Genomic DNA, 72,089 nt, shown 5'->3' with positions numbered 1-72,089 from the left:
TTATTGTAATTTTGGCTTTGTTATTTTCATCATGACTGCACACTGAGTTAGACAAATACTCCCAGAGGACTCTACAGTGGCATCTTTGTGGTTCTTTACTGCTCTTTTTCTCTTGATTCCTAGATTCTCTCACTTGATTATTGTACCAAGAGCTTGCTCAATACGCTTCAGTACACCCGTTTTCAAGAAGGATTAATTTTGCACCCTTTTCAAGAGATGAGTAAAGTTTCAGGACGCCCGTCTTCTCTGAAGCGACCTTCCCTTTGGCCTATCCGGCAGATTCTGCCAGCTCACACTTCACACCCTCTCCCAGGCCTTCAATAAATATACTGAACAATACTAGTCTTGGTGTTGCACTCCGGGGCACCCCACAATTAACCTTTTCCCATGCTGAGAATTAGCCACTTATCCCTACTCTTTGCTTCTGATCGCGAAAGCAATGTTTAATCCAAGACAAGAATTTACCTCTCACCCTGTAGTTAACCAAGTTCCTTAATAGTCTCTTGTGAGGCGTGAATCAAAGCCTTTTGAAAGTCTAAATAAATTATATCAACTGGTTTCTCTTTATCCAGTACTTTGTCATGTCTTTCAAAGAGTTCTAACAGGTTACAAAAGCAGTGTTTATTCAAAAGCCCTGTTGCCTCACCCGAGAAACAGTGAGGCCTAGTGGATAAAGCACCAACCTGGGAATCAGAAGGACCTGGGTTCTAACCTCTGCTTCACCACTTGTCTGCTTTGTGACTTTGGGCAAATCACTTCACTTCTCTGTGCCTCAGTTACCTCATCTATAAAATGGGAATTAAGACTGTGAGCCCTATGTGGGACAGGGGCTGTGTCCAACGAGATGTTCTTCCCCTTGACGCTGTTTAGTGCCATTGTTCTTGTCTGTCCGTCTCCCCCGATTAGACTGTAAGCCCGTCAAACGGCAGGGACTGTCTCTATCTGTTGCTGACTTGTTCATCCCAAGCGCTTAGTACAGTGCTCTGCACATAGTAAGCGCTCAATAAATACTATTGAATGAATGAATGAATGAACTTAATTTGCTTGTATCCGCCCCGGTGTTTAATATGATATCTGGAACATAGTAAGCGCTTAACAAATTACACAATTATTATCATTCAATCAAGATGTTTCAAACTCAATCACCGTGAATAATTTCCCTTCCTTTTTCCTTTGGCTGAAAAAAATACTCATTGCCATAAAAGGCCTCAGTCACCCTGAAAACCCTTTGTTAAAAATGGATATAAATGCAAGCCCAGCTCTGTCTGCTAATCAAGTAACTTTATTATAATGAATTATTATATTTTGTTAGCAGCTCACATAGGTATTCTCTGGTGATCCCTGAACACCATCCAATCCCGGTGATAATGTAATTTAATTTCTCCTGTCCACCTCACATTTTTGTTGAATTTACAACATTCGGCTTGCTGTCTTCACTACCTATGAAGGGTAACCTTCTCATTCATGAACCTGGGTGAAAAAAATTAGATATAATCATCTTGCCACTATTTGCTGACTATTTAAACTGGTATTCAGAGTCTGTATATAGTGTTCCACTGGTTACTCCTTCCATAAAGATCTGTCTGGGAATTATAGGCTTATTTCAGTTTACTAGATGACAGAACAGTGACTTTTCCATTTTATTTCAAACCAAGGGTGGGGCAGCTTGTTATAATGAGTACTGTTTTAATGACTACCTAACAGCTGCGCTCTGTATCTTTATATTAGACTTCTGCCTCGGTAATCCAATTCCAGAATGAAGCCTCACTCTCAAGAAGCGTGGCTCAGTGGAAAGAGCACGGGCTTTGGAGTCAGGGCTCATGAGTTCGAATCCCAGCTCTGCCACTTGTCGGCTGTGTGACTGTGGGCAAGTCACTTAACTTCTCTGTGCCTCAGTTCCCTCATCTGTAAAATGGGGATTAAGACTGTGAGCCCCACGTGGGACAACCTGATTCCCCTGTGTCTACCCCAGCGCTTAGAACAGTGCTCGGCACCTAGTAAGCGCTTAACAAATACCAACATTATTATTATTAAGAAGGCCTTTTTTCTAGTTAAAGTCAGTCCCTCCAGCAGTAAATTCAGTTTGCTTGCAGATTAGAAGGGGAAATAGAAATTGGTTATCATCCTCTTCATAGCAGAACTTTACGTACTCAAGCTCTTAGAACAGTGCTTTGCACACAGTAAACGCTCAATAAATACAACTGAATGAAGACAGGGGTTGAGTTACTTGTGTGCCGTATCATCGGTTCTAAATAAACATCACTTGACACCCAGGCTTTCTATTCCTCAAAAACCTCCACTGGGGCCCCATTTCACCTTGCACTGAGCCAAATCTTTTCACAATCTTCTTCAAGTGCCTCAATCATCTTCTGTTTCTCTTCGCCCCAGCTTGCAATCTTCACTCCTCCTTAGCAAGCCTCCTAACCGATCTTTGCTCTTAACCTTTACAGTTTCCTTGTGCACTTCGTTTCTCCAGCCTGAGAAATGCTTCTTATGCTGCTGAGTCATCTCCGACCCATAACGTCACCGTGGACACATCTCTTCCAGAATGCCCCACTCTCCACCTGCAGTCATTCTGGTAGTGTATCGAGAGAGTTTTCTTGGTAAAAATACGTAAGTGGTTTACCACTGCCTCCTTCCGCACAGTAAACTAGAATCTCCGCTCTTGACTCTCTCCCATGCCACTGCTGTCCAGCCCAGGTGAGTTTTGACTTGTAGCAGATTGCCTGCCACTCGCCAGCCACTGCCAAGCTAGGAATGGAATGGAATGTGTAAGCCTCCGCTTGACTCTCCCTCCCATAGTCGAGACTGGAAACTCTCCAGGTGTGACCCTGAGAGGAAGAGAAATGTTTGAGAAAGTACAATACATTCAGGTGACGTTATCCCTGCCTTTAATGCTTCAAAGCTCTCCATCACCTTGCCCCCTCCTACCTCACCTCCCTTCTCTCTTTCTACTGCCCAGCCCATACACTCTGCTCCTCTGCCACTCACCTCCTCAATGTCTCCTGTTCATGCCTATCCCGCCATCGATCTCTGGCCCACATCCTACCACTGTCCTAGAAAGCCCTCCCTCCTCACCTCCGCCAAACTAACTCTCTTCCCCTCTTCAAAACCCTACTGAGAGCTCACCTCCTCCAAAAGGCCTTCCCAGACTAAGATACCCCCTTTTCCCTCTGCTCCCCCTCCACCCTCTGCTCCTCTCCCTTCCTCCTTCCCCCTTCACCTCTCCTCAGCTGAGCCCCCTTTCCCTCTGCTCCCCCTCCCCTCCCCTCCCCACCTCACCTTTTCCTCCCCCTCCCTCACCCTCTTCTCCTCCCCTCCCCCTTTGCCCTCCCTTCAGCACTGTGCTCATTTGTATATATTATTTATTACCCTATTTATTTTGTTAATGAGGTGTACATCCCCTTGATCCTATTTATTGTGATAATGTTGTCTTGTTTTTGTTTTGTTGTGTTTTGCTCTGCCGTCTGTCTCCCCTGATTAGACTGTGAGCCCGTCATTGGGCAGGGATTGTCTCTATCTGTTGCCGAATAGTACATTCCAAGCGCTTATTATAGTGCTCTGCACATAGTAAGCCCTCAATAAATACCATTGAATGAATTTAATGAGCTTAAGGTCGATAAATATCACTGAATGACTGGGGGATCGATTGAGCCGGTGAGAGAGACTGAGAAGGATCCACCAGAGAAGAAGGAAGAAAACCAGAAAAGCAAGGTCAGATGGTGTTTCCAGAAGAAGGGAATGGTCCACAGTGTCTAAGGCAGAGAAGAGATAATGAGAGATCGGGACAGATTTAGAGAAAAAGAGGTCATAAATTACCCTGGAAAAGCAGTAACATTAGAGTGAATGGCGCAGGATTTAGTGGGCCAAGAGGAGTGTTGCAGAAGAGGAAGTGGAGGCCTCATGTGTGGTTACCTTATTCAAGCAGCTGAAACAGGTGTGACTAAAGGGAGAGGGTGTGGATGGGGTGGTGTGGTCTACAGAAGGTCAGGGTTGTTTTGTTTTGGGGGAGGGGAAGTCAATGGGTGTTTCTGGACGCTGAAGGGAAAGAATCATCTGAACGTGAGGAGTCAAAAATGGTGCTCACGGAGGAAGAAGAGTGGGTACTAGTGTTTTTGTAAGGCGAGAAGGGAGAGGATTGGGGACACAGGTGGAAGGGGAAGATTTCAAAAGCAGGATGGAGATCTTCCCTTCAGAGATGGCCAGGAAGGAGGAAAGCATTCATGGATAAGGTGGTGCAGGTAGATGGGGAGGTGAGGGGAAGATTTTTGGAGGAGTCATGCCTGAGGGTTTCATTTTGCCAACAAAATAGTTGGTAAGGATATCAGGAAAAAGTGATGAGGAGGTGGTGGCATTGGGGTTTCAGGAAGGAGTTTAAGATCTGGAATTGTTAGAGGGGGTAAAGGTATTGGATCAAATCAATCAATCAATCATTGGTATTGATTGAGCAATTACTGTGTGCAGAGCACTGTGCTAAGCACTCGGGAAGGAACAATAAAATAAAGTTGACAGATGTGATTGCTGCCCACAAGGAACCTGAAGTCTAAAGCTGAGAAAGACATTAATCAATCAATTGTATTAAGTGCTTACTGGGTGCAGAGCGCTATACCAAAAACATTTAACGAAGTTGATAGGCATATTCCCTTCACCAACAAGCTTACAGTCTAGAAGGCAAGAATAAATTAATTATGGTCATGTACATAAGTGCTGTGGGGCTGAGGGAGGGGTGAATAAAGGGTGAAAATCCAAGGGCCGGGGCACCGAAGAAGGGAGGAGGAGAAGAGGAAATGAAGGCCTCCTGGAGGAACTGTGCTTTTAATAAGGTTTTGAAGGTGGGAAGAGTGATCCTCTGTTGGATACAAAGAAGGAGGAGACTCCAGGACAGAGGCAGGATAATAATGTTGGTATTTGTTAAGCGCTTACTATGTGCCGAGCACTGTTCTAAGCGCTGGGGTAGACACAGGGGAATCAGGTTGTCCCACGTGGGGCTCACAGTCTTGATCCCCATTTTACAGATGAGGGAACTGAGGCACCGAGAAGTTAAGTGACTTGCCCAAAGTCACACAGCTGGCAAGTGGCAGAGCCGGGGTTCGAACCCATGACCTCTGACTCCAAAGCCCGTGCTCTTTCCAGTGAGCCACGCTGCAGGATGTGGGTGAGAGGTCGGCAGTGACATAGACAAGATCAAGGTACAGTTAGTAGGTTGGTATTGGGGGAGCAAATTGTGTAGCCAGGATTGTAGTGGGAAAGCAGAGAGGTAAGGTAGGTGAGGACAAGATGATTGAGATCTTTGAAGTCAATAGTAAGGAGCTTCTGTTTAATGTGGAGGTGAATGGGGAACTACTGGAATTTCTTGAGGAGTGGGAAACATGGATTTAATAACTCTGCAGAAAAATGAGTGATGCAGCAGAATGATGTGTGGACTGGAGTGGGCAGATAAAGAAGGAAGGGAGGTCGGCAAGGAGGACGAGGAGGTAATCGAGGAGGGATAGGATGAGTGCTTGGATTAAGGGGGTAGAAGTCTGGCTGGAGAGGAAAGAGAGGATTTGAGTGATGTGAAGGGTTTAGTGAGATATTGAACGTGTAGATTGAATGAGAGAGACGAGTCAGTGGTAATTCCAAGGTTTGTGATTTTAAGAGGGTTTTGAAGGTGGGGAGAGTTGGTGGAATGGCGGATACGAGGAAGGAAGGAATGGGCTAATGGGCTAATGGCAGGATAGATGGGATCAAGGTATGGGGATGGGGTGGTGGTAGAGAAATAAAGTGTAAGGTTTGGGTTATAGCAGGAGAGTAAGTCAGTGAAGGAGGAGAAGTAGCATTGCTGAACAGGGGCGAGGGCAGAGTTATAGCAGATGAGGATTAATCTCCTGTAGCCAGAATCAGCCTGGTGACCGCATTTCCTCCAACAGCACTGAGGGTCAGGAGACCAGGAGCAGAGGAAATGCAGGATGGAGGTGATCCAGGCCTAGGGCTGGTAGAGTGAGTTTGATGGAGGGGCAGTGATGTGAAGGATTTGAATCCAGTGGAGAGGGCAGAGTCAAGGGTGTGGATTTGTGCTTCAAGAGGGAAGGTTGGTTAGGGAGTCTAAATAGGGTATGATAATCTCGGATGAATGCTTGCGTGTGACTCCAAAACCCAGTGCAGGACCCACAGAAGGCAGGGTGATGTACCGAGGAAAAAATCATCCACGTTATATCCACGTAATGATGGTTATAAGTCAGGAAAGAGATTCCAAGAAGAGGGGTGACTCATCACTGATCATTCGTATAAACATTTGTACAGCACTTATGTACATAGCTTTAAATTATATATTACAAACTCTTTATAATAATTTCTGTCCCCCCTTCTAGATTGTAAACTCGCTTTGGGCTGGGAAATTGTGCCAATTTTATAGTATTGCTGGATTGTACTTTCCAAACACTTAGTATAGTGCTCTGCACACAGTAAGCACTCAATAAATATGAATGAATGAATGAATGACTCACCCAAACACTTAGGACAGTGCTCTGAACATAGTAAGCATTCAGTAAATACCACTGATTGATTGACTGATCCTGCAGTGCCCAAGATGGCAAACTGAAATCAGTGTGTCATTAGGAAGAGGCTAGGAAACAAAACCAAAGACAGTTTTGCCACTATTCAAAGCCAAAGACAAAATTAGCAGGCTGGCTCTAGTGGAGCAAAGTTTGTGGTCTTGGAAGTAAAAAGAAATCAGTGAGGTAAGATAGCATGGGGTGAGTTGATTGAGTGCTTTAAAGCTGATAGTAAGGAATTTCTGTTTGATGCAGAGGTGGATGGAAACTTACTGAAGATTTTGAGGAGTGGGGAGACATGGACTAAACCTTTTTTTAGAATAATGATCTGAGCAGCAGAATGAAGTGTAGATTGGAGTGGGGAGAGGCTGGGAGGTCAGTGAAGAGGCAGATACAGTGGTCAAGGCAAGATACATCTCCTCCAAGAGGCCTTCCCTGACTAAGCCCTCCTTTTCCTCTCTCCCACTCCCTTCTGTGTCACTCTGACTTGCTCCCTTTACTTATCCCAACTCCAAAGGCTCGTGTCAATTTAGGAGCAGTTTGGACGGAGGAGAAAGTGTGGATTTTAGCAATGTTTTGAGGCTATAACTGACAGGATTTGGTGATAGATTGAATATTGAATATATGGGTTGAATGAGAGAGATTAGATGAGAATCATAATAATAATAATGATGGCATTTGTTAAGCTCTAGGGAGAATACAAGGTGAACAGGTTGTCCCACATGGGGCTCACAGTCTTAATCCCCATTTTACAGATGGAGTAACTGAGGCACAGAGAACTTAAGTGACTTGTCCAGAGTCACACAGCTGACAAGTGGAGGAGCCAGGATTAGAACCCGTGACCTCTGACTCCCAATCCCTTGCTTTTTCCACTAAGCCACACTGCTACTCTAGCCACGCTGCTTCTCTAAGGTTATGGGCTTGTGAAATAGGGTTGGTAGTGGTATTTTCTACCGCGATGGGAAAGACACGGGGAGGATAGGGTTTGGGTGAAAATCATGGAGTTCTGTTTTGGACATGTTTTGTGAGGTATTGGCAGGATCGTCTAAATAGAGATGTCCTGAAAGAAGGAGGAAATGTGAGACTGGGGAGAAGGAGAGTGGTCAGGACTGAAGGATAAATCTGGCAATCATCCGTGCGCAGAAAGTAGTTGAAGTCATGGGAGCTAATGAGTTCTCCAAGGAAGTGGGTGTGGATGGGGAATAAAAAGGAATCTAGAGTTGAGTCTTGGGGGACACCCACAACTGTCAGGAGGGTGGGACACAGAAGAAGCAGCGTGACTCGAGAAGCAGTGTGGCTTAGTGGAAAGGACACGGGGTTGGGAGTCAGAGGACATGAGATCTAATACTGCCTCCGCCATTTGTCTGCTATGTGACCTTGGGCAAGCCACTTAACTTTTCTGTGCCTCAGTTACCTCATCTGTAAAATGGAGATTGAGACTGTGAGCCTCACATGGGACAACCTTGTATCCACCCTAGTGCTTAGAACCGTGCTTGGCACATAGTAAGCGCTTAAAAAAATGCCATCGTTATTATTGTTATGAGAAGAAGAGCTCGCAGAAGAGACTGTGAATGATGGTCAGAGAGGTAGAGAACCAGGTGAGAACAGCGTGAGTGAAGCCAAGGTTGGATAATATTTCCAGGGGAAGGGGATGGTCCACGTTGTCAAAAGTAGATGAGAGGTCTAGGAGGATTAGGATGGAGTAGAGGCCATCAAATTTGGCAAGAACAACGTCAATGCTGACCTTATGTAGTCGCTGGTGCTACAAAGTAGATTAAAGAGGTAGGAGGGAAAGGTAAAGATGATAAATGGCACATTTTTAACCATGAAGATTCCTGTAAAGCAGAATAACTATCACACAGCTCCTCCAAGTATCATTTTGCCTGGGTACGAGACAGACAACTTTTCAGGAAGGACCAGTGCTAACTCAGCCTGGCATTGCTTATGTTCTTAGTGACCTCTTTGTAATAATGATAATAATGAATGATAACAATAATGGTATTTACTAAGCACTTACTATGTGCCAAGCACTGTACTAAATGTTGAGGTAGATACAAGACAATCAGGTAGGATACAGTCCCTGTCCCTCTTGGGGCTCACTGTCTAACTAGGGACTCCTTGTGCTTCCTATGAATTCTCCATGGGGAAGGGAAGGGGGAAGCAAGGACTCCTCTTGCCTCCAGGTTTTGAGGAGAGGAAGAAAGAGGGAGAGAGAAAGTCTTTTGGAGTCTTTTTTAATATAGTTGCACTTCTTATGGCTGCCCCCTCCTACTTCACCTCACTGTTCTCTTACTAAAATTCAGCCCGCACCCTTGGCTCCTCTGATGCTAACCTTCTCTCTGTGCCTCAATCTCACCTATCTTCCCGCCGACCCCTTGCCCACATCCTCCCTCTGGCCTGGAACTCCCTCCATCCTCAAATCTGACAGACAGTTTTACTCTCCACTCCTTAAAGGCCTTATTGAAGGCACATCTCCTCCAAGAGGTCTTCCCTAAGTCCCCCTTTTAGGCTTCTCCCACTCCCTTCTGTGTCGCCCTGTCTTGACTCCTGTGTTCTTCCTCTCTCCCAGCCCCACACCAGATGTGTACTTATCTGTAATTTATTTATTTACATTAATACCTGTCCCCTCTGCTCCAGACTGTAAGCTCTTTGTGGGCAGGTAATGTGTCTGTTTATTGCTCTACTGTATTCTCCCAAGAGTTTAGTACAGTGCTCTGCACACGGCAGGCACTCAATAAATACAAGTGATTGAACGAATGGATGAAAATCACAACAAAGCAAATTGAAGAGGGAGAATAAGAAAAGGAAAGCTGTGCAGTCCTGCTTTGGGTGCCCTACCACCAGGGTTGATGGAGTTTATATTGCTGTTCCCCAAGTGATTAAATATCAGAGATTCCTCTCCATGGACACTGGGACTTGTTCCCTAGGTGACTAATTTGTATAGATTTGTCTCCATGAACACTGGGATTTCAGGGTGACGCTAACAGATCCTCCAAAGAACCCTTTGAGCTACCTACTCCAGCTTCTTTGATCCCCACACAGGGCTAGCAAATATTGGTACATCAAGCACTCACTAGAATGATAATAATAATAATAATGATATTATGTCTGCTAAGTTATGCAGACATAAATAATAATAATTGTGGTCTTTGGTAAGTGCTTACTATGTGCCAGGAACTGAACTAAACATTAGGGTGGATACAAGCAAATGGTTTGGACACAGTACCTGGCCCATGTGGGGCTCACAGTCTCAATCCCCACTTTACAGAAGAGGTATCTGAGGCACAGAGAAATAAAGTGACTTGCATAAGGTCACACAGCAGACAAGTGGCAGAGTCAGAATTAGAACTCATGAGCTTCTGACTCCCAAGCTCAAGCAGTAGCCATTAAGCCATGCTGCTTCTCTAAATCTTTTGAAATTATGTTTGAAACAAGGGACAAGCAAATGGGTGTGCTTTCTTTTATCATGCAGAAGAGGCCTCTGGTTTGGAGGTACTTATTGGAAGAAGGGTCAATCTCATCCACTAATGACTTTATCCAGGCTAGCAGCTAACAACAAGGGGTATCAAAGACAAATCATACACCATATGGATTACCACCTATCTTCTAGGGAGAAAGCGCCATTAACCAGGTGTAATAATGATAATAATAATTGTGGTATTTGTTAAGCAATCACTATGCGCCAGGAACCATATTAAAGCCCCGGGCTGGTTAAAAGCAAATCGGGTTGGACGTAGTCCCTGTCCCACATGGGGCTCCCAGCCTTAATTCCCATTTAATAGATGAAGTAACGGAAGCATAGAGAAGTGAAGTGATTTGCCCAAGGTCAGGCAGCAGGCAAGTAGCAGAGGCAGATTTAGAACCCAGGTCCGCCCAGGCTCTACCCACTAGGCCATGCTGCTTCTCTCCGAAGTTAAGGCAGTTCAAAAGCATGAGATGAAGTAGAAGTCCTATTTCCGCAGGGCCAAGAGTTGGCTTCTGAAGGATCAGTCTTATGAATCCCCATCAGGGAGTCGCTGAATGGACCCCATTCCCCTCCCCCGCTGAAATTCCCCTTCCCAGATAGAGACACCAGCTCTGCAGGCCTCATGCTGGGTGTGGATTGCCTAACTCCTCCGGGGCCTCACCCGATGCAAACCTTCCGCGAGAGGGGAGTGGAGCATCCGTAAGCTCCTGATACTGTCACCATGGCAACCAACCGAGATCTGGTCCATTTTATTCCTTAAAAACAGTGCACACTGTGGGTGGGTGGGAATAGTTTAGATTAACCAGACCGGCTCCTCCCGCCCCAAGCAATCTATTGGCTAAGACCTTGCATTAAGCAGGGGCCTTCACTGTGACAAAGCAGAAGATTTGTTAAGCTTTCTAGCCTCCCACTAGACCCGTTTTACTTGATGGGTGAAATCTGGAAATGACTCCTTTCGGGGCAGCAGCGTCACTTGATCTTGGTTTGAGAGGGGCTGCATTCCGACCACGATAAAGATTCATTTTCGACACCAAATGAAAGCTCACTGTGGTGTCTAAGAAGAGGTAGGAGATTGCCTGAGTGGCACTCTTCTACTTTTTGCAGGACTCACCAACTAGAGAAAAAGGCCTACTTTAAACAGGAAACCCACATAAGCTCCTTGACAGCTGGGATCGTATCTACCTACTGAATTGAACTCTCCCAGGAGCTTAGTGCAGGGTTCTGCATAAAGTAAGTGCCCAAGAAGGAGGCAGCAGGTCATGAGTTCTAATCCCAGCTCTGCCATTTGCCTGCTGCGTGACCTTGACCTTGAGTCACTTTACTTCTCTGTGCTTCATTTACCTCATCTGTAAAATGGGAATTGAGACTGTGAGCCCCACGTGGGGCAGGGACTGCATCCAACCCGATTTGCTTGTACCCACCCAGCACTTAGTACAGTTCCTGGCATATAATAAGCACTTAACAAATACCACAATTATTATTATTATGTCTGAATAACTTGGCCAAGATTCCATGAGGATGAGCTTCCCTCTATCCTCCACCCAACTATCATCTATGCTGCGGCGTTTCCTTTCCTTGAATTTATTGAGGGTTTACTGTGAACAGAAGACTGCACTAAGCTCTCGGGAGAGTACAATATAAGAATAAACAGACACAGTCCCTGCCCACAATGAACTTGCAGTCTAGAGCAGGAGACAGACATTATTATAAATAAATAAATTATAGATATACACATTAATATAAATAAATTTCAGATATAATAATTCACAGATATGCCCAACCTCCCCGTGCAATGTCGGCTCACCACCAGCAGTAGTAGTTTTAAAGCCCCTTGTCCTCTCCCCACCGGCGGCAATGCCCACGCAATGCCCACGTGGCAGCTGTTTTATGGGTGGGTGGACCTGGGAAGCTGCATGGTCTAGTGGCAAGAGCACAGGCCCGGGAGTCAGAAGAACTGAGTTCCAATCTCTGTTCTGTCAATTGCTTTTGTTGTGTGACCTTAGGCGTGCCACTTCGCTTCTCTGTGTCTCAGTTTCCTTAACTGTAAAATAGAGATTCAATACCTGTTCTCCCTCCTACTTAGACTGTGAGCCCCATGTGGGACAGGGACTGTGTCCAACCTAATTAACATGTACCTTCCCTAGCCGTTCCCCTCTCAAGACCACACTTGGAGAGTTTCCAGTAGTCTACCAGTCTCGACTAAGGGAGGGAGAGTCAAGCAGAGGGCTTCCATTCCCTTTCTAGCTTGGGCAGTGACCAGCCGGTGGAAGGCCATCTGCTACAAGTCAAAACTCATCTGTGCCGGGCAGCAGCGGCACGGGAGAGAGTCGAGGGTGGAGACTCAGTTTTACTGCACGGAAGGAGGCCGTGGTAAAATACTTCTGGATTTTAACCAAGAAAAGTCTCCGGATCCACTACCAGAATGATTGCAGATGGAGGTGGGGCGTTCTGGGAGAGAGGTGCCCATGGCATCACTACGGGTCAGACACAACTCAACGGCATGAGACAAGACCCCAGCCACTAGAAAGCATGTGACACATAGTAAGCGCTTAACAAATACCTAAAAAAGAAGAGGTAAAGGAAGAGGTGAATCTGGGAAATGGGGAGGAAAAACCCTCGGCGTTTAGCAACAGGCTGGATGGGAGATTTGTAAAGCAGTGAGGAGAAAGGGACGACGCAATCACGACCAGCTTCCGATGGTAGTCCCTGGCACAAGCTGCATCTGTGACATTCCTCCCCGCCGTTGGGCCAGTGGGTACGATGATAACTGTGGTATCGGATGAGTGCTTACTATATGCTGAGCGCTGGGGTAGATGCAAACAAAATGAGTCGGACACAGTCCCGTTCACAGTCTCAATCCCCATTTTACAGATGAGGTAACTGGGACACAGGGAAGTAAAATGACTTGTCCAAGGTCACACCGGTGCAGCTGGGATTAGAACCCATGACCTTCTGACTCCCGGGCCTATGCTCTATGCACTATGTGAGACTCAGTAGCACACAAGACATCTCTGCAGGCATGAGACGAGGCTTCTGGGTAACTCCTTACCCCTCCTCCCCAAAGAATTAGGACCCACCAAACCTGCATCAGCTCTTGGGGTAGACTAACCTACTTATTGTACTCTATCTCACCTCTCTCGCCATTGAACGCTTTACTCATATTCTCCTTCCTTCCTGGAACTCCCTCCCTATCCATCCCTAACAGACCACAGCTCTCCCAAGCCTTAAATGAACATAATTATTTGGTATTTGTTAAGCATTTACTATTTGTTCTAAGCTCCTGGAAAGGGCACGGCCTTGGGAGTAAGAGATCGTGGGTTCTAATCCCGGCTCCGCCACTTGTCCGCTGTGTGACCCTGGGCAAGTCACTTCACTTCTCTGTGCCTCAGTTACCTCATCTGGAAAATGGGGATTAAGACTGTGAGCCCCACTTGGGACAACCTTGAAGCTACCCCAGTGCTTAGAATGGTGCTTGGTACATAGTAAGCGCTTACCAAATACCGACAAGCAGCGTGGCTCGGGGGGAAGAGCACGGTCTTGGGAGTCAGAAGTCATGGGTTCGACTCCCGGCTCTGCCACTTGTCAGCTGTGTGACTGTGGGCAAGTCACTTCACTTCTCTGGACCTCAGCTACCTCATCTGTAAAATGGGGATTAAGACTGTGAGTCTCACGTGGGACAACCTGATTACCCTGTATCTACCCCAGTGCTTAGAACAGTGCTCTGCACATAGTAAGCGCTTTACAAATGCCAACATTATTATACAAGTTTATCCGGTTGGACAGTCCCTAAAGGAGCATGGCCTAGTGGCAAGAGCACAGGCTTGGGAGCCAGAGGGTGTGGGTTCTAATCCCGGCTCTGCCACTTGTCTGTTGTGTGCCCTTGGGCAAGTCACAAGTTATTTCACTTCTCTGTGCCTCAGTTCCCTCATCTGTAAAATGGGGATGAAGACTCTGCACATAGTAAGTGCTCAATAAATACTATTGAATGAATGAATGTTAGACTGTGAGCCCCACGTAGGACAACCTGATTAACTTGTATCTACCCCAGAGCTTAGAACAGTGCCTGGCACATAGTAATCCCTTAATAAATACCATCATCATTACTAGTACAGGGCTCACAGTGTAAATAGGGGAGAACTCATATTGAACAGTTGAAGAAACTGAAGAAAAGAGAAGTGAAGTAACTCGCCAAAAATCACACAGGTGGAAGGTTGCAGGGCTGGGATTAAAACCCAGGTCTTCCGACTCCTAGTCTTGTGGTCTTTCCACTAGGCCAGCTAAAGTCCAACTAGAATCATATATTCTTTTAGAAGCCCAATTAAAATCATATCTCCTTAAAGAAGCCCCCCCGACTAACCTCCCATTTCTCCATCCTGTCTCCCTCCCTTCAGCATCACCTCTTAAGACTACTGATACTCATCTCATCCCCAACCCCATAATACTTATGTATGTATCCTCTGCTGCTTCACCTGCCTTTATTTGTTTTAATATTGGTATCCCCTGCTAAATTGTAAGCTCCTTGAGGGTACAGATAGGGCCTACTCCCGTACTGTGTTGTACTCTACAACTGTGGTGTTTCCAGTGACAGTGTATGGGTCCAAAAGCTGGGCAGTGAAAAAACAGGATAGAAAGAACAATTCTTTTGAAATGCGGTGTTGGAGAAGACTTTTGAGAATACCATGGACTGCCCAGAACACAAATAAATGGATTTTGGAGCAAATTAAACCCAAGTGTTCTTTGGAAGGCCAAATGACCAGACTCAGATCAGCATATGTTGGACACATCATCAGAGGACTAATTATCTGGAGAAGACACTAATGCTAGGAAGAGTCAAGGAAAAACGTGGAAGAGGCAGACTGGCAGGTAGATGGATAGAGACCGTAACAACGATAACGGGAGAGCCATTGGAAAAGCTGGGGATTATGGCAGACGACAGAACGTTCTGTAGAAAGTATATCCACGGAGTCGTTATGAATCAGAAACAACTCGAGGGCACTTAAGAATAATAGTAATAATAAGAGCTTAGTACAGTGTTCTGCAACGAGAAGCATTCAATAAATACCAGTGATTGACTGATTAATAAATCTGCGCTCAGATTGGGATGGGCCCCAGAATGTCCTTGCAGAGCTTTTTTTTTTTAACGGTGTTTGTCAAGCGCTTACTTTGCGTCAAACACTGTTTTAAGCTCTGGGGTAGGTACAAGTTAATTAGGTGGGATACAATCCCTGTCCCGCAAAGGGCTCACAGTCCAGGTAGAAGGGAGAGCTCTACCATATTCAGTCGTATTTATTGAGCAGTTACTGAGTGCAAAGAACTGTTCTAAGTGCTTGGCAGAATACAGTGTAACTACAGGCACATTCTCTGTCCACAATGAGCTTACAGTCTTGAGACAAGCTTTCAGTCTTAAGTTTTAAAGCCTTAAAGGCTCAGCGTAGAAAAGCAGCGTGGGTTAGTGGAAAGAACATGGGCTCATGAGTGAGTCAGAGGTTGTGGGTTCTAATCCCAGCTCTGACACTTATCATTCATTCAGTCGTATTTATTGAGTGCTTACAATGTGCAGAGCACTGTACTAAGCACATGGAATGTACAATTTGGCAACAGATAGAGACCATCCCTGCCAAATAACGGGCTCCCAGTCTAAACGGGGGAGACAGATAGCAAAACAAAACAGAACATAACAAATCAAGTAGTCCGGCATAAATATCGTCAAGATAAATAGAATCATAGACATATACACATCATTAACAAAATAGAGTAATAAATAATCTATACAAATATGCACAGTGCTGTGGGGAGGGGAAGGGGAAGAGCGGAGGGCAGGAGAAGGGGGAATGGGAAGGGGAGGAGCAGAGAGAAAGGGGGGGCTCAGTCTAGGAAGGCCTCCTGGAGAAGGTGAGCTCTCAGTAGGGCTTTGAAGAGGAGAAGAGAGTTAGTTTGGCAGATGTGAGGAGGGAGGGAATTCCGGAACAGCGGTAGGACGTGGGCCAGGGGTCGACGGCAGGACAGGCGCAAACGAGGGACCGTGAAGAGGTGAGCGGCAGAGGAGCGGAGTGTACGGGGTACACTTATCGGCTGTGTGACTTTGGGCAGGTCACTTAACTTCTCTGTGCCTCAGTTACCTCATCTGCAAAATGGGAATTAAGACTGTGAGCCCCACGTGAGGCAACCTAATTACTTTATATCTACCCCAGCACTTAGAAAAGTGCTTAGCACAAAGTAAGTGCTTAACAAATACCATCATCATCATCACCATCAGTGGATCATAGGAATGAAAATTTAATTGCTGTATGATGGGGGTTTTTGCCCACCCTCTACAGGGCCTAGTGCAGCATTCACCTCGGAGGGCCTGGACCCCTTCGATAGATTGCCACTGACAAAGCTCATCTGCTGCCCAGTTGTGAGGTTCTGTTTGCTCCTCTCTAATCCCCCCAAGCCTCTTCTTCCCCCACCCAAGACCTAGAGAAGACCCTCTGCCCTGGGAGGTTCAGACCAGGAGAGGCTACTTGGGTTGTTGTTGATCCCACAGAGCAACGCTGTTCTCCTGAGAAAATTTATGTCGTACTCCCCGAAACCCTGATCTCAGGGCTCCGCACACAGCGAGCACTCAAGGGATTGACTGATTGAGCACAGGAGGCAGGTCCTCTGTGAGACCTGGTCTAGACGCAGCAGCCACCTTGTTACACGAGAGAAACAGTGTACGGCGAAGACAATGAAGTAGTAAAGGAGCTGGAGGGAAAAATGAAAGAATTAATTGGAGCGGCAGTGAACCTAAAAGGATTAAATCCAGGCCTGGGGTCCGAATAGCTGAGAGTGATCCATAGCTCACCCACTGATTCATCCTTCTTTTCTCAGGACAAGTTCTTATCCTTAATTGATGCCTCAGTTTCTCCAACTGGAAAATGAGAAAACGACCATAGGATTTCTTACCTCCTACCCCAAGGGGCATAGAGAGGATTAAGCGATAAGTGGCCGTAAATTGTTTTGGCCTCAGCAAATGAAATCCCTATGTATCTAAAGTTGGTTAAGTGAGCACTCATGATTATGGGGGGGCGGGGGGCAGAGAGGGTGACAAAATCTTGAAGGCTGAAGCGCTGGAAAGCACAGGAGTGAAAATGATTTGGAGCGATAACGAGGGGGATTAAGGGAAGAGAGATGAATTAGGGTTTGGTTGATTTAAGGAGACGGAATTTCTCGCTGAGCATATGGAAAGAAGCAGTGTGACCTAGAGAAAAAAGCAGGGGCCTGGAAGCCAGAGGACTCTAATCCTGGCTCCACCACTCATCTGCTGGGTGACCTTGGGCAAATCACTTCAATTCTCTGTACCTCAGTTATTTCATCTGTAAAAAGGGGATTAAGACTATGAACCCCACGTGGGACACGAACTGGGTCCAACCTGATTACCTTGTATCTATTTTAGCACTTAGTACAGTGTCTGGCACATAGGGCCACCTTAACAAATGCCACCAAAAAAAAAAACCGGTTTGAAGACTTTCTAAAAAGGAGACTGCATTGAACGACCTTCTGCTCAGCTGGAATGACGAGGAGATTTGAGGGATTTGGTGAGTGACACGTGTGTGTACGTATAGGTGTGAGAGAGAGGAGAGAGACACTTGGTGTTATTAGAGAAGCAGCGTGGCTCAGTGGAAAGAGCACAGGCTTGGGAGTCAGAGGTCATGGGTTCTAATCCCGGCTCCGCCACTTAGCTGTGTGACTTTGGGCAAGTCACTTAACTTCTCTGTGCCTCAGTTACCTCATCTTTAAAATGGGGATTAAGACTGTGAGCCTCATGTGGGACAACCTGACTACCTTGTACCACCCCCCCCACCCCCCAGCTCTTAGAACAGTGTATAGTAAGCGCTTAACAAATACCATCATTATCTCTTTTTAAGAGGAAAGAAAGCTGGGTTCGAAGATTCACAGTGGGCTACAAAGGGATATTGTACCAAAACATGGTGATCGGTTGTTTTCCATCTCCGTGACAGCAGAGCAAAAGTAAAGGAACTAAATTGAAGCTGGAAGGATTTGAGTGGAAAAGAAGAATTTTCTGACTGTAAGGGTTGGGATCAATGGAAAGAACTGTCCTCGGAAGCTGTAAAAACCCCTGCTCTTGTGATCTTTAAGAACAACTAAGACAACTCTTTTTTCCAGGATCAGGTAGAGCCTTGCCAGGAAAAAGGGAGATGAGCCAGAGGAGTTGTGCCGGACTTAATAATAATAATAATAACAACAGTGTTGGTATTTGTTAAGCGCTTACTATGTGCCGAGCACTGTTCTAAGCGCTGGGGTAGACACAGGGGAATCAGGTTGTCCCAAGTGGGGCTCACAGACTTCATCCCCATTTTACAGATGAGGTAACTGAGGCACCAAGAAGTGAAGTGACTCTCCCAAAGTCACACAGCTGACAAGTGGCCGAGCCGGGATTCGAACCCATGACCTCTGACTCCAAAGCCCGTGCTCTTTCCGCTGAGCCACGACTTGATGATCGTGTACCCACCCCGGTGCTCCAGACACTGTTTGGCACATAGTAAGTGTAAGTAATTAGCAGCCTAATCAGCCTGGGGCCAACGGGAGAAATCCGGGTCTTGTCTCCCTTTCCCCAGGTCAGAGCATGGGTCAGGACCTCGGGTTGTAGCAGAAGCAGTGGGTGGGCTAAGCCTGGGGCTCGGGGTGCCTCCCCTTCTATGACCACTGCCCAAGTCCCCAGTTTGGCTGTAGAGATGACGTTGGAGGAGGACTAGAGCTGGGACCTTAAAACTGTCAAAACCCTCCCCAGACTGGCCCATGCAGACAGACCCAGGATCTCATTCTCCTAAAACTGAGGGGCAGGGCGGCCCAGAGAATTCCAGTTGGAAGAGGTGGAGACCCAGACCAGGATCTGATGCAAAGTTGGATCACTCTCCATTAATAACAGCAACATTGATGATAGTAATAATGGTATTTGTTAAGTACTTACCTTGCGCCGTGCCCTGTACTAAGCACTGGGGTGGATACAAGCGAATCTGGTCGGACACAGTCCCCATCCCACATTGGGCTCACAGGCTTAATCCCCATTTTGCAGATGAGGGAACTGAGGCCCAGATAAGTGAATTGATTTGCCCAAGGTCACATGGCAGACAAGTGGTGCAGCTGGAATTCGAATCCTATCTTTTAGGCCACACTGCTTCATGAGGGATGAGACCAGGACAGAGGCCATTGATCCCCCATACCGCACTAGTGTGCCTCCTCCCAACTTTCACAGGGACAATCTGAGGCCAGTTCCCACCCTACCCCCCCGAATCACCCTGACTGACCACCAAGGGACTCTATTTTCTCAGATCAAAGAGTTGCAGATACATGAAAACCGCCAAGTGATATCTTCCCTGACCTTTGGGCATTTGGTATCTGCCCCACCCTCAGCTCCCGAGCACTTCTGTACATATCTATAAATGATATGTCTTAGTCTTGAGCGTTCCACGTCATTTTTGCTAGACAATTTTGCTCCTTTTTTCACTTTTGCTGTTGTTCTTCATTTAATAATAATAATAATAATGGTATTTGATAAGCACTTACTATGTACCAAGCACATTCTCCCTGATTTTTTTCACCGTTAGTATCAGTTGTCTAACATCCGGCACGTATAAAGGTGTTGTAACAATAATAATGATAATAACGTGTGGCATTTGTTAAACACTTACTATGTGCCAGACACTGTACTTAGTGCTGCGGGGGGAGGGGGTACAAACAAATTGAGTAGGACACAGTCCCTTGTCCCAGCTGGGGCTCGCAGTCTCAATCCCCATTTTACAGATGAGGTAACCGAGGACCAGAGAAGTGAAATGACTCGCCCAAGGCTACACAGCAGAAAAGAGGCAGAGTAGGGATTAGAATCCATGACCTTCTGATTCCCAGGCCCGTGTCAGATCACTACACTACTATGAGAATGAATAGAGAGAAGCAGGACTGAAATGGCTATTTCTTCTTATGAATTCTTCTAATTTAATGAGCTGGCTAAGCAAGTGAACCTGCTTTGGAGGTGGCACTGAGTGTAAAGTATCGGTGTCATGTAGTCTGATAACTTAAACCTGGTTATCCTCCTGTTATGCCATTGTAATACATTCATTGTCCAAAAGTTCCCGGGAATAGTTTGAGAGTTCTTGGTTCAGCTTTTTGAGTTTTTTAACGTGTCAGAGAAAAATAAATCCCAGGGGTTTTGTCTCCTGGAAGACAGCGAAAAAGTGAACGGGCATCTTTTCATCCCGGCTCGGCCTGAGGATTTGGATTCTTAAGGAGGGTCTCAAAACTTCCCTCTTTATTACTAAAGGCTGTGCAGTTCATTCCATAGCATGTATTGAGCGCTTACTATGTTCAGAGCACTGTACTAAGCGCTTGGAATGTACAAATCGGTACATCAGGTGCAGGTACATCAGGGTACATCAGGGCAGTTGCATCTATCCCTTGCTGACAGCAGTCCCCAACCAGAGAGGCAAGCCAACTTCGAGAAGCAGTGTGACCTAGTGGAAAGAGCATGGATCTGGGAGTCAGAGGACCTGGGTTCTAATTCCGGCTCCACCACTTTTATGCTGTGTGACCTTCGGCAAATCACTTAACTTCTCTATACCTCTGTTTTCTCATCTGTAAAATGGGCATTGAGTCCCTTGTCCTGGTCTGTGAGCCCCATAAGGAAGAGAGACTGTGTCCAACCTGATTATCTTGTATCTGCCCCAGTGCTTAGACCAGTGCTTTGCACATAGTAACATAATAAATGCTTAACAAATATCATTTTTAAAAAAAATTTATGGCATTAGTTAAGCACTTACTATGTGCCAGGCACTGTACGAAGCACAAGATGATCAAGTTGAACACAGTCCATGTCAACTGTTTTAATCCCCATTTTACTGATGAGGTAACTGAGGCAAAAAAAAGTTAAGTGACTTGCCCAAGGTCATACAGCAGAAAATGTGGCAGACCCAGGATTAGAACTCAGATCTTTCTGACTCCCAGGCCCATGATTTCTTCACTAGGCCAAGCTGCATCTTATCATCAGTGGTATTTACTGAGCATTTACTAATGCAGAACACTGTACTGAGTACTTGATTTATTATTATTATTAATAATAATAAGTAAAGAGAACTAATAATAATAATAATAATGTTGGTATTTGTTAAGCGCTTACTATGTGCAGACCACTGTTCTAAGCACTGGGGTGGATACAGGGTAATCAGGTTGTCCCACGTGAGGCTCACAGTTAATCCCTATCTTACAGATGAGGTAACGGAGGCACAGAGAAGTGAAGTGACTTGCCCACAGTCACACAGCTCACAAGTGGCAGAGCCGGGAGTCGAACCCATGACCTCTGACTCCGAAGCCCAGGCTCTTTCCCCCGAGCCACGCAAACTGATTTCAAGCAAGGCTCCTGGCGTTCCAGACACACAGCCCAGTGTGTTTGGGGCCTTAGTTTTTCCTCTATCCTGCTTCTTCCTCAAGCTTTACTCTCACTTCTTTCAGAGGCTCCAGAATCATTTCCCAGTTTCCCAGGCACCTTCTCTCTTCTCTCCTTTACATTTACTAGCTGGTTCTAGTCCTGACTGCATTTTGCCTGATTTGTGATCTGAGGTAAGACAGTTAACTTCTCTCTACCTTAGTTTCCTTATCTGTAAAATGGGGGTGAATGCCTGTCCTCCCTCCCCCTTAAACTATGAGCCCCATGAGGGACAGGTTGCTGTGTCTAATCCAGTCATCTTGTATCTACCCCAGTGCTTGGCTCACAGTAAGAGATAATAAACAGCGCTATTGTTATTATCATTATTATAATCATGATTAGAAGGGAGAGGGACAATCTGGGAGAGATTCTCTGGGAGAAGGGAATCCCCTACCGATTTCCTGGGTCCTGGACTGCAACTAAGGAGTCACTAAAAGCTAGGAGGGGAGGCCCTATCTTGTTGTCGGGACTGGAGAAAGCTCCAATGGAGTGAAGAGGTGGCAGCGACACCGCCCTCCTGGCCTAACTCCCCCAAATAGAGAACCCAGACAGAGATAGCGAAGCCACAGAGAAGTCAGTCCCAGCTCCGGCCGACATTTTGCAAGAACCTCCCTGCGTTGAACACCTTAGCTGTAACCCCTCCAGTCTAGTCTACAGCACGGAGCCCCTGAAACTCATGGGCTCATGGACCGGAAGGAACGATGAAAGAAAAAAGACTAAGGAAAATCAAAATAAATCCACAAGGAACCTCCATCAAGCAGTCCCTCTTGGAAAGGATAAAACGATTTCAATTTCACTTGAGCTCACTCACTTCCCCATGCTCCTTTCTCAGTTATACATGCATATCTCTATATTTTTTTTTATTATTTAGTTAATATGAATTACAGGCCTCAAGCTTCCTCCCCTCTAAATCCAAAATGAGGAAGCTTTCTCTTTTCTCTCTCTCTTTTTTTTCCCTTCTCTCCCCCTCACCCACACGATTTACATTCTCAATGTAATGTATTAAAAAGTTGACAGGGACGAAGGGATTCACATGATGTCGGCTAAGAAACCCAATTTCCATGATGAATTGCCCAAAGCCCCTGAATCACAAACCATTTTTTCCGCTGCTCAGAAGTTGATTTTTTTTTTTAAATCTTCTTAAAGCCTCTCTCCTAATCTTCGGCTAGAAGAGATGGGTGAAAGGATTTTTTTTCTAAACTAAGGAAAGTATTAGCATCTTGGTTGTTGTGCATCAAATTTGAAAATGCAAGGTTAGTAATATTTCAAATCGGCTATGGTCCAAGCCCCTTGATAAGTGCGTATGCCCTCTCTCTCTCTCTCTCTTCTTCCTTCTCTCTCTTCCTCTTTTTCTCTCTCTCTCTCCTCTCTTTTTCTCTCTTTCTCCTCCTCTTTTTCTCTCTCCCTCTCTCTCTGTTTCGCTCTCTCTCAATCTCTGTTTCCCTCTCCCGCTATCTCTTTCTCCCCCTTTCACTCTTTCATTCTTTCATTTCATTTCAGTTTTTGCCTCCATGAAGGCAGAGCAGCTGCCATGGCAGCTGAGGGATGTGAGGAATGGGGCTGAGGACAATCTTCCTGAAGTCTGCCCCCTTTCTGAAGTCAGAAACCCAAATAAAAAATCTGTTTTTATTTACTTAACCGGATCGGCTAAGTCTGGATGATGGATTCAGCAGCCCAATCCAAACCCAAATCCATGTTCAATTCACCATTTGGAAATGACTGATCCCCTGTTTATGCTTGCATTTGCACCCATTTCTCAAACAGTTTTCTAACCTCATAAATGAGGTCACTCGAATTTACAAAATCCTCCAGATAATGAAGCTTGCCTATGGGTTTCTTGGGGAACTTTGAAACTGGGTAACTTTGAAAAGACATCTGTAAAAGAAATTCTTGTGAGCAAATTCCCCAAGAGTGATCCGGTTAGTTTCATCAGAAAGAAGTTCTCCTCTCCCAAACTCTGCTGAAATGGTCGCATTCATTCACAGTCCAAAGGGAAAAAAATGCAACCCAGAGAAGTGCAGATACTCACCAAGGTGGGAGAATCAGTGACGTAATTTACCAGGATGGGAGAGTCAGAGGTGAAAATGATGGCCAGATCAAGACTTCTTCATTTCCAGAGTAATGCTCTGTCCTTCGAGTCTTAATGATTATAAACTCTACTGGATCTTACTTCCCCTTGAAGAAGCTGCAGGGAAACTTTCCAGTCTCCTTTCTCCCCCATAACAGATACTAGAAACATAAAAGATCCAGTTCCTGAAATATCCAGACTGATTTAAGGCCTTCCGTCCACTTCTGCATCGAACAAAAACTCCTCACCATTGACTTTAAAGCAGTCGATCGCCTTGCCCCCTCCTACCTCACCTCGCTACTCTCCTACTACAAACCAGCCCACACACTTCGGTCCTCTGATGCCAACCTTCTCTCACTGTACCTCAAGCTCATCTATCTCCCCGCCAACCCCTCGCCCCTCGAGAGGCAGCGTGGCTCAGTGGAAAGAGCAAGGGCTTTGGAGTCAGAGGTCATGGGTTCGAATCCCAGCTCGGCCACTTGTCAGCTGTGTGACTATGGGCAAGTCACTTAACTTCTCGGTGCCTCAGTTACCTCATCTGTAAAATGGGGATAAAGACTATGAGCCTCACGTGGGACAACCTGATTCCCCTGTGTCTACCCCAGTGCTTAGAACAGTGCTCTGCACATAGTAAGCGCTTAACAAATACCAACCTTATTATTATTATTATTATTATATCCTCCCTCTGGCCTGGAATGCCCTCCTTCATCAAATCGGATAGACAGTTACTCTCCCTCGCCGCAAAGTCTTACTGAGCGCGTATTTCCTCCAAGAGGCCTTCCCTGACTAAGCCCCTCTTTCCTCTTCTTCCACTCCCTTCTGCTTTGTCCTGTCTTACTTGCTTTGTTCAACCCCCCTCCCAGCCTCTCAGCACTTATGTACATATCTGTCAGTTATTTTCATTTATATTAATGTCTATCTCCCCCTCTAAACTGTAATATGTAATATGTAAGATTTTCATATTGTACTCTCCCAAGGACTTAGTACAGTACTCTGCATACACAGCACTCGGTAAATAAAATTGAAAGAATGAATTCTGGAGATCACCATTCCCGACTCTCATGTACTGCATAGGCAACATAATAATAATAATGGTAATAATAATAACAATAATAATGATGGCATTTGTTAAGAACTTCCTATGTGTCAAGCACTTAAGCCCAGTCCCACATAATGATAATAATAATAATAATAATGTTGGTATTTGCTAAGCGCTTTCTATGCGCATAGCACTGTTCTAAGCACTGGGGTAGATACAGGGTAATCAGGTTGCCTTGCATGGGGCTCACAGTCTTAATCCCCATTTTACAGATGAGGTAACTGAGGCCCAGAGAAGTTAAGTGACTTGCCCACAGTCACGCAGCTGACAAGTGGCAGAGTGGGGATTTGAACCCATGACGTCTGACTCCAAAGCCCATGCTCTTTCCACTGAGCCACGCTGCTTCTCTGGAGCTCACAGTATCATGGAGCTCACAGTATTAATTCCCACTTTACGGATGAGGTAATTGAGGCGCAAAGTTAAATGACTTGCCCAAAGTCACACAGCAGACAAGTGGAGGAGCCGGGATTGGAACCCAGTTCCTTCCGGCTCCCAGCCCCGGCTCTATCTACTAGACCATGCTGCTTCCCGGGTGACCTAAGAACCTCCTGGTTAGGAGACCTGAGAATGTTTTCAGTGTGGCCATCTTTAATGACGCTGCCCCCATTCTCAGGATTAGCCGAACACCTGTTCATTCAGAATAGTGATGGTAACATGCTGAATGCCACAAACGACGGATTGTCTGGGATTTTGGCACAAGTGGAGAGAGGGCCAGAACCCATCGACCTTCATCGGCCAACAAAAATTCAGGTCACAGAGGAAGTGCACGCTTTTTCAGCATAGGTTTCCTTTCCACTGAATTTTGCCCTGCCAAGTAATCTAACACGTGTCTCTGAAACTAGGTCCCCAAAGAAACTAGATGGGGGACTGAAATCTGTTCCTAATAACTGGGGTATCTGTTAAGAACTTACTGTGTGCCAGTAATAGTTGTCAACGCTGTGGTAGATACAAGATAATCAGGTTAGACGCAGTCCCTGTCCATTGATCTTAATCCCCATTTTACAGATGAGGTTACTGAGGCACAGAGAGGTAATGTGACTCGCCAACAACACACAACAGATAAGTGTCAGAGCCAGGATTGGAACCCAGGTCCATCTGACTCCCAGGCCCGTGCTCTAACTACTAAGCAACAACACTTTCTAGTTCCTACAGAGACAACAACTGCTCTACTTCTATATCAATTCTGCCTCCCTTTTAATCAACCTTTTATGACGTTTCATGGGACTGGTTGAGATGCGGCATTGACTGCCTCCTAAGCACTTTGGGGAGTACAGCGGCCACTTCATTCATTCAGTAGTATTTATTGAGTGCTGACTATGTGCAGAACTCTGTGCTAAACGCTTGGAATATACACTTCGGCAACAGATAGAGACAATCCCTGCCCAATGATGGGCTTACAGTCTAATCAGGGGAGACAGACGGACAAAAAACAGACAACGTAATCACGATAAATAGAATCAAGGACATGTACACCCCTTTAACACTTGTCTGCTGTGTGACCTTGGGCAAGTCACTTCACTTCTCTGGGCCTCAGTTACCTCATCTGGAAAATGGGGATTGAGACCATGAGCCCCAAATGGGACAGAGACTGTGTTCAACCTAATTTGCTTGAACCTACCCCAGGGCTTAGTACAGTGCCTGGCACACAGGAAGTGCTTCACCAATGCTATAGTTATTAAATCCCACATTCTCTGACTTGAAGGACCTCATCATGTAAAGCAAAGACTGACAGAAGCAAATTATCTACATAGAACTGATTGGGGGAGCAGGAGGAAAAAACTGGGCCTAGTGAGGAAGGGGAGATAGGTGGGAACATAGATATTAGAGCATGACCTAATAGAAAGAGTAGGGGCCTGGGAGTCAGAGGATCTAGGTTCCATTCCCGTTCCTGCCACTTGTTTTCTGTGTGACCTAGGGCTAGTCACCTAACTTCTCTGTGCCTCAGTTCCCTCATCTGTAAAATGGGGATTCAATATCTGTTCTGCCTCCTACTTAGGCTCTGAGCACCATGTGGGACTTGACTGTCATATCTATCCCAGCACTTAATACAGTACTTAATACAATATAGAGAAGCAGCGTGGCTCAGTGGAAAGAGCCCGGGCTTTGGAGTCAGAGGTCAAGAGTTCAAATCCCGGCTCTGCCACTTGCCAGCTGTGTGACTGTGAGCAAGTCGCTTCACTTCTCTGTGCCTCAGTTACCTCATCTGTAAAATGGGGATGAAGTCTGTGAGCCCCACGTGGGACAACCTGATTCCCCTGTGTCTACCCCAGTGCTTAGAACAGTGCTCTGCACATAGTAAGCGCTTAACAAATACCATCATTATTATTATTATTACTTGGTACATTAATCTCCTAATCGCTTAGTACAGTGCTCGGCACCCAGTAAGGGCTCAATAAATACAATTGAATGAATGAATGAATCCAGAGCTTGCAGGTTGGTGAAGCCTTCTTGCATGTTTGCAGAGGTTGTTTTTGAGCAGGATGATTAAAGGGGAAGCAGAGTTGATATAGGATAATAGAAGGAGGCTGCAACATTCCAGCTCCTGTTCAAAAAATTAGCTAGGTTGATTAAAAACAAAAACAAAAAAACCCTCTGCAGACATGCCAAAAGGCATCACCAGCCCACAAGCTCTGGACTCATTCATTCATTCATTCAATCGTATTTATTGAGCGCTTACTGTGGGCAGAGCACTGTGCTAAACACTTAGGAGAGTACAAAACAACAATAAACAGACACATTCCCTGCCCACATGAACTTAAAATCTAGACGGGGAGACAGACATAAATATAAATAAATTAAAGATATGTAAGTGCTGTGGGGCTGGGAGAGGGAAAGAATAAAGGGAGCAAGTCTGAGTGACGCAGAAGACAGTGGAAGAAGAGGCGGGGGGGGGGCTTAGTCAGGGAAGGCCTCTTGGAGGAGATGTGCCTTCAGTAAGGCTTTGAAGGTAGGAAGAATCTCTTAATAATTACAAAAATAATAATGGTATTAAGTACATTACATTAATCGCTTAATACCACTGTTATTTTGGGTTTTTTTTTAAATCACCCAACCTAATTTCTTGAACAGGAGCTAGAATGCTGCACTCATCGCTATCATTTCCTGCGCAAGCCAATCAAGTTTTAAAAAACAGTGAAAAGATCCTTTAAGGGTCTTGAGTGATTCCACTAGATTCTAAGTCCTTATGGGCAAAGATAATTGTACTGTTCTCTCCCAGGTTTTTAGTACAGTGCGTTGGACACAGTTTTTTGAGCATTTACTTTGCTTTGCACACAGTAAGTGCTCAAAAAACTGTGTCCAACCTGATTACCTTGAAATGCTTAGAACAGTGCTTGACATGAAGTAAGTACTGAACAAATACCACTGATTGATTATCCGATACAGCTACTGTTCTCTCCCTTGTCTTTATTACAGTGCTCCACATACATTGGGTGGCCAATGACTACTTTTGATTGATAGATTGACTGAATAGGTATCCTGCCTTGAGGTGCGTGAATGAGCAAACCAACTAAGACAGATGGGTGTTCAAGAACTCCAATGACAGAGTCCCTACGACCTCCTTCCAAAACCAGTTTTAGTGTTTTTGTTTGGGAATAGCTGAGAGGCTGACTGGATATAAACCAGAGGCAGTGAATGATCCTGCAGTATGGAAGGATTAGAACCCATGACTCACTGACTCCCTGTCCCGTGCTCTATCCACTCGCCATGCTGCTTCTCACAACTGATGGTAATTGTGGCTTCTAAGATCATTACCTTTGAAAATGTGAAAAGATCTTGGTTTAGAGATCATCTTATTTTTAGCTTGAGAAGGACTTCCCGGCCATTACGTGTGGGTCTGTCCGGTCAACCCCAACACTCCCGTTCTCTGTTACCCATTCGTGTTTATCTTGTTTTAGCCAGTCGGGTGCCGGACTACTTGCTGTGCCTTGTTCTCATCTTTTCCTTCACCACAGTGTTCTTTCTGCATAGAATTTCCTTTCCCATTTACTATATTATACTATATAGAGCACTAGGATAAGATACAAGACAGTCAAGTCCAGTATAGCTCCTGTCTCATCTCATAGGGGACTTCCAGTCTAAGGGGGATAGAGAACAGGAATTTCTTCTCCATTTTTCATTTGAAGAAACTGAGATTCAGAGAAGCAAGTGACTTGCCCAAGGTCATGGAGCAGGCAAGTGACAGACCTGGAATTAAAATGCACATTCCCTAACTCCTCGGCCCATGCTCCTTCCACTTGGTCACATCTTTTCCAGGAGATGTTCTCTGATTAATCTTACATTTCTCTCTTCTGTATCCCAACACTTACGCACATATATTTAAACTCTATTCCTTCCTCCTACCTGTAATTTCTTTTAGTGCCTCCCTTTCCGGCTAGGTTATAAATACACTGAGGGTGAGGATTATGTCTACTAATTTCATTACACTCTCCCCAGTGCTTAGCACCAAACTCAAAACACACAGTAGATTCTCAATAAATACCAGTAATTGATTAATCGCTTAGGAGTTCACTTGCCCCATTCCCTATCACTGTCTCAAACTGTTTATACTCCAGTGTCTTCTTTCATTCATTCATCAACTGTATTTATTAAGCTCTTACTGAATGCACCGTACTAAGTGATGGGGAAAGTACAGTACAACAATAAACAGTGATGTTCCCTGCCCACAGTGAGCTCACACTGTAGTGGGAGGAGAAAGACATCAATACAAATTAATAAAATTACAGATATATACACGTGTTGGGGGGCGGGGGGTAGAGCAAAGGGAGCAAATCAGGGTGACGTCGAAGGGTGTGGAAAATGAGGAAAACCAGGGCTTAATCTGGGAAGGCCTCTTGGAGGAGATGTGCCTTCAATAAGGCTTTGAAGGTGGGGAGAGTAATTATATCTGTTGGATATAAGGAGGGAAGCCGTTCCAGGCCCGAGGCAGGACGTGGGCCAGGGGTCAGTGGAGAGACAGGCAAGATCGAGGCACAGTGAGAAGGCTAGCACTAGAGGAGCCAAGTATGCGGGCTGGGTGGCAGAAGGAGAGACGCGACATGAGGTAGGAGGTGGCAAGATGATGGAGTGCTTTAAAGGCAATGGTGAGGAGGTTTTGCATAATACGGAGGTGGATAGGCAACCACTGGAGATTTGTGAGTTGGGGCAGTGGGCGTTGACATGTCCCGAACGTTTCTATAGAAAGATGATCCGGGCAACGGAGTGAAGAATGAACTTCAGTGGGTGATAGCAGTTTGGATGGAGAGGAAGGAGCAGATTTTAGCGATGTTGTGAAGATAGGACCAGCAGGATTTGGTGACCGAATGAATACGTGGGTTGAATGAGAGAGAGTCAAGGATAATGCCAAGGTTATGGGCTTGTGAGATGGGAAGAACGGTAGTGCCGTCTACAGTGATGGGAAAGTAAGGGACAGGGTTAGGGTAGAAAGTATATCCCCTATCCTTAAAGCACCCCCCATTGACCCCATGGCTCCCTCCACTTATTTCCCCATCTCCCTCCTATCATTCCTCACCAAACTCCTTGAGTAAGTTATCTACACCAACTATATCCACTTCTCCTCCAACTCTCCTTGACCCATTCCAATCTGACTTCTGCCCCTTTCACTCCATAGAAACTGCCCTCTCAAAAGTCACCAATGACTTACACCTTGCCAAATCCAATGGCCTCTACTCCATATTAATCTTCCTCTAATTTTCAGGTGCCTTCAACACTGTGGACTATCCCATTCTCCTGAAATAGTAATAATGATAATTGTGGTATTTGTTAAGTGCTTACTATGTGCCAGGTACTGAACTAAGCACTGGGGCGGATACAAGAAATTTGGCTGGACACAGTCCCCGTCCTACATGGGACTCATAGTCTTAATCCCCATTTTACAGATGAGGTAACTGAGGTGCAGAGAAGTGAAGGTTACACATTAGACAAGTGGCAAAACTCATGTCTTTCTGACTCCCAGGTCTATGCTCTATCCATTAGGCAACTGTTTCCCCACCATTATCTAACGTTGGCTTGACTAACCCTAACCTCTCCTGGTTGTTCTTCTATCCCTCTGGCTGTTCATTTTCAGTCCCTTTTGTAGGATCTTCCTCTGCCTCCCACTCCCAAAATGTGGGGGTCCCTCAGGGTTAATTCTGGGTCCCCTTCTATTCTCCATCTTTACCCACCTCCTTGGAGGACTCATTTGTCCCCATAGCTTCAACTACCATCTCTATGCAGATGATTCGCAAACCTACATCTCCAGCCCTGATCTTTCTCCTTTTCTGCAGTCTCATATTTCCTCTTGCCTTCAGGACATTTCTTCTGGAATGTCCGGCCGATACCTCAAACTTAACACGTTCAAAGCAGAACTTCTCATCTTCCCATCACCCTTTCCTCCTCCTGACTTTCTCATCACTGAAAACAATGCCACTTTTCTTTCTTATCTCACAAGCCCATAACCATGGCATTATCCACCAGTCATTTCTTTCATTCAACCCTCAGAGTCAATCTATGACCCAATCCTGTTGGTTCTACGTTCATGACATGGCAAAAATCGGCCCTTTCCTCTCCATCCAAACTGCTAACATTTTGACTCAAGCAATTTACCCTACCCCATTTTGACTACTACAGTTGCCTCTGTGCTGACTTCCCTGCCTCCTGTCCTGTCCATACTTCACTCTGTTGCCCTGATTGATTGTTTTTCTAAAAAAACTGTTCAGTCCTTGTTTTCCCACTCCTCAAGAACCTTCAGTAGTTGCTCAACCTCCTCTGCATCAAACAGAAACTCTTTACCACCGGCATTAAAGCCCTTACCTTGCCCCCTCCTATCTTACCACCCTGATTCCCTACTATAAAAGTAATAATAAAAATAGTAATAACCGTGATATTTGTTAAGTGCTTACTATATGCCAGGCACTGTAAAGCACTGGGATGGGTACAAGGAAATATGGTTAGGCACAGTCCCTGTCCCACAAGGGGCTCACAGACTTAATCCCCATTTTACAAATGAGGGAACTGGGGTGCGGAGAAGTGAAGTGACTGGCCCAAGGTCACACAGTAGACAAGTAGCAAAGTTGGGGTTAGAACCCATGACCTTCTGAATCCCAGGCTCTATCCACTAAGTCACACTGCTTCTCGTGCTTCTGCTTCTGCTTCTGCTAAAAAATCCCAGCAGGCTCACTTTGCTCCTCTAATGCCAAACTACCCCTTGTACTTCCGTCTTACCCTTGAACTCCTCACCCACATAGTGCCGTTGGCCTGGAACTCCCTCTCTATTCATTTCCAACAGGACATCACTCTCCTGACCTTCATGGCCTTGTTCAAATGATATCTCCTTTAGGAGACCTTCCCCCAACTCCCATGATTTACTTTAATATGTGTCTCCCCCTCTAGACGGTAAGCTCTTTATGGGCAAGGGATGTGTCTCAGTTATAGAATAACAACAATAATGATAGTAATAATAACGATAGCTTTTGTTAAGCACATACTATGTGCTTACTAGGTGCTAGGGTAGATACAAGATCATCAACCTAAGTAGGAAGGAGAACAGGTATTAAATCCCCATTTTTCAGGTGAAGGAACTGAGGCACAGAGAAGTTTAAGTGACCTGCCCAAGCTCACTCAGTAGTCAAGAGTCAAGGTCCTCTGACTCCCAGGTCGGGGCTCCTTCTGTCAGGCCAGAGTGCTTGTTAGTGAGTGATCAATAAATTCGATTGATTGATTCATCAGGAAGTCATGACCATCTCCCAAAATGAGTTGAGTCATTCCTAGAACAAAGGAAAAAGAAGAGAAACTAAGAGGCAGTAAGGAAGGGAAGGGGAAAGGAAATGGGAGAAAGAAGAGAGATGGGCACAGGAAGAAGCAGAATAAGGAGATGAGTGAGGAGTTGCCTCCAATTTCCTAGCCTAGGAGGTGAAAAATGGAAAAAAATTAATCTGACTATCTAGGGACAAGCAGTCATACCTAATTTAAATGTAAATTTAAATCGAGAGAAAAGATAAGGCAGCTGGGAGAAGAAAACAGCATCTGAGAAGGACAAGCAGCAGCTCACCGTGGCTCTTGGAGATTTTGTTCACAGAAGAAAAGGGAGGCAAAAACTGCCGCGTTAGGATGGCAAAATCTAGAGTGGCAAAAGTGGATCGTTAGAGATGAACTAGAAATTATTTGGAACATTCATAAACCTAGTTAACTGATCGATCAATTGATCGATCAATGGTAGTTACTGAGTGGTTTCTGCGTGCATAGCAATGTCCTATTTGGGAGAATATAATGTGATAACATTGCGAGGTTGGATCCCTGCTCATAATGAATTTACCATCCTCAGGGGGAGACAGACATTAAATAACCAATCTATCAATCGATTGTTTTTATTGAGCAATTACTGTGTGTGGAGCACTGTGCTTGAGAGAGTGCAATATAACAGGGTTGGTAGACATGTTTCCTGCCCAAGTAATAATGAATTATAGAAAGGAGAAATAAGAGAGTATAAAGATTTGCACACAAGTGCTGTGGGGCTTGGGTTAGTATCGAAGAATCTAGGGAAGCAGCATGGTATAGTGGATAGGAATCAGACAGTCATGAGTTCGAATCCTGGATCCGCCACTCCAGAGCTGGGATTAGAACCCCACGTCCTCTGACTCCCAAGCCTGTGCTCCTTCCACTCAGCCATGCTGCTTCTCATAATAATGATGGCATTTGTTAAGCTCTTACTATGTGCCAAGCACTGTTCAAAGTGCTGGGGTAGATACAAGGCAATCAGGGTGAACACAGTCGCTGTCCACATGGGGCTCAAAGTCTCAATCCCCATTTTCCAGACGAGGTAACTGAGGCACAGAGAAGTTAAGTGCCTTGCCCAAGATCACACAGCAGAAGAGTGGTGGAGCCGGGATTAGAACCCATGACCTCTGACTCCCGAGCTGGTGCTCTTGCCACTAACCCACGCTGTTTCTCACATTATCATTATTAATATTATTTAAGTTAAAATGCAAAAGGAGAAGTAGGACATATGACACCAATGCTATCAATCAATAGCAGGAGCTCAGCCCCACCCAAAATTTATGTACTAGAAAGGTGTTGACACTGGGCCATAACCATCTGTAGATAATAAGATAGTGGAAGATGGGCAAATAGCACTGGTATCGGACCAAGGAAAGTCTCTCCCAAAGACTTGGAATCCCAGTATTGCCCGTGTGGTCAGGTTATTTCCTTCCAAGATGCGTGTTGTTTCCAACCTGTTGGCCTTCCCCAGAGGCTGCATTTCCAGAGGACCTCAAGCAACTCAACCAGGTAGTGAACACAATTGTGTATATTTTAAAAATTCATGTTTTAATCAACAATTTTACAATTTCATTCATAACATTCTAGCCGCGTCACCTTAAGGAGCATTATATTTTGATCGTCACCTGCTTCACCGAATCAGTAGGACACTATGGACTCAGAATGAGTGTAAAGAGAACTGAGGTGTTGCATCAGCCTGCACCAGGGAAACCAAACATATAATAAAAATACTTACTGGCAGCATAAGCGTGGCTTAGTGGAAAGAGCCTGGGCTTGGGAGTCAGAGGCCATGAGTTCGAATCCCAGCTCTGCCACTTGTCAGCTGTGTGACTGTGGGCAAGTCACTTCACTTCTCTGTGCCTCAGTTACCTCATCTGTCAAATGGGGATTAACTGTGAGCCTCACGTGGGACAACCTGATTACCCTGCATCTACCCCAGCGCTTAGAACAGTGCTCTGCACATAATAAGCGCTTAACAAATACCAATATTATTAAAAGGTGACAGAATGAGGTCAACTCTAGATTGTAAGCTTACTGTGGGCAAGGAATGTACCTACAAACTCTCTTTTATGTGTTCTCCCTAGATCTAAGTACAATGCTTTGCACGCAGTACCTGCTCAATAAATATGATTGCTCGATTGGTTAACTAGGCAGAACAATGATGAAATGATAAATAAGGAAATAGAAATCAGGAAGGCCTTTGAGAGACGGTCAAGAATATTGTAATGACAGCACGGTATCAGGATCCAGACCAAAATAAATGTCTACAGACACGTAGTGATGTCCAGTGTTCTCTCAAGCTGTGAGCCCTGGATCAAATACGAATAATGTTGGTATTTGTTAAGCACTTACTATGTGCAAAGCACTGTTCTAAGCGCTAGGGGGATACAAGGTGACCAGGTTGTCCCTCATGGGGCTCACAGTCTTCATCCCCATTTTACAGATGAGGCAACTGAGGCCCAGAGAAGTTAAGTGACTTGCCCAAAGTCACACAGCTGACAAGTGGCGGAGCCGGGAATAGAACCCTTGCCCTCTGACCCCCAAGCCCGGGCTCTTTCCACTGAGCCACGCTGCTTCTACAAATTCAGATGCTCCATCTGGCTCCTCGACCAATTTCATCAGTTATTTATGGGCCAGAGTCATTATTCATTACTTATTACTGAAGGTCATAAATAATAAAGCTCTGGATCCTAGTCAATCTTCCATCACTGAAGCTCTGCTCACCATAGCACAGTTATCCTGGGAAGGACGTGTGAGAAAAATGAGCAGGATACCCAAACAACTACTGGTTGAAGTGCTGAAATTAGGAAGGCAGAGGTAGTCTTCTAAGGAAATGGTAAAACAAAGCTCCAGATATTGCTTCAATCCAACTGAAAACTGGGAGTCAAATGCTAACGACAGAGCGGCATGCTGCCTCACCATCAAGAAGGGAGAGACTCTCTTTTAACAAAATTTAGTATTCATTCATTCATATTTATTGAGCACTGACTGTGTGCAGAGCACTGTACTAAGCACTTGGAAAGTACAATTCATCAGTAGAGAGAGACAATCCCTGCCCACACCGGGCTTACAGTCTAGACGGGGGGAGACAGACATCAAAACAATTAAACAGGCATCAATATCAATGAATAGAATTATTGATATATACATATAGACACATGCTGTTGGGCGGGGAGAGGGGGCTAGAGCAAAAGGAGCGAGTCAAGGTGAGGCGGAGGGGAGGGGACCTGAGGAGAATGGGGGCTTAGTCTGGGAAGGCCTTTTGGAGGAGGTGAGCCTTCAGTAGGGCTTTGAAGAGGGGAAGAGTGGTTGTTTGGTGGATTTGAGGAGGGAGGGTGTTTCCAGGCCAGAGGTGGGATGTGGGCCAGGGGTATGTAGGACATGGGTATGGAAAGAGGGACAAGGAGGAAAAAGATAAAACAGCATCAGGCCCTGCAAACATTAAGCACAGAAACATAAAAGAGACAACAGTTTTGAGTGCCCAATATGCCCTAGACTACAAATTCCACTTTGGCCTCTTCAGTCACGTGAGAATTCACTGGGGAACTTCACCACTGATGGTGTCCTCTTCAACTTTATAGGACAATAAGCTTGTGTCTCTAGGTTTGAGCTCGTTGCGGGCAGATACTGTGTCTTTTTATTTTTATATTAAAATCTCCCAAGTGCTTAGTAGAATGCTTTACACCCAGTAAGTACTCAAAAAATACAATTTAATGAATAAATGATAATATGAATAGTGTCAAATATGAAGTATTGCCACAGGTAGGAAATAATTATTCATTAAATATTTTTGCACAGTATCCCTAAGAGGAGCAGATTACTCTTTTAAAACACAGAGAACGGAATTTGGAATTTACGGTTCTCAGCAAAATCAGCCCTATCAAAGCAGGAATTCTTCATCTAATATTACTACTTTCAATTATTTTATTGTAGCAAGAATATTCTGATGGTTAAGAGTAGAAATAACTCAATCATAATAGTATAATTATATTAGCTTCACATTATATAAATAACACATAAAAAGAAGTCTGATATTACCACTGATTAATTTGACGCTGCATAAATAACCTTCATAAAAGCCTGGGAAAATCCCCTAATAATTAAAGAGTCTAATTATTTGACAGAAGAAAAAGCAGTATTTCAGTTTAGGTGACATCATAAGTATCCTAATTGCAGAACTATCCTATAATTAATTGAAATGACTAGAAATGCTTCATTCCTTATCATGTGCTGCTTTGTTTGTCTGCATTCAGTAAAATTTACTCTAGGTTCAGTACTGGGAAAGACAAAAGATAGAGAGTATTGAGCAGACAAAAAGAAAATAGATTCGGAGGCTCCAGAATATTTATGGCACACATTATATTTTTGTTTTAAACTGGGAAAGAAGACCATTTCTTCTTGGTATTATGGAACACACCTAGGACCTGATCAGCAGTCAATATTATTATCATTATCATTGGTATTATTAATGATAATAATACTATGATTGTTGTGGGAAAAGACTGTGTCTGTTTATTGTTATACTGTACTCTCCCAAGGTCTTAGTGCAATGCTTTGCAGACATTAAACACTCAATAAGAACAAAGCACTATGTGCCACACACTGTATTAAGCACTGGGCAGGTGCAAGATAATCAGGTCGCATACAATTCCTGTCTCACGTGGGGCTCAGAGTGTAAGTAGGGGAGAGTGGGACTTAATCCCCATTTTGCATAATGGAAAACTGAGGCACAGAGAAGTTCAGAGACTTGCTCAAGGTCACGCAGCAGGCCAATGGGAAAACCAGGATCAATAATAATAATGATAATAATAATTGTGGTATTTGCTAAATGCTTACCATGTGCCAAACATTGTCCTAAGGGCTGGGGTAGATACAAGGTAAACCGATTGGACCGATTGGATTGGGATGTCCCTGTCCCACATGGGGCTCACAGTCTTAATCCCCATTTTACAGATGACATAACTGAGATCCAGAGAAGTTAAGTGACTTGCCCAAGGTCATACAACAGTCATGTAGTGGAGCCAGGATTAGAACCCACGTCCTCTGACTCCCAGGCCCATGCTCTTTCCACAAGGCCATGCTGATTTCCAGGCTTGTGGTCCTTTATGTTAAATGATGGCCATTTCAATAACTGGAATATACTCTCCTCATAGTTATTGTTCGTGGTATTGCTGAAATAAAGACAACAAAATCAGCAGTGTGGTTCATTTATTGCTGCAACCACGAAGGTAGAGGATCATTCCAGGTTTCCTCAAGAGCAAGGCCAGCGCCAGCGAAGGCCTACAAGAATGGATGAGTAATTTCCTAATGACCAGAAGCAGTTGGTCCCATATTTGGTGAGACAGTCTCTCCTGGCCACTGCCATTTCCCCCACTGTAGCCGCTGTCTGTTCCCTAACCATTTCCCTATTTATTTTTATTAATGAGACGTACATCACCTGGATTCTACTTATTTGCTATTGTCTTATTGAGATGTTCATCCCCTTGATTCTATTTACTGCTACTGTTTTTGTCTGTCCGTCTCCCCCGATGAGACTGTAAGCCCGTGAAAGGGCGGGGACTGTCTCTATCTGTTACCGATTTGTAATTCCAAGCGCTTAGTACAGTGCTCTGCACATAGTAAGCGCTCAATAAATACTACTGAATGAATACGTGTCAGAAATATTGACGCATGCAAGTCTGGTCTCCCGGTTTCCCTCCCTCCTTGTGAAGAGCAGTGTGACGCCAAAGGAGTCAGTCAATCAGTTAATCGTATTTTGTGAGCACTTACTGTGTGCAGAGCGCTGTACAATATGACAATATAACAGACTCATTCCCGGCCCACAGTGAGCTTACACTCTACGGGGGAGGCCGATATTAATGTAAATAAATGAATTACAGGGATGTGCATAAGTGCTTTGGGGCTGGCGGGGGGGGTGAATAAAGGGGAGCGAGTCAGAGCGAGACAGAAGGGAGTGGGAGAAGAGGAAAAGAGGGCTTAGTCAGGGAAGGCCTCCTGGAGGAGATGTGTCTTCAACAAGACTTTGAAGAGGGGGTGAGTAATTGTCTGTTGCATGGAAGAGAAGGTGTTCCAGGCCAGAAGCAGGATGTGGGCGAGAGGTCGGCATCGATATAGATGAGATCAGTGTATAGTGAGAAGGTTAGCATTAGTAAGCCCGTCAATGGGCGGGGACTGTCTCTCTCTGTTGCCGATTTGTACGTTCCAAGTGCCCAGTACAGTAAGCGCTCAATAAATACTACTGAATGAATGAATTAGAGGACCGAAGAGCGTAGGGTGGGTAACAGTAGGAGAGTAGCAAGGTGAGGTATTAGGGGTAAGGTGATGGAATGCTTTAAATCCAATAGGGAGATATCAGCAAGGGAGTTAGGCCCGGTGATATACATCACCACAAACCCCTGACTCCAGATAGAGGGCTCACTGATGGACCTCAACAATGCCAGACACAAAGAAGCTCACGTTGTCAATTGCGGGCGGGCACCAGAGTGAGATGAAGTCACACATGCAGTTCGGTGGCAGTTTGGCCGATCCCAGAACATTTCTCTGGGGACCCCTAACCCTCTCCAAACATGCTTTGCTCAAGAGCTACTGCTTTGCTCTCCCAATTTCGTCGGAACTCAAACGCTGTGACAGAATCACAGAATTCGGCACCGGGAGCCACGGTGGAGGGAAGGTCAGAAATGAACAGTTTAAAAACAGAAATAAAACATCCTCTTCTGTGTTGGGACTGGACTGCTCAGTAGAGAAGCAGCGTGGCTCCGTGGAAAGGGCACGGGCTTGGGAGTCAGAGGTCATGGGTTCGAATCCCGGCTCCGCCACTTGTCCGCTGTGTGACCTTGGGCAAGTCACTTCACTTCTCGGTGCCTCAGTTCCCTCATCTGTAAAATGGGGATGAAGACTGTGAGCCCCACGTGGGACGACCTGATTCCCCTGGGTCTACCCCAGCGCTTAGAACGGTGCTTGGCACATAGTAAGCGCTTAACAAATACCAACATTATTATTATCACAGTGCTTGGTACATAGTAAGCGCTTAACAAATACCAACCTTATAGCACCGGATGAAGCAATATGGCTGGGAAGCAGCATGGCCTAGTGGACAGAGCATGGGCCTGAGAGTCAGAGGACCTGAGCTCTAATCCCAGCTCTGCCGCTTGCCTGCTGTATGACCTTGGGCAAGTCACTTCAGTTGTCTGTGCCTCAGTCACCTCATCTGTAAAATGGGGATGGAGACTGTGAGCCCCATGTAGGACAAGGACTGTGTCCAACCTGATTAGCCTGTATCTCCCCCAGCACATAGAAAGTGCTAGGCACATAGTAAGCACTTAACAAATACCAACACTATTATTGTTATTATTATTATTCACAAATACTGTCATTCTTATCATTATTATGAATGGCCAGCCTCTTTCCACTTCTGCTCAAACTATTCCTCAAGTCACCCCACATATGTGAGAACAATATCCCATTAAAATATCATAAATGCATCCTGGGGCCTAAATTTTTAAGCAATTCTTTGGAGCCTCAAACACTTTCCTCCTCAAAGAGGACCCAGTGGCTAAGGAGCTAGTAAGATTATTTGTTTGAACAAATGGCAAGCGCTTAGTATAGTACTCTTCAGATAGTAAGTGTTCAAGCAATACCATTGATTGATGGATTGATAATAATAATACTAATGATGGTATTTGTTAAGCGCTTATATGTGCCAAGCACTGTTCTAAGCACTGAACAAGGTAATCAGGTTGTCCCATGTGGGGCTCACAGTCTTAATCCCCATTTTACAGATGAGGTAACTGAGGCACAGAGAAGTTATGTGACTTGCCCAAATCATACAGCCGATATAGTCGTGGGATTAGAACCCACGACCTCTGACTCCCAAGCCCAGGCTCTTTCCACTAAGCCATGCCGCGTCCACTAAGCCATGCCGATTGATGGCTATGGAGCCCATAGAGCTATTTGATTTTTATTTTTTTAACTCGGGAAAGATTGTTGAAAAGTTCCCAGTGGAAGCAACCAACCACTAAGCTTTGAAATCCAGGCCAGAGTCAAAGGAATTCAGAGGGTGCCAGATGAAACTGTCCAGGTGCCCATGAATCCATTCAAACTGCTATTTTGCAGATCCAAGCACATCACATCCTGCCTTGACTAAATCAGCCTACTTGCACACCTCCCTACCTCCTGTCTCTCTCCCCACTCCAGTCTATACTTCATTCTGCTACCCAGATGATTTTTCTAAAAAAAAAAAAAAAAACCCTTTAGTTCATAATAATAATGATAATGTTGGTATTTGTTAAGCGCTTACTATGTGTAGAGCACTGTTCTAAGCGCTGGGGGAGATACAGGGTAACCAGGTTGCCCCTCATGAGGCTCACAGTTAATCCCCATTTTACAGATGAGGTAACTGAGGCACAGAGAAGTGAAATGACTTGCCCAAAGTCACCCAGCTGACAAGCGGCGGATCTGGGATTATAACCCATGACCTCTGACTTCCAAGCCCGGGCTCTTTCCACAGAGCCACGCTGCTTCTCTGGCATATAGTTATTAACATATGGAAGGAGAACTAGGAGAGGACCGTGACAGAGAAGCTGAGGTTGGATAATGTTTCCAAGAGAAGGGGCAGTCGACAGTATCAAAGGCAGCTGAGAGGTCAGGGACGATTAGGATGGAATAGAGGCTGTTGGAAAGTTTCGTAGCGGTGTGTTTTCTTTAAAAAAGATCTTGCAGCTCCCATGACTCTTCCCATCGTTGCACTAAATTAACCCGGCCTTGTGCTTACCTGTAATGCAGCTTCTTATTTAACTGCTCTAATATTTGATCATTGTTTGATATGCCTCGGGAATGTCTGTCTTAGATTAAAAACTCCTAGGAAGTTCATGTCTCCCCGCTCCTCAAGAACCTCCAGTGCTTACCAATCCACCTGAGCAGCAACAGGAACTCCTCAAATCTGTACCCTTCAAGTACTCCAGCTTAACCCCACGGCACTTATGTACATATCCATAATTTATTTTAATGCCTGTTGAACCGCAACAGACTGTAAGCTCCCTATGGACAAGAAACATATCTACCAACTCTGTTGTATTGTACTCTCCCAAGCACTTACTACTCCTGACTTCTGAGTACATTAAGCATCTGCAATTATCATTGCTCCTGACCTCTCGTTCCAAGTAATTTCCATTAGCCCACACTTACTGTGAGCAGAATGCTGCCCTGGGTGTTTAGGAAAGTTTAAGAAGTGCAAAAGACACGTTTAGTGTCCTTAAAAAGGTCTCATGATCCAATTTGAAGAAAAGGTCAGGAAAACTATACACATCTATTAAGATCAGGAAAAGCTATATAATCCGTTTTAGCATGAGTGTGGAAAAAGTAAAGGAAATAAAGTTAAGAGAATAAATAGAGTTAGGTCAATCACTATTGGTAATTGTCCCTTAGAAAGTATTTAGAGAATTCCTCCTGGAGGAGAAGGTTGTTCAGAAAGATTTTGAAGATGAGGAGGAATGTGCCTGGTGAATTTGAAGGGGGAGGGAGTTCGGGTGAACATATGTTGGGGAGGAAAGCGGGAAGCAGTGCGGCCTAGTGGAAAGAATACAGGCCTAGGAGTCAAAGGAGATGGGTTCTAAACCTAGTTCTGCCCCTTGTCTGCTGTGTGACCTTGGGCAAGTCATTTCACTTTTCTGTGCCTCAGTTACCTCATCTGGAAAATGGGGATTAAGATCGTGAGCCCTATGTGCACAGTGACAGGCAATGTGTCCAACCTGGATTGCCTCATATCTATCCCAACGCATAGTACAATGCCTAGCGTAGTAAGAGCCTAATAAATACCATTAAAAATAAAAAAATTTCCATACTAACCATATTAAAAGGAGCTGCAGCTAGCCCAGAGCAAGGAACCGGGCTTCCGTAACCCATTGACCAAACAGACGTGCTGTATTTCGGAAAAGATTATCTGCCTGTAGCCAGTGATATTGAGCTTCTTCCGCTTAAATGTTACATTTAAACATTTCTTGGAAATGGCAGGCGGAGAAGGTTTCAGGGAGTTGAGGTAAGATGTTTAATCACCATCAGGTGCAACTTGGGGCTATATTTACAAACTGTGATCTTCCACCTGAGAACTACAAGTCCTTCACTGTACAAAACATTTCCCTATACTTAAACAACTAAGAGCATGTAACAAATCCCAGAAAGCACAAGATGGTAGATCTCCCCAAAATGGAGTCAGTTTGGTTTACTCTGGCCAGGCGACTGTGGACATATTTCAGGCCGGTCTCACAATATGCAGTCGAGTTTAGAACCAGTGAAGCTGGTGAAGCAGCTTGACGTAGTGGAAAGAGCAAAGGCCTTGGATTCAAAGGACCTGGGTTCTAATCCCAGCTTTGCCAATTGCTTACTGAGTGACATTGGGCAAATCACTTAACTTCTCTGTATCTCAAGTTCCTCAATTGTAAAATGGAAATTTGATACCTGTTCTCCCTCCTATTTAGATTGTGAGCCCCATGCGGGACAGGGACTGTGTCCAAGTAATTAACCTGTATTTATCCCAGTGCTTAGAACAGTGTTTGACTCATAATAAGCATTTAAATACTGTGTTCAAAAAAAAAAAAAAAAGGACAAGGTAACACTTGGAAAACACAATTTTTTTGTAGAGAGTTTGATTTCTTTCAAAGGCGAATCTATTAAATCTCTGAAAAGGTCATTAAGCATGTAGAGAGAGAGAGAGAGAAACTAGTGAGCATAGCATATTGAGATTTTCAAAAGACCCTTGATAAATTCACCCACCAAAGGCTATATAAAGAAAAACTGGGTAATCTGGATTGAGAGAAATTGATAAGAAATGAAGTATACATGTAGAATCCCAAGACCGTAAGTTCGTAGTGTGCAGGGAATGTCTATCGTTATACTGTACTCTCCACAAGTGCTTAGTACAGTGTTTTGCACAGAGTAAGCACTCAATAAATACAACTGTATGAATGAAGTATGAATCGTGGGGATCAATGGTAGGGACAATTTTGTTCAACATTTACAATTTTCTCCCAGCAAGTTGGGTAAGGAATTTATTAGTGCTGAATGCTTTGCCAGCAAAAAGGTTCAGTAGGTTCAAGACAGATTTGGATAAATTCAAAGAAGAGAGGTTCAAAATAATTAGTATATTTTAATGGTATTTGTTACATGCTTACTATGTGTAAAACACTGTTCTGAGCACTGGGGTAGGTACAAGTTAATTTGGTTGGACACGCTTCCTGTCCTGCATAAGGCTTACAGTCTAAGTAGGAGGGAGAACAGACATCCTCATTTTATAGTTGAGGAAACTGAGGCACAGAGAAGTTAAGTGACTTGCCCAGGGTCATGCAGCAAGCAATTGGCAGAGCAGGAATTAGAACTCAGGTCCTTCTGACTCCCAGGCCCATGCCCTCCCCACTAGGCCATTCTGCTTCTTTTGTTATTAATGCTGTTAATTATTCTGATTTTGTAAGACAAATCCCTATTAGAAGAGATTTCAAAGAGGGCAACCATCAGACTGCTCCTCCCAGTCCCTAATGATACTTTGGAGACAGAGAATCAATCAATCAAGCAATGGTATTTATTGAGCACTTACTGTGTGCAGAACATTGTACTAAGAGCTTGGGAAAGTACAATGCAACAGACATATTCCCTGCCCACAAGGACCTTAAGGTTTAGAGAAATGGGCTGGACGTGGGGACAAGGACTTGATCCAGTTTCGTCGGTTTGTAACCACTCTGTTGCTTAGGTCATAGTAAGCACCTAAGAAACCTGAACCTGAACTTCCTAGGAGTTTTTAATCTAAGACAAACATTCCTGAGGCATATGAAACAATGATCAAATATTACAGTAGTTAAAGAAGAAGCTGCATTACAGGTAAGCACAAGGCCGGGTTAATTTAGTGCAACGATGGGAAGAGTCAAGGGAGTTGCAAGATTTTTTTTAAAGAAAACACACCACCACGATACTATCCAACAGCCTCTATTCCATCCTAATCGTTCTCGACCGCTCAGCTGCCTTTGATACTGTCGACCGCCCCTTCTCCTGGAAACATTATCCAACTTCAGCTTCTCTGTCACGGTCCTCTCCTGGTTCTCCTTCCATCTCTCTGGCCTCTCCTTCTTAGTCTCTTTTGCAGGCTCCTCCTCTGCTTCCTAACCCCTAACTGTCGGTGTCCCTCAAGATTCAGTGGTGGATCCCCTTCTATTCTCCAACCACATCCACTCCTTTGCAGAACTCTTTCACTCTCTTCACTCCCTTCAACTACCACTTCTATGTGGATGATATCCATATCTAGAACTCAAGCCCTGATCTCTCTGCAGTCTTCCATTGCCTCCTGCCTTCAGGACATCTCTACCGGGATATCCTCCCATCACCTCAAGCTTAGCATGCCCAAAACAGAACTCCTTATTTTCCCATCCTAACCAGGTCCTCCACCTAACTTCCTCAACACTGTAGACGGCACCACCAGCTTTCCCGTCTCACAAGTCCGTAACCTGGGAGTTATCCTTGCCTCCTCTCTCTCATTCAATCTGCATATTCAATCCATCACTAAATCTCGTCAGTCCACCTTCACGACATCGCTAACATCTGCCCTTTCCTCTCCAACCGAACTGTTATCCATGTTAATATAATCACTTAACCTACCATGACTTGATTACTGGATCAGCCTCTTTGCTGACCAACCAGCCTTCTGTCTCTCCCCACACCAGTCCATACTTCACTCTGCTGCCCGGATCATTTTTCTACAAAAACGTTCAGTCCATATTTCCCCACTCTTCAAGAACCTCCAGTGGTTGCCCATCCACCTCCACATCAAACAGAAGCTCATCACCACTGGCTTCAAAGCCGTTAATCACCTTGCCCCTCCTACCTCACCTTGCTACTCTCCTACTATGACCCAACCCGCACATTTTGTTCTTCTATTACTAACCTTCTCACTGTTCCTCAATCTCATCTACCTCACCGCCTACCTCTTGCCCACATCTTGCCACCAGTCTGGAACGCCCTCCCTCCTTCTTCCGACAGACAATTACTCTCCCCTCCTTCAAAGCCTTATCGAAGACACATCTCTTCCAGGAAGCCTTCCCGACGTCGTCTTTTACTTCAACTCGCTTCTGTTTCGCCCTGATTTGCTCCCTTTATTCATCCCCCCTCCCAGGCCCACAGCATTTGTGTACCTATCTGTAATTGATTTATTCATATCAATGTCTATCTCCCCCGCTAGACTGTGAGCTTGTTGTGGGCAGGGAATGTGTTTGATATATTGTATATTGTATTCTCCCAAGTGCTTAGTACACAGTAAGCGCTCAATAAATACCATTGACTCACTGACTACCCATCAGAGGTTTACTTAGGGCAATGAGAATACTTACCATAGTTAAGGGAAAATTATTTTGCATTTGTATTCAGTTTCTTCCCCAGTTTATTGCATGACCTAGATTGTGTTCTGGTAAAAGGAAGTGTGAGAGAAGAATCTGGACTCAGATGGACTTATTTTTCCACTTCAGAGAGCCTAAGCCCACACACTGCTCCCCAAGAGAAACCTTTAGATCCTTTGTGTTTCCCTCACGGGGTAATAAAGGGATTTACCTATTAGAATTTGGATTGCGTCTCTTGTTATCCTTGCTGGTGGTTCTGAGATCCATTGCTCCTGAAGGAATTTATAATTAGAGGATTAAACCATCACATGCTTTTTACCGGCAGCAGGTGCTCTGAAAAATCAGCAGTCCCACCGACAGGCCTCGGTCCTGAAGAGGAAGTGAATAGCTGTCTCTGTAGGTCGTCTGAGTCCTCGTTCCGTTCCTGCAAAAAGCCCAGGCCAGGATTTGCCGATACATGGAACCTAAAGAAATTAGAAGGCTTTGGTCTATAAAAGGAAAAGTCAAAAACATTAAATAATGTTCTTCCAACTCATGGATTTTTTGTCTGCTCAGTTAACTTATTTAGACCACTCTAGTTGGAAATACTTATATAGTTTTCCCTCTCGTAAAACTGTAGGCTCCTTGTGGGCGGGGAATGTGTCATTTCATTATTCTGTCCTTCCCAAGCCCTTAGTACAGGGTACTACACTGAGTGGGTGCTCAATAAATACCACCACTATTATTAGTACTATCATTCAGTAGTATTTATTGAGAGCTGACTGTGTTCAGAACACTGTACTAAGTGCTTCAGAGAGTACATATAATAGGTAGACATGATCCCTGCCATCAAGGAAGTTTACAATCTAGTAGTAGTAGTAATAATAATAATAATAATGTTGGTATTTGTTAAGCGCTTACTATGTGCCAAGCACTGTTCTAAGCACTGGGATAAATACAGGGTAATCAGGTTGTCCCACATGAGGCTCACAGTCTTAATCTCCATTTTCCAGATGAGGTAACTGAGTCACCAAGAAGTGAAGTGACTTGCCCGGAGTCACACAGGTGACAGGTGGTGGAGCCGGGTTTAGAACCCATGACCCCTGACTCCTAAGCCCTTGGTCTTTCCACTGAGCCACGCTGCTTCACTAATACTAGGTTACTACTACTAGAACTTAGAGAGAAGCAGCGTGGCGCAGTGGCAAGAGCATGGGCTTTGGAGTCAGGGCTCATGAGTTCGAATCCCAGCTCTGCCACTTGTCAGCTGTGTGACTGTGGGCAAGTCACTTAACTTCTCTGTGCCTCAGTTCCCTCATCTGTAAAATGGGGATGAAGACTGTGAGTCCCACGTGGGACAACCTGATTCCCCTGTGTTTACCCCAGCGCTTAGAACAGTGCTCTGCACATAGTAAGCGCTTAACAAATACCAACATTATTATTATTAGAACTTGTATTACTATTACTACTAATACTATGGTTAATAACTTTCTGGAACCAAAGTTCATCTATCCTCTATCTCCATTACGTAAATGGGCTGAAATTCCTGTAGCATGGGTTTGTGTTAAATCTGAAAAAGATTTGTTACATTTTAAGCTCTTTGAGGGTAGGGCTTGTATCTTTTCCCTCTACTGTACTTTCCCAAGTACATAATAAAGTGCTCTCCACAAAACAAGAGCACAGTAAGTGCTTTTCACTGATAGAATTTTCTCAGTGTAGTACATTCCTGAGAAATATGGAATATCTCAACTGATTAATTAAATGAATGGTATTGATTAAGCACTTATTTTGTGCCAGGCACTGCATAGAGATAAGATAATCAGTTTGGACACAGTCCCTGTCCCACTTGGGGCTCACAGTCTTAATCCCCATTTTTTAGATAACATACCTGAGCCACAGAGAAGTTAAGCGATTCATCCAAGATCGCAGAGCGGACAAATGGCAGAGCCAGCATTAATAACGTTGGTATTTGTTAAGTGCTTACTATGTGCAGAGCACTGTTCTAAGCGCTGGGGTAGATACAGGGGAATCAGGTTGTCCCACGTAGGGCTCACAGTTAATCCCCACTTTACAGATGAGGTAACTGAGGCACAGAGAAGTGAAGTGATTTGCCCACAATCACCAGCTGACAAGTGGCAGAGGGGATTCGAACCCATGACTTCTGACTCCCAAGCCCGGACTCGTTCCACTGAGCCGCAGCATTAGAACCCAGGTCCTCTCATTCCTACTCTTATGCTCTGTACAGTAGGCCATCCTGTTTCTCAACTCCTTTCAAGAAAAAAAATTCCCCTTTTTTTATTCAGTCGGTCAATCAGTGGTATTTATTGAGTGCTTACTTCATTCAGAGCACTGTACTATGTGTCTATCAAAAGGATTGATAGACATGTTCCCTGCCCACAAGGAGCTTACAGTCTAGATGGGGAATTTACAGTCTAGAGGTGTGGATTTAGTGCAGTCCCATCACAGAGGCAAGAATGGGGATCAGAAGACCTCTTCAGGATCCTCCTGATTTGTGGAGTTTGTTTCTACGATGACTGGCTCAGGCTTTTGCCCCAGGATGGTCAGACGGGTGGTCTTCCCAGTCCTTGCACAAGTTAAACTGATCCCTAACCCCAACTGCAATAAAGAAGCCAGTCAGTCGCATTCAATAATAATAATAATGGTATTTGTTAAGCGCTTACTATGTGCCAAGCCCTGGGGTAGAAACAAGCTAATCAGGTTGTCCCACATGGGGGCTGACAATCTTAATCCCCATTTTACAGATGAGGTAACTGAAGCACAGAAAAGTTAAGTGACTTGCCCAAAGTCAATAGCTGATAAGTGGTGAAGCCGGCATTAGAACCCACGACCTCTGACTTCCAAGCCCGTGTTCTTTCCACTGAGCCACGCTGAGCGCTCACTGTGGGTGCTAAGTGCTTAGGAGAATACAACATGACAGTATAACAGACACATTCTCTGCCCACAGTGAGCTCACAGTCTAGAGGGGGAAGGGGAGAATTTGGTTCCTCTACCTCTCCCTTCCCCAGGGCTAAAATAATTGAATGTATTTTCAATTTTAACAGGACACTGTCACAACAGATGGTCCCCTTATCTGGTTTTGTACTTAAGTGAATGCCGATCAGTTACTCTCAGGGATTAATCCCTGGTTATAATCAGAGCCAGAAGAGAGCATCTCCAGCTTCAACGTCGCTGGAGAAGGTAACTAATAAGAGGATAGGTGTATCCGGTTTTTCTTTCTTGGCCTAATTATGGAATTTTCTTGTGGCAGCGAGGCAGCAAGAAGCAGCATGGCATAGTAGAAAGGGCACAGGCATGAGAGGCAGGGGGCCCTCATCTTTTCCCCACCTCTGCCTCTTTTCTACTGTGTGACCTTGGACAACTCAGTTAACTTCGCTGTGCATCGATTTTCTTAACTGCAAAATAGGGATTTGATATTTGTTCTCTTTCCCTCTTAGACTGTGAACTCCATGTGAGACAGAGACTGTTCTGACGTATCTTGTATTTTTATCCCCGCTCTTACCGCACTGCTTGGCACATAAGTTTACACATACCACAATTATGATGATGATGATGATCACTCTCATTTTTTTCATTCAATCATATTTAACTGAGCCCTCACTGTGCAGAGCACTGTCCTGAGCACTTAATTATTACTCCTGAAACCCGGGAACCAACAGTGTGTATGGAGCCGAAGGCAAGTCCTAGTTTGAGAGACCATAATAAGGGCTTTATAGCTCTGGAACTGATTATTCATTCATTCATTCATTCAATAGTATTTATTGAGCGCTTACTATGTGCAGAGCACTGTACTAAGCGCTTGGGATGAACAAGTCGGCAACAGATAGAGACAGTCCCTGCCGTTTGACAGGCTTACAGTCTAATCGGGGGAGACGGACAGACAAGAACAATGGCACTAAACAGCGTCAAGGGGAAGAACATCTCGTAAAAACAATGGCAAGATTAGAGAAGCGGCGTGGCTCAGTGGAAAGAGCACGGGCTTGGGAGCCAGAGGTCATGAGTTCTAATCCCGGTTCCGCCACCTGTCAGCTGTGTGACTGTGGGCAAGTCACTTACCTTCTCTGGGCCTCAGTTCCCTCATCTGTAAAATGGGGATGAAGACTGTGAGCCTCATGTGGGACAACCTGATTACCCGGTACCTACCCCAGTGCTTAGAACAGTGCTCTGCACACAGTAAGCGCTTAACAAATACCAACATTATTATTATAATGCCAACCAGCTGAAGAGCACTGATCGAGTGTAATGTAGAAATGCGGAGGAAAACCAAGCCAACACCCCTGCCTCTTAATGCAGTGGGGAGTGGCTGGGGGAGGAGAAATAGGACAAGCTCCTCACTTCGATAGTCAACCCCATCTCAGTCAATCGTATTTACTGAACACTTACTTGGTGTACTAAGCGCTTGGTAGAGGAGAGTGCAACGGTAAACAGACACATTCCCTGACCACAGCGAGCCATTTGCCCTCCCTTCTACCCCACTGGCCCTTGGTTCTGCTACCCTTAAGCTTTAATAATCACCCCTGACCACTCAGCATTTATAATAATGTAATAATATTGGTGTTTGTTAGGCGCTTACTATGTGCAGAGCACTGTTCTAAGCACTGGGGTAGATACAGGGTAAGCAGGTTGTCCCACGTGAGGCTCACAGTCTTCATCCCCATTTTACAGATAAGGGAACTGAGGCACAGAGAAGTGAAGTGACTCGCCCACAGTCACACAGCTGACAAGTGGCAGAGCCGGGATTAGAACCCATGGCCCCTGACTCTTTAGCCCGTGCTCATTCCACTGAGCCACGCTGCATTAACATTCTTATTCTTATACTCTCCCATTTTCCTATCTGTAGTTTATTTTAATGTTGTCTCCCCATCTAGACTGTAAAGTCTTTGTGGGCAGGGAGCATGTCTGTCACCTCTACTTTTTTCTTTCATGTTACTTGTTAAACTACCTTAGCTTGTTACTAGGGTAGATACAATAGTGTTGGTATTTAAGCGCTTACTATGTGCAGAGCACTGTTCTAAGCGCTGGGGGAGATACACGGTAATCAGGTCGTCCCACATGAGGCTCACAGTTAATCCCCATTTTCCAGATGAGGTAACTGAGGCACAGAGAAGTTAAGTGACTTGCCCACAGTCACACAGCTGACAAGTGACAGAGCCGGGAGTCGAACCCATGACCTCTGACTCCGAAGCCCAGGCTCTTTCCACTGAGCCACGCTGCTTCTCTAAGTGAAGTGACTTGCCCATCGTCACACAGCTGACAAGTGGCAGACCCGGGATTCGAACCCATGACCTCTAACTCCCAAACCCGGGCTCTTTCCACTGAGCCACGCTGCTTGCCCGTCATTTAGACTGTGAGCCCGTCATTGGGCAGGGATGGTCTCCAGCTGTTGCCGAAAGGTACATTCCAAGCGCTTAGTACGGTGCTCAGCACATAGTAAGCGCTCAATAAATACTATTGAATGAATCCAACCTAATCAGGTTTGAAACAGTCCACGTTCCACTTGCGATTTACAGTGTTAGTCCCCATCATATAGATGAGGTACCTGAGGCACAGAGAAGTGAAGTTACTTGCCCAAGGTCACACAGCAGACAAGTGGTGGAGCTGGGATTAGAACTCGGGTCCTCGGACTCCCGGACCCTTTCTCTATCCACCAGGCCATGCTGCTTCTCTGCTTCTCTACTGTACTCTCCCAAGCACTCCGTCAGTGCTCGACACAGAGTAAGTCCTCAATAAATACGATTGATTGTGAAGCAGCACGACCTAGTGTAAAGAGCTTGGACCTGGGAATCTGAGGTCCTGGGTTCCACACCTGGCTCTGACACCGGTCAGCTGTGTGACCTCGGGCAGGTCACTTCACTTCTCTGTGCCTCAGTTACCGCATTTTTTAAAATGGGGTTTAAATCCTCCTCCCTCCAACTTAGACTGTGAGTCCCACGTGGAACTGCATCCACCCAGATTATCTTGTAATAATAATAATAATAATAACTGTGGCATTTATTAAATGCTTTCTATATGTTAATCACTGTTCCAAGCGCAGGATAGATACATGATAATTAGGTCCCACATGGGGCTTGCAGTTTAAGTAGCATGGAGAACAGATATTGAATTCCCATTCTGCAGATGAGAGAGCTGAGGCACAGAGAAGTGAAGTGACTTGTCCAAGGTCACCCAGCAGGCAAGTGGCCGAACCGGAATTAGAACCCAGGACCTCTAACTACCAGGCCCACGTTTTTTTTCCACTAGACCATGATGCTCGCCACTAGGCCACGCTGCTTCCTGTGACTGATTGCTTGAATCAATAAGGGTTTAATAGTGGAGCACATCAATCGATTTGATCGAACATATCAAGAAGGATGGAGAAACAGTGCGGCACAATGGAAGAAGCCTGGGCTTTGGAGTCAGAGAACCTCGTTTCTCATCCCAGCTCCTGCCACTTACTCGCCGTGTGACCTTGGGCAAGTTGCTTAACTGCCCTGAGCCTCAATTCCTTCATCTGTACAATGGGGATTCAATCTCCCTTCTACTTACCATGCCAACCCTCATGTTCATTCCTTCAGTTTTTTTTAACTGAGCGCTCACTGTGTGTAAAGCACTGTACTGAGTGTTTGGGAGAGTACAATGCAACTTCACCACATCGCTAAAATCTGCCCTTTCCTCTCCATCCAAACTGCTATCACATTAATACAGTCCCTCATTCTATCCTGCCTGGATTACTACATCGGCGTCCTTGCTGACCTCCCGGCCTCCTGTCTCTCCCCACTCCAGCTCATACTTCACTCTGCTTCCCGGATCATTTTTCTACAGAAATGTTCGAGATATGTCACCACCCCACTCCTAAAAGCTCCAGGGATTGCCCATCCACCTCGGCATCAAACAGAAACCCACCAATGGCTTTAAAGCAGTCCACCCCCTTGCCCCCTCCTACCTCAGCTCCCTTCTCTCCTACAACCCAGCCCACACATTTAACTCCTCTAGTGCTAACCTTCTCACTGCGCCCCATTCTCACCTGTCTTGCTGTCGTCGATCCCCGGCCCAAGTCTTGCCTGTGGCCTGAAATGCCTCCCTCCTCAAATCCGACAGATAATTACTCTCCCCACTTTCAAAGCCTTATTGAAGGCACGTCTCCTCTGAGAGGCCTTCCCAGACTAAGCCCCCCACCCCCCTTTTCTCATCTCCCATCTCCTTCTGTGATTTAATAATAATAATATATTTGTTAAGCGCTTACTATGTGCCGAGCGCTGTTCTAAGCGCTGGGGTAGGCACAGGGGAATCAGGTTGTCCCACGTGACGCTCACAGTCTTCATCCCCATTTGACAGATGAGGTAACTGAGGCACAGAGAAGTGAAGTGACTTGCCCACAGTCACACAGCTGACAGGTGGTGGAGCCGGGATTCGAACCCATGACCTGATTCCCAAGCCCGAGCTCTTTCCACTGAACCACGCTACTTCTCTTATTTGTAATTCATTTATGTGTATCGATGTCTGTCTCCCCCGCTCTAGACTGTAATAATAATAATAATGTTGGTATTTGTTAAGCGCTTAGTATGTGCCGAGCACTGCCCCCTTTGCTCTTCACCCCGCCCAGCCCTGAAGCATCTATGCACAATAATAATAGTAATAATAATTATGATATTTGTTACACACTTACTATGCACCAAGCACTGTTCTAAGCACTGGGATAGATGCAAGGTAATCAGGTTGTCCAGCATGGGGCTCACAGTCTTAACCCCCATTTTACAGATGAGGTAACTGAGGCCCAAAGAAGTTAAGTGGCTTGCCCAAGGTCACCCAGCAGACAAGTGGAGGAACTGGGATTAGAATTTACATCCTATCACTCCCAAGCCCGTGCTCTTTCCACTAAACCGTGCTGCTTCTCTTATTTGTAATTCATTTATGTGTATTGATGTCTGTCTCCCCTGCTCTAGCCTGTAATAATAACAATAATGTTGGTATTTGTTAAGCGCTTACTATGTGCCGAGCACTGTTCTAGGAGCTAGGGTAGATACAGGGTAATCGGGTTGTCCCACGTGAACCTCACGTGGCTCAGTGGAAAGAGCACAGGCTTGGGAGTCAGAGGTCATGAGTTCGAATCCTGACTCTGCCACTTGTCAGCTGTGTGACTGTGGGCAAGTCACTTCACTTCTCTGTGCCTCAGTTACCTCATCTGTAAAATGGGGATTAACTGTGAGCCTCACGTGGGACAACCCGATTCCCCTGTACCCCAGCGCTTAGAACAGTGCTCGGCACATAGTAAGCGCTTAACAAATACCAACATTATTATTAATCTCCATTTTCCAGATGAGGTAACTGAGTGACCGAGAAGTGAAGTGACTTGCCCAAGGTCACAGAACTGAAAGGTGGCGGAGCCAGGATTAGAACCCACGACCCCTGACTCCTAAGCCCGGGCTTTTTCCACTGAGCCACGCTGCTTGTAAGCTCTCTGTGAGAGGGAATGTGTCTGTTTATTGTTGTAGTGTACTCTCCCAAGTACTCAGTACAGTGCTCTGCACAAAGTAAGCACTCAATAAGTACGATTGAATGAATGAAGGAATGAACAAACAGACACATTCCCTGCCCACAATGAGCTCTAGAGGGGCTCTTAATATACATAAGGGATCTTAATATACATAAATGAATAAGTTAGGGAAATATACTTATGAGTTGTAGGCCTGGGAGGGGAGATGAATGAAGGGAACAAGTCAGGGTGACGCAAAAGGGAGTGAGAGAAGAGGAGAGGATTTAAGCCAGAGATGTGCCTTCAATAAGGCTTTGAAGGGGGGGAGAGTTAACTGGCTGTTGGACTTGAGGACAGTGGGGGTTCCAGGCCGGGATACCCGCGTGGCTCAGTGGAAGAGCGTGGGCTTGCGAGTCAGAGGTCACGGGTTCTAATCCCGGCTCCGCCGCTAGTCAGTCGTGTGACTGTGGGCAAGTCACTTCACTTCTCTGTGCCTCAGTTACCTCATCTGTAAAATGGGGATTAAGACTGTGAGCCCCACATGGGACAACCTGATCACCTTGTATCCCCCAGTGCTTAGAACAGTGCTTTGCACATAGCAAGCACTTAATAAATGCCATAATTTTATTTATTTTATACCAGTGTGTTGAATGAATGAATGAATGAATGAATGAATGAATGAATGAATGAATTTACATAGGACTGTCCAAAATCCCACTAAGGAACTTTGTTGGGATCTTTTTTTTATTTCTTTTTCTCTCTATTGCCTTCCTTGTTCTTCTCTCCACTTCTAACAACTCAAATGGGTTAGAACTCTGGCTATTGGTTTACTCTCTCAGTCACTCCCAGAGCTAATAATGTTGGCATTTGTTAAGCGCTTACTATGTGCCGAGCACTGTTCTAAGCGCTGGGGTAGACACAGGGGAGTCAGGCTGTCCCACGTGGGGCTCACAGTTAATCCCCACTTTACAGATGAGGTAACTGAGGCACAGAGAAGTGAAGTGATTTGCCCACAGTCACCAGCTGACAAGTGGCAGAGGGGATTCGAACCCATGACCTCTGACTCCAAAGCCCGTGCTCTTTCCACTGAGCGACGCTGCTTCTCCGTGCTGATTTCCTGAGTCCTGAATTGGGCCATGAAGTATTCTCCTAAGAGGGATATTAAGCACCAGCCATATTCTCCTCACCTCAGCAAGCAAATGGGCAGGAAGGGGTGAGGGGTAAAGTGATCCAGAGTGAAAACAAACGCTCACTGGAAATGAACAGAAATGGAAATGCCAAAGTGCAGGCCACATATGACAATCAGTCCCCAACAGCGCGGGGGAAAAGCTTTCTTTCCCAGACTGCTGAGCTGGCTTCTCTGATGGAGCCTTCTTCCAAACCCTATTCCCTACAGCCAAAAGAGAACGTTTTCATTCCAAAAAGAGAGAAGGGCAGGACTGGCTCTCGACTAGAGTTGCCAACTTTATTATAACTAGCGTGTCTCCAAGTATTTTGATTTTCATGATTTTGGGGATCATTTTTCCATCTTGGCATTTGTGAATTTTCAGCTTTAATGTGCGAAGTCCATAATAACAATAACAGTAATAATAATAACGGTGGTATTTGTTAAGTACTTAATATGTGCCAGGCACTGTTCTAAGCCTTGAGATAGATACATGGTAATTGAGTTGGCCAAAGTCCCAATCCCACGTGAGGCTCCCTTTTCATTCATTCAATTGTATTTATTGAGCACTTACGGTGTGCAGAGCACTGAACTAATTACTTGGAAAGTACAATTCGGTAACAGAGACGATCCCCACCCTACACCGGGCTCAGAGTCTAGAAGGGGGGAGACAAACAACAAGTAGACAGGCATCAATAGTATCAATATAAATAGAATTATAGATATATACACATCATTAATAAATGGAGCGGAGCAGAGGGGTGGAGCAGAGGGAGGGAGTAGGGGCAAGGGGGAGGGGAGGAGCAGAGGAAAAGGGGGGCTCAGTCTGGAAAGTCCTCCTGGAGGAGGTGAGCTTTCAGTAGGGCTTTAAAGGAGGAAGAGGGCTAGTTTGGCGGATGTGAGGAAGGAGCGCGTTCCAGGCCAGAGGTAGGATGTGGGGCAGGGGTTGACAGCCCGACAGGAGAGAATGAGGCACAGTGAGGAGGTTACCACCAGAGAAGCGGAGTGTGCGGAGTGGGCTGTAGAAGGAGAGAAGGGAGGTGAGGTAGGAGGGGGCGAGGGGATGGAGAGCTTTGAAGCCAATAGTGGGGAATTTTTGCTTTATACGAAGGTTGATAGGCAACCACTGGAGATTTTCGGGGCAGGGTGACATGCCCAGAGCGTTCCTGTAGAAAGATAATCCGGGCAGCAGAGTGAAATATAGATTGAAGATTGAAGTATAGAGGGAAGCAGCGTGGCTCAGTGGAAAGAGCCCGGGCTTGGGAGTCAGAGGTCATGGGTTCAAATCCCAGATCTGCCACTTGTCATCTGTGCGACTGTGGGCAAGTCACTTCACTTCTCTATGTCTCAGTTACCTCATCTGTAAAATGGGGATGAAGACTGTGAGCCTCATGTGGGACAATCTGATGGCCCTGTATCTCCCCCAGCGCTTAGAACAGTGGCCTGCACATAGTAAGCGCTTAACAAATACCAACATTATTATTGAAGTGGGGAGAGACAGGAGGTTGGGAGAACAGAAAGGATGCTGATGCAGTAATCCAGTCGAGATATGATGAGTGATGGTACTAACATGGTAGCAGTTTAGATGCAGAAGAAAGGGCAGATCTTGGTCATATTGTGAAGGTGAGACTGGCAGGCTTGGGCAGGATTGGATGTGTGGGGTGAATGAGAGAGCAAAATCAAAGATGGCACCGAGGTTGTCGGATCATGAGAAGGATGGTAGTGCCTCCCACAGTGATGGGAAATTCAGGGAGAGGACAGGATTTGGGAGGGAAGATAAGGAGCTCAATCTCAGACATGTTGAGTTTTAGGTGGCGGGGCGGACATCCAGGTGGCGATGCTACCAAACACTGGAGTAGGTACATGGGGATCACAGTAAATAGGAGGGAGAACAGATATTGAACCCCCTTTTTACAGCTGTGGTAACTGAGCCCCAGAGAAGTGGTTTGCCCAAACTCACACAGCAGATAAGTAACAGAGCAGGGATTTGAACCCAGATCCTCTGGCTCCCAGGCTTGTGCTCTTTCCACTAGGCCACACTGCTTCTCTCCTAGTAGTAGTACTAGCAGTAGAAATAGTACAAGTAGTCATAAGCTACCGAGGTAGACGAGATTACAAGCTCTTTATGGGCAGGTGAACGTGTCTACTAATTCTGCTGTACCGTACGCTCCCAAACACTCAGTACAATGCTCTGCACATAGTAAGCACTCAAATAAATACCACTGATGATTAATAGATGATTGTAATGGTGGTGATATTTTTTGAGCACCTACTGAGCGTAGCACAATGTACTAAGCCGTTGGAAAGTACACAGAAGCACAGGGCCTGTATTCAGGCCAAAATGATGGAGAAAAATATTTGCAAGCAGTGGAATTTGGTTAAATCGAATATTATACACATTATATACATTGCTCCTCTGATGTTAATCTTCTCTCAGTACTTTAATCTCATCCATCTCACAGCCAAACGCTCACCCATGTCTTGCCTCTGTCCTGAAACGCCTTCCCTCCTCGTATCGAGCGTTATTCTCCTCCCTTCAAAGCCTCATTGAAAGCACACTTCCTCCAAGAGGTCTTCCATACTAAGCCCTTCTTTCCTCTTCTCCCACTCCCTTCCGCGTCACCCGGACTTGCTCCCTTTATTCATCCTCCCTCTCAGCCTACAGCACTTGCGTACATATCTGTAATTTATTTATATTAATGTCTGTCTCCCCCTCTAATAATAATAATGTTGGTATTTGTTAAGCGCTTACTATGTGCCGAGCACTGTTCTAAGCACTGGGGTAGACACAGGGGAATCAGGATGTCCCACGTGGGGCTCACAGTCTTAATCCCCATTTTACAGATGAGGCAACTGAGGCACAGAGAAGTTAAGTGACTTGCCCACAGTCACACAGCTGACAAGTGGCAGAGCTGGGATTCGAACTCATGACCTCTGACTCCAAAGCCCAGGCTCTTTCCACTGAGCCACGCTGCTTCTCTAGACTGTAAGCTCGTTGTGAGCAGGGAATGTGTCTGTTTATTGCTACATTGTACTCTCCCAAGCGCTTAGTACAGTGCTCTGAACACAGTAAGCACTCGATAAATATGATTGAATGAATATATGACCTGGAAATCAATAAATCAACAGCAGTCATCGAGGGCTTGCCGTGTGGAGGCCAGAGAACCATATTCTTTCATTTCCCACAGTCATAAAGTAGAGTCCCTCTGGCAACACTTCAGGAACAGAAGCTCTGGAAAGCAGCCCAAGCACCCATCCAAACCCTTCTGCCTCCCTTCGAAATTTAATATTTATTTTGACTGACGCTTGGTAACATTCATGACAAATACATTTGCAATCCAATTATCCAGGACGCGGTTATCCAAACCAACTGGCCTGATGAAATGAAACCAGGTGAAATCACCAGAAAAATATGTTCAGAAAGCCGAACAGAATTGACGTGTCCCAGTCAGAAATAGCTCAAACCGATTTTGTTTGTTTATCCAAACTTCAGAATGCTTGAAACAGCACCGCTCCCAATTAGTTTGGATAATTGGCTTTGGAATATTGGCTCTACCACTGCCTTGCATGAAAACCTTGGCTTTGCTTTGAAAAAATCATAAGCTCCAATCGGATTCTCAATGACAACGAGGGTATTTGTTGTTTCTCTTTGTGGTTTTACACGGCCTGCCTTGCTGGGATTTTTTTTGAATCCTGCACACCACACAGAGGAAATGCTGATGACACATTTTCCTAACTCACCAAATACAATCACTGTATAAAAGCAGATTACATTTTGGCTTCCTTTAGGGCCTATAAAAAGTCCAATTCTTCCTAATGAAACAGCAAAAACAGGGGTTTTCTTTTCTTTATCAATACCTTGCATTCTCTGCTCCCACCCCTTTGTGGACTTATTAGCGGTTTCTCTTTTTCTTTCTTTATCTGTGTTTCCTGCTCATCTCCACTGGAGGACATGTTGCTGAGACAACTAAAGTCTCTTAACCTTCTTAACTCTGCCTTTGTTATGGACTGGCATGTGTTTTGCAGTACTTCCATTTCTTCTCGTCCGCTCCGGGGAGGAGATATTAGACCCAGGGGTAAGAAAAAAAAAATCTCTTATTCTCTAAGTGCTTGCTATTCAAATCACCTTTTTTTATTTCCTCTAAACCCATCGTTTGTATGCGGTAGGTCTGTCATTTAAAGCCCACTTGCCCGTGGTTGACAGGATTGCTCTACGCAATGATGTCACCCGTTATTCCCCTTAGATTCTTTGGCTCTTCAGGGAGAGAAGATTCGGATTCAAGTTATCGCATGCAAGTTCCATTAAAATATGCTTTTTACTTGGTTCCTTTCCAGGAATTTCCACTTAGCAGGCAGGACTGTCTGGAAAATACCCACCAGATATGTTCTTGCATCTGTTACATTTTCTGATAAAAATGTATTCATATAGACGGCCAGTTTAAAGTCTTGGCTGAGAAAATAAATGACAAACTATAGCAAAGCTGGCTTTTGGGGGTAGGAAGGAATATTCCCTGGCCCAGTGCTTATTTCCAACATCTTTCAGATACCCCGGCCATAATATCTCAAGTGTTCCTAGCCATATGCATTTGTAATACATTTACAAATAGAAGTGTAAGTCCATTTTACCTGCACATAGGTTTCAATATCAAAGGTTTTAAACCATGTGATGGTTTTAAACATTGTACATGTATCGTAGGCACTCTGGCAAATATATGAAGGTGAGCTATCTTTCTTTTTTTTTTAATAAGAGTGGGCTTACAGCTATTGAGGCTCTCCCCAGTTAAATAGCAATTAAATGCACTGCCATTCATTATAGCTTTAATATATTGAGAATCTAATTGCACATGTGTTTTTTCATGCAATCTCCAGCTGTTTCAGTGACAATTCGATGTCTTTGTGACACACTTATTGTGCCAGGATCAATAGTCGTTTAACCGCTAATTGATCTCTTATTAACATATAATAACTCACTTATTAAATCTAAATTAAAGGCTTAATTGAGACACTTAATCTGGAGTGTCTCAATATAACATCCTCATAAGCATAATGTATAATTTAATTAACTGTCATCTGTCACTATTCTCATTGACCTGGGAATGGATTCTCAGCTTGGGGATTTTTTCCAATCCTGTAAATGGAAATGTGGTTGTCGTATTCGGTAAAAGTTACGCCTGTCTGTCCTGAATACTCGTCTTGGGCCTTATGTATCGGGGACTAGGCCACATGAGAAATGAACGGAAAACTCATTTCAAACCTAAATCCTCCAAGAGCTTCTCACGATTCTAAATGGGAAGCAGCATGGCCTAGTGGACAGAGCACCGGCCTGGGAGTCAGAAGGATGTGAATTCTAATCCCGGCTCCACCACTTGTCTGTGTGACCTTGTCCTTACTTATCTGTGCCTCAGTTACCTCATCTGTATAATGGGGATTAAGACTGTGAACCCAAAGTGGGACAGGGACTGTGTCCAGTCCGATTTGCTTGTATTCCCCCCAGTGCTTAGTATAATGCCTGGCACATAGTAGGTGCTTAATAAATACCATAGTTATTACCATTATCATTAAATCAGTGTGAGGGCATGGATACACCTTAGTAACTCACTGCAAAATTTGGAGGGGGTGAGGGGAGGTTGTATTCCTTTAGCATCGTGTATTCTAAATCACGTTTAGATAAGAAATTGAGTTTCCTTATGAAGTAAAAATGGGTGTAGGAAGTGACGTCTTCAAAGATTGGCTTCTGTGAGCCCACATGGATGCCTTTTATTTAAGAGCATACTACAGTAGAAACACTTAGTACAGTGCTCTGCACAGAGTAAGCGTTTAAAAAATACCTATAAATGAAGGAAGATGGCCCCAAACAGGACTCCTTGTGAAATGTGTGAAGTGGATTGAGAAAGCACAAAAAAAAAAATCCTATACATACATTATCACGGGTAACACAACCTTTTCATATAATTGAGTTAGGCTTTTTGTTTGAAGAATGGGTTCGAATCCCGGCTCGGCCACTTGTCAGCTGGGTGACTCTGGGCAAGTCACTTAACTTCTCTGTGCCTCAGTTACCTCCTCTGTAAAATGGGGATTAAGACTGTGAGCCCCAAGTGGGACATCCTGATTTCCCTGTGTCTACCCCAGCGCTTAGAACAGTGCTCGGCACATAGTAAGCGCTTAACAAATACCAGGATTATTAAGAAGGCACTGCTGATGGTAAGAAGCCATCCATAATGTCACAGTCTGAAACAGACACATTTCCACTACTGCAAACTGTGCAACTCCTTTGGCTTCCAGCCTTTTTGTTGGGCAATGCTCAGAAAATAATAATAACAATGGTACTTGTGCTTACTACGTGCCAAGCACTGTTCTAAGCCCTGGGGTAGATACAAGTTAATCAGGTTGGACACAGTCCCTGTCCCACAATGGGCTCGCACTCTTAATCCCATTTTTTAACAGATGAGGTAACTGAGGCATAGAGAAGTTAAGTCAAGGTCACAGAGCAGACAAGTGGTGGAGCCAGGATTAGAACTCATAACCTTCTGACTCTTAGGCCTATCCATTCCGCCATGCTGCCTCCCAGATACGAGTGGTTGAGGGGACGTGTCGTCAGCGGGACACATGTGGGTTTGAGTTGTTTTTGCAAGAGTAGCGCTGGTTTGCACTGAACCATCCACACTCTCTCACCCAATCCCCCCTGTACCCAATGGTACACATTGACTCGCCTCTTAGTAATCTGTGCTCCTAGCGGAGTATGGACAATTTTAAGTAACAAATGATGATAAACAGCAGAAGTGGCTCAGAAGTGGCAAAGCATCAACAGACACATTCTCGGCCCACAGACGAGCTCACGGTCGAGAGGGAGGCAGGCTTGCAGTCACTGAGAGTTAAGAAATCTGTCACAAGTAATCCACCATCTGGATGATCCATTCATATTTCAGGGTCAATGAACTCTCGATTTACCTTGCTTAATTCTCTCAAATCACATGGTGGTATGTAAAATAAAGAACCCTCCCATCCACTCCCCTAGGTTCGAATACAAAGTATAGACTTGAAAATCTGTTCTTTATGTGTTTTCCCTTTATTAAAAATTCTAGGACTTCCTAGCCAACCCTCCATTTATTTAAAAGTAACCGTTTCCAGCATTAAATAATCTCCTTCCTTCTCCCCAGCCTGTGAATTCTGGGTCCTGGGGTTTACCTAAAATAGTGACTATTCCATCCCAACCCTTTGGGGTCAGTGGCATGAAGCTTATTGCAGGAAAGGGGGGAAAAAAAAGGTCAGCAGTTTGTGGAAGATAAAACATAGTGATGCCCTAACTTCCAAAGGAGTAGAATCCAGTCGGGATAAATGTCCAAGGGACTAGATGTTTAACCAAAGCTTATTGGAACCTATTTGCTCTGGAAGGCAAGCTGTAAATCTCCCCAGAACCGACTTTCTCAAGAGATTTACAGTACTTCCTGGTTTCATCTGGGTCGTAAATATTATGAGAATAGCTTTATTATCTGAAGAGTAAGATAGGCGCCCTTGGGGTTTACAAAAAGTCTCCTTTACACCTGGAGTGAAGTTTACATCCTACCCAGGTTAATAATGATCGAGAGTAAAGAGTATCATTCCCCAGGAATAGCCAGACAGTTCCCAGGGTTTTTCCCTGCCTTTCCAGTAAAGATAATGTCAATCAACCAATCCATCAAATTTATTGAGTGCCTACTGTATGCAGAGCACTGTTTAGAGCACTTGGGAGAGTAAACAAAACAGAGTTGGTAGGCATGTTCCCTGCCCCCATGGAGCTAATATCATGGTTTTCTATATCTCTTCTACTTTCCAAAATGTTTTTTGCCAATTACCCCATGTATACCTTTACAATCTCCCTGTGAAGTAGAGAGGGGCAAAGTATTTGCTCTCAATTTTAGAGGAGGAAAACTGGGGCATAAATGGTTTAATTGAATTGCGTGAGGTCACCAGGAATTCAGCGGTAGAAGTAGGACTAGAACTCAGGCTTTCAAACCCCTTATCAATCAAATAATCGTATTTATTGAATTTTTACTCTGTGGAGAGCACTGCTCTAAAGCCCGTTTCAGTAGGCTCTACACTGCTCCATCCTAACACAAGAGGGTCACTCTTTTCCACTTTAGTTCAGCATTCAGATTCACGCCAGCGTTCCCTTCTTGCTCCGAACCAAGTTTTTTAACTTATCAATTGATTAATCAATGATAATAAAAATACTGGTGCTATTTGTTAAGCACTTACTATGTGCCCAGCACTGTTCTAAGTGCTGTGGTAGATAAAAATAGGGAGAAGAAAGGGAAAGGAGGGCTTAACCAGGAAAGGCCTCTTGGAGGAGACCTACCTTCAGTAAGGCTTTGAAGAGGGGGAGAGTAATTGTCTGTCAGATATGAGGGAGGGCATTTCAGGCAGGACGTGGGCAAGAAGTCGGCAGTGAGAGAGACATGTATGAGTTACAGGGAGTAGGCTGGTACTAGAGGAGCGAAACGTGAGGCTGGGTTGTAGTAGGAGAGTAGCGAGGTGAGAGAGGACGGGGCAAGGTGATGGACTGCTTTAAAGTTGATGGTGAGAGTTTCTGTTTGATGTAGAGGTGGATGGGCAACCACTGGAGGATCTTGAGGAGGGGGAGACATGGCCTGAATGTTTTTATAGAAAAATGATCCAAGCAGAAGAGTGAAATATGGACTAGAGTGGGGAGAGACAGGAGGCTGGAATGGTATTTTTTATTTGTTAAATACAAACTATGTGCCAGGACATATTCTAAGTGCTGGGGTAGATACAAAATAATCAGTTTGGACACAGTCCCTGCCCCACAGTAGGGTCCACTCTTAATTCCCATTTTACATAGGAGGAACTGAGACACAGAAAAGTAAAGTGACTTTCCCAAAGTCACACAGCAGACAAGTGGTGGAGCTGGGATTAGAACTGAGGTCCTTCTGACTCCCAGTCCCCTGCTCTGGCCACCAGACCATGTTGTGAAAAATAGTAAGGAGGCAGCTCTCCAGCCAGCTGTGCCTAACAGCTTCTACTCCATCCTAATCCTCCTCGACCTCTCAGCTGCCTTCGAAACGTGGACCACCTCCTTCTCCTGGAAAGGTTATACATCCTTGACTTCACTGACTCTGTCCTCTGCTGTTTCTCCTCATCTGTCTGGCCATTTATTCTCAGTCTCCTTCATGGGTTCCTCCTCTGCTTCCCACCCCTTAACTATGGGGGTCTCTCAAGGTTCAGTTCTAGGTACCCTTGTATTCTGCATCTACTCTCACTGTCTTGGAGAACTCAGACTGAGCTTCCCCTTTGCCCTCTGCTCCCCCTCTACCCCCCCTTCACCTCCCCTCAGCTAAGCCCTCTCTTCCCCCCTTTCCCTCTGCTCCTCCCCCGTCCCTTCCCCTCCCCTCAGCACTGGGCTCGTTCGCTCAATTGTATATATTTTCATTACCCTATTTATTTTGTTAATGAAATGTTCATCCCCTTGATTCTATCTACTGCCATTGTTCTTGTCTGTCTCCCCCGATTAGACTGTAAGCCCATTATTGGGCAGGGATTGTCTCTCTCTGTTACCAATTTGTACATTCCAAGCACTTAGTACAGTGCTCTGCACATAGTAAGCGCTCAATAAATACTATTGAATGAATGAACTCATCTGCTCCCATGGCTTCAACTACCATCTCTATGCAGATGAAGCCCAAATCAATATCGCCTCCCCTGATCTCTCTCCCTCTCTCCAGGCTTGCATCTCCACCTGCTTTTAATCTATCTCAACTTGGATATCCTCCTATCACCTCAAACATAACATGTCCAAAACAGAGCTCCTTATCATCCCACCCAAATCCTGTCCTCTCCCTGACTTTCCCATCATAATAGACGGCGGCACCACCATCCTTCCTGTCTCACAAGCCCGGAACTTTGGTGTGATCCCTGAATCCACTCTCTCATTCAACCAGTCACCAAATCTTGTCAGTTCCACCGTCACAACATCGTTAAAATCTACCCTTTCCTCTTCATCCAAACTGTTGCCACATTAATAAAATCACTCATCCTATCCCATCTAGATTACTGCATCAACCTCAATCTCTACCAACTCCAGTCAGTACTTCACTCCACTGCCTGGGTTATTTTTCTACAAAAATATTCATGACATGTCACCCCCCTCCTCAAAAAAACTCTAGTGGTTGCCCATCACCTTCCTATCAAATAAAAACTTCTCGCCATTGGCTTTAAAGCAGTCCATCACCTTGCCCCCCTCCTACTTCACCTCTCTTCTCTCCTTCTACAACCCAGCCTGCACACTTCTTTCCTCTAGTGCTAACCTCACTGTGCCCTGATCTTGCCCAGCTCGCCGTCCACCCCGGCCCAGGTCCAGCCTCTAGCCTGAAACATCCTCCCTCCTCATGTCCGACAATTACTTTCCTCTGCTTCAAAGTCTCATTGAAGGCCCATCTTCTCAAGAGGTCTTCCCAGATTAAGCCCCATTATTCCCCATCTCCCACTCCCTTCTGGGTCACCCTCACTTGCTCCCTTTGCTCTCCTCCCACTGACCCACCAGCCCCAGAGCACTTACGTACATATCTGTAATTTTATTTATTTGCATTGATGTTTATCTCCCCCCCTCTAGGCTGTGAGCTCGTTGTGAGCAGGGAATGTCACTGTTTATTGTGGTATTTCATTTTCCCAAGCCCTTTGTACAGCACTCTGCACACAGTAAGCACTTAATAAATATAATTGAACGAATGAATAAACCAACATTGTTATTAATAATAGTACTAATGATAATTGTGGCATTTAAGCACTTACTATGTGCCAGGAACTGTACTAAGCACTAGGGTGGATACAAATTGGGTTGGATACAGTCCCTGTCCCAGGTGGGGCTCACAGTCTCAATCCCCATTTTACAGATGAGGTAACTGAGGAATAGAGAAATGAAGTGATTTTCCCAAGGTCACAGAGCAGACAAGTGACAGAGCCAGTATTAGAACCCAGATCCTTCTGACTCCCAGGCCCAGACTCTATGCACTAGGCCATGCTGCTTCCCAGTCACCCTGCTTCACCTGGTTTTATGCTCGAATATGTCTACCAACTGTTTCATATTGTACTCTCCAAAGTGCTGGGGTAGATTCAAGCTAATCAGGTTGGACACAGTCCCTGTCCCACATGGGGTTCACGATCTTAATCCCCATTTTCCAAAGAGGTAACTCAGGCATCCCAAAAAAAGTTCCACTATGACTAAGTAAAATTTCTTCTGGAAAACTTGCACAGGGGCCAAATGAAATATTCCCGTGATTCACTGGTCTCTCCCCTGGAAGTGCCAAACTGTCTGGAAACCTCATTACACACTTTCCTTGCTGGCTCTTCCACTGAATGTTTTCCTGACTTCTAAGTGGTTAAAGATCTTTTGAAATCCCTTGCAAATCTATTTATTTATTTAGTGCTTTCTGTGGGCAGAACACTGTACTAGCAGAACTCCGTACTAAGTTCTTGGGAAAGTACAATATAATAGAGTTGGTAGACTCCATTCCTGCCTTCAAGGAGTTACGGTCTACAAGGGAAGACAGACATGTTGTGAGAAGCAGCGTGGCCTAAGGGATAGAGCCCAGGCCTGGGAGTCAGAAGGACCTGGCTTCTAATCCCAGTTCTGTCTCTTGCCTGCTGTGTGACTTTAGGCAATTCACTTCACTTCTCTGTGCCTCAGTTACTTCATCTGTAAAAGAGGGGTTAAAACTGTGAGCTCTATATGGGGCAGGGTCTGTGTCTAATGAAATTTATTTGTATCCACCCCAGTGCTTAGTACAGTACCTGGCACACGGTAAGCACTTAAATACCACAGTTATTATATTATTATTAGATAACTTTAGCCTACAAACTGTCGCTACCTTCCATGCCAGGCAGCTAAATCAGCAAAGAACTGGGTGCCCAAGACCAAAGAAATCAAGTACCAGCTTTAAGAGAAATTGAATTTGCTCCTTTTCACCTTTCTAGTTGTTTTTAGTTGGTTTCCAGAGAAGTGTGTCTGACACAATAGAGCAAGGGGACTCACTGCACTTGCTCCCAGCCCCAGCAAGGACCTGGTTTGCTTTTTCATTGGATTGAAATCTCCTTGAGGGCAGATATTATATCTTTAATCCCTAGTGGAATCTCCCATGTTCTTAGAACAGTACTCTGCAAGCAGTAATCCCTGAACAAGCATTACTGATGAATTAATAATTGTTATACTTAAGTACTATTATGTTCCAAACATGGTACTGAGCACTGAGGTAAGATAGCAGATAATCAAGTTGAATGCAATCCTGGTCCCTCATGGGGTTCACCGTCCAAGGGGGAGGGGGAACAAGTATCTAATTCCCATTTTACAGATGAGGAAACTAAGGGATAAGACTCACCGAAGGTCACACACAGGTAAGTGGCAGAGCTGGGATTAGAGTCCAGATCCTACGACTCCCAGGCCTGGACTCTTTTCACTAGACCACTCTGCTTTCTTACTAAATCACTGAAGAGGAGAGATTGAGTGAGGCTTGAAAGGGTGGGTGAGTACTGCTAAGGTGGGGCTGGTGAAAACGTTGCCAGCTTGTACCTGAAAACTTGGTTTTATCTATCCCTGAAATTGCGTGGCACTCAGATGAAGCTTTCAGCATGTCTTCTACATTTTCTTTAAAAATCTTACATTAAAGGACGCTTTTCACTCTCCCGTTTTAATCTTCCTACTACAATACCTAAACATTTCTTCTGAATTTTTCCTAAACTGTCACTCTATTTATCCTAATCTAATCTTTTCTCTTTTAGTACTCTCGAAAGAGGAAGTCGGGGGGGGCGGGGGGCGTTGTAATTTAAAGTTTCCTCTTGCTCTCCACTGAAAGAAATCCAGACTATCATCCTGTTTGACGTGTTCGACAATGTCTCAATATTCCCAAACAATGGGATACCTGCCACGGCACTTTTAAAATTTTCAGGAAAAAGCTTTCTGTAATTATTACCACTACTTCAGTTGATCCACGTTCAATAACGTGAATGGCCTCTGGGCTTTTATGCCATCCCAACTTTTTATTATCACATATTATCTTTATTATTAATAAGAACAAGAAGCTTGTTAAGCATATAGTATGTGACAAGCACTGTACTAAATGAGGGATTGGTACAAGAGACGCAGATTGGACCCAGTCCCTGTCCCACATGGGGCTCAGAGTCTAAGAGGGAGGGAGAGAGAAGAGGTACTCTAATGCCCATTTTACAAAGGAAGAAACTGAGGCAGAGAGCAATTTAGTGACTTGACAAGGTCACTAGGCAGGCTAATGACAGAGCTGGGATTAGAACCTAGGCCTCCTGACTCCCAGGCCCGTGTTCCATGCTCTTTCCACTAGGCTTCGCCTCTGATTACTATTTGCCAACAGGATGACTTCGTGGTGCTCATTGCCATTTCAGGGGTTCAACATGATATGCACGAGAATAACCTGCTAGCTCACTGACTCAGGGACAGCTCCTCTTCTAAAAGGAATTATCGCTAGGGACATTAGTATAGGTATAACATCTATGTCTGCATAATAAAAAAAATAATTATTATGGTATTGGTTAAGTGCTTTCTAGAATGTGAGTCCGTTGTTGGGTAGGGATTGTCTCTATTTGTTGCTGAATTGTAATAATAATGTTGGTATTTGTTAAGCGCTTACTATGTGCAGAGCACTCTTCTAAGCGCTGGGGTAGATACAGGGTAATCAGGTTGTCCCACGTGAGGCTCACAGTTAATCCCCATTTTACAGATGAGGGAACTGAGGCACAGAGAAGTTAAGTGACTTGCCCACAGTCACACAGCTGACAAGTGGCAGAGCCCGGGAGTCGAACCCATGACCTCTGACTCCCAAGCCCAGGCTCTTTCCACTCAGCCACGCTGCTCTCCAAGGGTTTAGGACAGTGCTCTGCATCAAAATCTCCAATCTACTCACTCTTGGCTTCAAAGCTCTCCATCACCTGGCCCCCTCCTACCTCACCTCCCTTCTCTCCTTCTACTGCCCACCCCGTACGCTCCGCTCCTCTGCCGCCGCTAACCTCCTCACTGTGCCTCGTTCGTGCCCATCCCACTGTCTAGCCCCGGCCCACATCCTACCTCTGTCCTGGAACGCCCTCCCTCCTCGCATCCGCCAAACTAACTCTCTTCCCCTCTTCAAAGCCCTACTTAGAGCTCACTTCCTCCAAGAGGCCTTCCCAGACTGAGCCCTCCTTTCCCTCTCGGCTCCTCCTCCCCTTCCCATTCCCCCTTCTCGGGCCCTCTGCTCTTCCCCCTTCCCCTCCCCACAGCACTGTGCATATCTGTATATATTATTTATTACCCTATTGATTTTATTAATGATGTGTATATGGCTATGATTCTGTTATTCTTGATGATATTTACACCAGACTACTTGTTTTGTTCTGTTTTGTTTCTCTGTCTCCCCCGTTTAGACTGTGAGCCTGTTGTTGGGCAGGGATTGTCTCTATCTGTTGCCGAATTGTACAATCCAAGCGCTTAGTACAGTGCTCTGCACATAGTAAGCGTTCAATGAATATGATTGGCTGAATGAATGAATAAATACGACTGAATGAATGAATACTATGTGCCAGGCGCTGTACTAAGTGCTGGAGTGGATACAAGCAAATAGGGTTGACAGGGACTGGTCCAACCTCATTTCCTTCTATCTATCCACTCCAGCTCTTAGCACAGTGCTTGGTACAGAGTAAGTGCTTAACAAATACCATGATTATCATCGCTGTTATTGCTCTGACTCAAGTTTGAAGGAGCGTGTCTAAACTAAATTTTTGTTTCTCTATTCTCTTCAAGCGGCAAGGCCTAATGGACACTGTGGGCAAGTCACTTCACTTCTCTGTGCCTCAGTTACCTCATCTGTAAAATGAGGATGAAGACTGTGAGCCCCACGTGGGACAACCTGATTCCCCTGTGTCTACCCCAGCGCTTAGAACAGTGCTCTGCACATAGTAAGCGCTTAACAAATACCAACATTATTATTATTATTAGAGTATGAGCTTGGGAGTCAGAAGGTCATGGGTTCTACTACCGGCTCCACCGCTTGACTGCTCTGCAACTATGAGCAAGTTACCTCACTTCTCTGTGCCCGTTACCTCATCTGTGAAATGTGGATTAAGCCCCTGTGCCCCATGTGGAACGGGGACACTGTCCAAACTGATTAGCTTGTGTCTACCCCGGTGCTTAGAACAGTGTTCGACACATAGTAGTAGGTGCTTAGCAAACACCATCACCATTACTATTATTATGGATTTTCAAGACATCTTGAGAGAACAAGGAAGGTTTGGACCAAGTCATTCCCAGACAGGCAAAATTTACCGTACAACCGATAGTTTATTTTTTATCTAAATCTCTATGGCGTAAATAATGGTTTATTATTATTATTATCATTATTAAGTGCCATCGAGTCGTTTCCGATTCATAGCGACTCCATGGATATACTTTCTCCAGAATGTCCTGTCCTCTACCATAATCCGCAACCTTTCTAAAGGTTCTTCCATCATCGCTGTTATGGTCTCTATCCATCCAGTATCCCAACTGGATCACTGCATCAGCAACCTTTCTGATCTCCCAACCTCCTGTCTCTCCCCCCTTCATTCTACACTTCACTCTGTTGCCCGGATTATCTTTCTACAGAATCGCTCTGGGCATGTCACCCCCCTCCTCAAAACCTCCAGTGGTTGCCTACCAACCTTCTCATCGAGCAAAAACTCCTCATTATTGGCTTCAGAGCTCTCCATCACCTTGCCCCCTCCTACCTCACCTCTCTTCTCTCTTTCTACAGCCCAGCCCGCACACTCTGCTCCTCTTTCGCTAACCTCCTTACTGTGCCTCATTCTCGCCTGTCACGCCATAGACCCCTGGCCCACGTCCTACCTCTGGCCTGGAATGCTCTCCCTCCTCAAATCTGCCAAACTAGCTGTCTTCCCCCCTTCAAAGGCCTACTGAGAGCTCACCTCCTCCGGGAGGCCTTCCCAGACGGATCTGGGAAGCAGCGTGGCTTAGTGGAAAGAGCAAGGGCTTGGGAGTCAGAAGTCATGGGTTCTAATCCTGGTTCCGCCACTTCTCTGCTGTGTGACCTTGGGCAAGTCACTTAACTTAGAAGCAGCGTGGCTCAGTGGAAAGAGCATGGGCTTTGGAGTCAGAGGTCATGGGTTCGAATCCCGGCTCAGCCACTTGTCAGCTGTGTGAATTTGGGCAAGTCACTTAACTTCTCGGTGCCTCAGTTACCTCGTCTGTAAAATGGGAATTAAGATTGTGAGCCCCAAGTGGGACAACCTGATTCCCCTGTGTCTACCCCAGCGCTTAGAACAGTGCTCAGCACATAGTAAGCGCTTAACAAATACCAACATTTATTCTCTGTGCCTCAGTTACCTCATCTGTAAAAATGGGATTAAAAAATGTGAGCCCCACGTGGGGCAATCTGATGACCGTGCATCTACCCCAGCGCTTAGAACAGTGTTCTGCACATAGTAAGCGCTTAACAAATACCAACATTATTATTATGCCCCCTTTTCCTCTGCTCCTCTTTCCCTCCCCATCACCCCTACTCCCTCCCTCTGCTCTATGCCCTCCCTACCCCACAGCACTTTATGTTTGTACATATTTATTACTCTATTTTCTTAAAGATTTGCATATATCTATAATTCTATTCATCTGTTTTGATGCTACTGATGCCTGTCTACTTGATTTGTTTTGTTGTCTGTTTCCCCCTCTTAGACTGTGAACCCGTTG

Source organism: Ornithorhynchus anatinus, chromosome 1 (genome assembly GCF_004115215.2).
Source record: "Ornithorhynchus anatinus isolate Pmale09 chromosome 1, mOrnAna1.pri.v4, whole genome shotgun sequence".
Classification (NCBI taxonomy): domain Eukaryota; kingdom Metazoa; phylum Chordata; class Mammalia; order Monotremata; family Ornithorhynchidae; genus Ornithorhynchus; species Ornithorhynchus anatinus.
Note: the sequence above shows the minus strand (reverse complement) of the source record.